This window comes from Equus asinus, chromosome 2, assembly GCF_041296235.1.
Source record: "Equus asinus isolate D_3611 breed Donkey chromosome 2, EquAss-T2T_v2, whole genome shotgun sequence".
In the NCBI taxonomy this organism is placed as follows: Eukaryota; Metazoa; Chordata; class Mammalia; order Perissodactyla; family Equidae; genus Equus; species Equus asinus.
This window is the reverse complement of record NC_091791.1, coordinates 75,425,857-75,488,116: the sequence shown is the minus strand read 5'-3', so window position 1 is coordinate 75,488,116 and position 62,260 is coordinate 75,425,857. Positions and strand designations below refer to the sequence as shown.

General features: G+C 68.2%; 15 non-coding genes across 15 annotated transcripts; all 15 read right to left on the bottom strand.

Annotated features, from left to right (window-relative positions):
- Window positions 1-3,088: 3,088 nt before the first annotated feature.
- On the bottom strand, window positions 3,089-3,207 carry LOC139044694 (5S ribosomal RNA). The gene has a single exon (XR_011501766.1). It is a non-coding gene; the product is annotated as a 5S ribosomal RNA (ribosomal RNA).
- Window positions 3,208-7,128: 3,921 nt separating this feature from the next.
- Window positions 7,129-7,247, bottom strand: LOC139044638 (5S ribosomal RNA). The gene has a single exon (XR_011501706.1). It is a non-coding gene; the product is annotated as a 5S ribosomal RNA (ribosomal RNA).
- Window positions 7,248-11,175: 3,928 nt separating this feature from the next.
- Window positions 11,176-11,294, bottom strand: LOC139044683 (5S ribosomal RNA). The gene has a single exon (XR_011501755.1). It is a non-coding gene; the product is annotated as a 5S ribosomal RNA (ribosomal RNA).
- A 3,926-nt stretch (window positions 11,295-15,220) lies between these two features.
- Window positions 15,221-15,339, bottom strand: LOC139044674 (5S ribosomal RNA). Its single transcript, XR_011501745.1, has one exon. It is a non-coding gene; the product is annotated as a 5S ribosomal RNA (ribosomal RNA).
- A 3,925-nt stretch (window positions 15,340-19,264) lies between these two features.
- On the bottom strand, window positions 19,265-19,383 carry LOC139044663 (5S ribosomal RNA). The gene has a single exon (XR_011501733.1). It is a non-coding gene; the product is annotated as a 5S ribosomal RNA (ribosomal RNA).
- Window positions 19,384-23,306: 3,923 nt separating this feature from the next.
- On the bottom strand, window positions 23,307-23,425 carry LOC139044652 (5S ribosomal RNA). The gene has a single exon (XR_011501722.1). It is a non-coding gene; the product is annotated as a 5S ribosomal RNA (ribosomal RNA).
- Window positions 23,426-27,349: 3,924 nt separating this feature from the next.
- LOC139044647 (5S ribosomal RNA) lies at window positions 27,350-27,468 on the bottom strand. Its single transcript, XR_011501717.1, has one exon. It is a non-coding gene; the product is annotated as a 5S ribosomal RNA (ribosomal RNA).
- A 3,925-nt stretch (window positions 27,469-31,393) lies between these two features.
- On the bottom strand, window positions 31,394-31,512 carry LOC139044646 (5S ribosomal RNA). The gene has a single exon (XR_011501716.1). It is a non-coding gene; the product is annotated as a 5S ribosomal RNA (ribosomal RNA).
- A 3,925-nt stretch (window positions 31,513-35,437) lies between these two features.
- On the bottom strand, window positions 35,438-35,556 carry LOC139044645 (5S ribosomal RNA). The gene has a single exon (XR_011501713.1). It is a non-coding gene; the product is annotated as a 5S ribosomal RNA (ribosomal RNA).
- Window positions 35,557-39,480: 3,924 nt separating this feature from the next.
- On the bottom strand, window positions 39,481-39,599 carry LOC139044644 (5S ribosomal RNA). Its single transcript, XR_011501712.1, has one exon. It is a non-coding gene; the product is annotated as a 5S ribosomal RNA (ribosomal RNA).
- A 3,923-nt stretch (window positions 39,600-43,522) lies between these two features.
- On the bottom strand, window positions 43,523-43,641 carry LOC139044643 (5S ribosomal RNA). Its single transcript, XR_011501711.1, has one exon. It is a non-coding gene; the product is annotated as a 5S ribosomal RNA (ribosomal RNA).
- A 3,928-nt stretch (window positions 43,642-47,569) lies between these two features.
- On the bottom strand, window positions 47,570-47,688 carry LOC139044642 (5S ribosomal RNA). The gene has a single exon (XR_011501710.1). It is a non-coding gene; the product is annotated as a 5S ribosomal RNA (ribosomal RNA).
- Window positions 47,689-51,617: 3,929 nt separating this feature from the next.
- LOC139044641 (5S ribosomal RNA) lies at window positions 51,618-51,736 on the bottom strand. Its single transcript, XR_011501709.1, has one exon. It is a non-coding gene; the product is annotated as a 5S ribosomal RNA (ribosomal RNA).
- A 3,929-nt stretch (window positions 51,737-55,665) lies between these two features.
- On the bottom strand, window positions 55,666-55,784 carry LOC139044635 (5S ribosomal RNA). The gene has a single exon (XR_011501702.1). It is a non-coding gene; the product is annotated as a 5S ribosomal RNA (ribosomal RNA).
- Window positions 55,785-59,709: 3,925 nt separating this feature from the next.
- On the bottom strand, window positions 59,710-59,828 carry LOC139044624 (5S ribosomal RNA). Its single transcript, XR_011501691.1, has one exon. It is a non-coding gene; the product is annotated as a 5S ribosomal RNA (ribosomal RNA).
- Window positions 59,829-62,260: the final 2,432 nt, after the last annotated feature.

Here is a 62,260-nt window from a genome sequence, read left to right as displayed (position 1 = left end):
CCAGACAGACACCCACCGGGACAGACACACAGACGCTCACGCTGACGCAGAGAGGCCCTGCCCAAGAGGCAGCTTCCCCACAGGAGGGCGGTGGTGCTTGAGCTGGGCCCGGGCAAGGAGGCGGGGGCCCTGGGGCTGGCGATCACCCCTGGGGCCCTGGGACGTGCAGACAGGGTCTCAGGAGTGCAGCGCTCCTGGGATCCCTGTCCCGCGACCCGGACGCCCAGGAGCCACGGACTGGCAGCCGGGCTCGGGCTCGCTCTCGCTCTCGCTCTCGCTCTCGCTCTCGCTCTGTGTGTGTGCGTTTTTGTGTGCGCCTGCGTGTCTGTGTCTGTTTGTGTGTTTCTTTCCTTCTCTCTTCGCCTCTTCGTTCTGGCTCTTTTCCTCTTTCTGCGGGGCGCCCCCGGACTTCCTGAGTTGACAGAACGACCAGCCAGAAAAGTCAGGACACGGAGAACTTCGCCCGAGAAACCAACGCAATCTACCAGACGTACAGAACCCCCTCCCCGACGACCACAGCGTCCACAGTCTGCTCGAGTGCAGGTAGGGACATTACCCAGGGTCTCCCACAGGTTAGGTCACCCGTTGAGTCTCCTTAGTTTTACCAAGATGGCTAGCGCGCCGAGGATGGACGGATGAGCGCAACGGTGTGATTACGGGGAGGGAAACGCACGTCCGAACACCCGTTGGTGCCTCCCGACGTCACCGGTATCCCCGTCCCGAGACCTCTGGGCTTCAGGGTTCTGGGCCGCAGCCCTCTCCCGTCGTCCACCCGGGATCCAGTGCGCACGATGTCTGCACTGCCCAGCTCAAGAGTTTGGGCCCTGTGGGCGTTCTTGGATCCCGTTGGAAAGGGGACCTCGGGACGCGAGGGAGAGGAAAGGGGCGGGGGTGGGGGGGTGGGGGGGGCGGGCTGGGGGAAAGAGAGCGACGACGCCATCAACGCATGTCTGACCAGGACCTGGGCTGTGCCAGGCTCTCCATTTCCGACGGCACCGCGTCCCGTCGTCGGGGACGCCGCCTCTCGTCGGGACGTGTTGGCCTGCCGTCGGTCCTCCCGTCCCAGGCACGAGGCGGCGAACTCCCCCAAAGGCAGAGATTTTGGCACCTGCGTCCTCGGCTGCTGGGTCCGGCCCCAAGCAGGCACGCGGCCCGCAGGTGCCGGGCGAATGTCGGCGGAAAGCACTATGCTCACAGGGAAGGACGGCAGACGATGAGCGCGCACCAACCAGTGCCGCGCTCCGTGCTGAGCGGTGTGCTCCGTGCTCCCGCTTCCGTGCTCGCAACAACGCCACCGACGAGGCACTAACGGGACCCCCTTTCCAACCAGATGAGGCAACTGCCGCTCAGGGAGGGCGAGTCCCTCGCAGGAACGGCGGCCCTTGCTGCCGAGCCTTCGTTTGAGACCAAGCCTCCGGGCCCGCACTCTGGGAAACTTACGGAGACACAGCCCCAGTTCTCCCAGCAGAACACGCTCACCGGAGGTCAGATTGGGGGAGCCGTCGGAACCAGAACCACCCAGGGCGCTACCCTGCAGGGAGCGACGCGCGGCCCGCCCCGCCCCGCCGCCGCCCCGCCACCCCGCCATCCCGGGCAAGCAGGAAGCAGGCCACAGGTGCCCTGGGTCTGCTCTGGCAGGGAAAGTGGGGCCCACGGGAAAAGGGAAACACGAGGATATTCGCTCCCAGGATGATTGCTGAACGGTGAGAGGATGGAGGTTGAGGTCCTCTCTTCCTGCTGTGCCCGCATGTCCCAGCTTCTCCACAGCGAGCAACTATTGCTTTCTGTCCGCGGTGGGGAAGAGACGGCTTACCTTGATGAATTCCCCCTTGAAAATGTAAAAGTCCGTGCGATCTGAGGCAAGTCTCCCCTCTCCTCCTCCCTGTCATCCCGGCTCTCCTCCCCTGGAGCAAACTCCCCTCCCGCTTTCCCGGATCCCCTTTCCGCGATAGTCTGCGCGGACACAGGCAGGGGAAGAGCAGACTTTCAAAGCTGCCCGAGCCGCACGAAATGAAAGCTGAAGCCAAGGAGCCAGGAAGGGCTGGCCGCTGAGGACGGAAATGTCCTCTCGGGGGACTCGTCCACTCCCTCTGGCAGACAGAGGCCAGGAGGGGGGCAGGACAGAGTGAGGCACCTGAGTGAGGGGACACCAAAACCCTGGGCGAGCGCAGCCAGATTCCTAATCCTTCCATCCAGTCTGTTCAGAATCAAAACGGATGCGAGGGATCCAGGAGGAGCCAGACACCGACCTTTCAAACGAAGGCAGGACCCCCCGCCCCCACCCCCCAAAAGACAAAAGCGAAGACGGAGACGGAGTTGGATCCCAGCCGGGGAGCGGGGGGAGGCGCTTGAAACTTAGACACTTGGGGAAGGGGACGTCTTTAAGGCAAGACAACACAAAAGGACCCGTACCAACTCCGGTGCGGAAACGAGGGTTTCTCGCGAACGACGGTATCAAGGACAGCCAGGTGCCGACTTGGAGAAGCTGACACACGGCGCAGGCATCAGAAAATCCAGAAGCCGTCCCGCTTGGGATGGATGGCCAGGCCCGGAAGGCTCCTGTCGAGCCCAGTGGGCCCCGTCCTTCTGTAGGTGCTGTTTGGAGAAGCCTGACCCGGGGTCTTTCCTAGATGGGCTCTGGAAGACGGATGGGCTGCCGGCAGCTTGCCGAAGCTGTCCGGGCCTCCGCAGCCCGGAGCGGGATCCGTTCCATCGCACACCACGACTCGACCAACTGCTTGGGGGCCGCGCCGGCCGAGTGGACCGCTAGGGTCTCTCAGGAGCCTGGCGGGTGGGAAGAGGCCGCCGAGGACAGAGGGAGCCCGCCGGACGAGGGCGGCGTCGGGGGCACGGCCACGCGGGGCCGGCCCCGGTTGGCCCTGGGTTCCCGTGGGGCCGCGAGGTGGAAGGGCTGGGCGGCGGCCGCGGCCGCGGGGCACTCGCGCGGCTGGACAGCGGTGGGGGCGTGGCGGGGCGATGGGGCGACCGGTGAGGAGGGAGGAGGGGCGGGAGGAGCATGGAGGGAGCGGCGCTGGGGGCGGGGGGGGGGGGGGGGGGGCAAAAGGAGAGGGAGGCGGCGGGAGGCAAAAGCCTACAGCACCCGGTATTCCCAGGCGGTCTCCCATCCAAGTACTAACCAGGCCCGACCCTGCTTAGCTTCCGAGATCAGACGAGATCGGGCGCGTTCAGGGTGGTATGGCCGTAGACGCTGGTGGCTGCCGCCGGCGCCCCTAAGAAGCCTCGCGCGCGCGCGCGCGCGCGCTGTCGCCTGGTCCCTGTGACGCGCCGTCGCCTGGCCCCTGTGACGCGCGCGCCCGAGCCCCTGTGACGCGCACCGGACGCCCGCGTCCCCTGCGCCCCGCGCTCCGCCGCCTGCCGCCTGCCTGCCACTGCCTCCCGCCACCGCCGCCGCCGCCGCCGCCGCGGCCAGCCAAACCCTGCCCTGCCCTGCCCTGCCCTGCCCTGCCCTGCCGCCCGCCCAGGGCGCGGGAGGCCTCGGGCACCCCGGGGACTGTGGGCGGGCGGGGCGCAAGTCTAGGCGCTCTCCCAAGCCGGCCCCGGACGCTCCAGGCCTCCTGTCCGCCCGCATCCCGGCGACGGGTCGCAGGACATCCGGCTGCTCTGCTCGGGGCCAGGTGGCCCGGGGCGTCGGGCGCGTCGGCGCGTCGGCGCGTCGGCGCGTCGGGGCCCCGGGCCCGCGAGGCCCCTCCGGCCCGAGGCGCCTCCCAACGAACCCGGGCCCAACAACCCCCGGCGGCCGCCGCTCCGGCCCGGCCCCAACTTGCCCAAATCCAGCTGGAGCCACCGGCGCGACCAGAGGGCATCACCGGAAACCCCTCCGGGGCGGGCGGCGGGGCGCGGGGAGACCAGGGCGGGCCACCCTTCCCCGCCCCGCCCCGCGCCCCGCCCACGGGACCCGGACCGCGCCCTCAACCCCAGGCCCCGCGGCCACCCTGGACAGCTCCTGACTGACCGACCTGAGAGACACAGAGACAGAGACAGAGACAGAGAGATTGAGAGGATCCGAGACACGGACCCAGACAGACACCCACCGGGACAGACACACAGACGCTCACGCTGACGCAGAGAGGCCCTGCCCAAGAGGCAGCTTCCCCACAGGAGGGCGGTGGTGCTTGAGCTGGGCCCGGGCAAGGAGGCGGGGGCCCTGGGGCTGGCGATCACCCCTGGGGCCCTGGGACGTGCAGACAGGGTCTCAGGAGTGCAGCGCTCCTGGGATCCCTGTCCCGCGACCCGGACGCCCAGGAGCCACGGACTGGCAGCCGGGCTCGGGCTCGCTCTCGCTCTCGCTCTCGCTCTCGCTCTCGCTCTCGCTCTGTGTGTGTGCGTTTTTGTGTGCGCCTGCGTGTCTGTGTCTGTTTGTGTGTTTCTTTCCTTCTCTCTTCGCCTCTTCGTTCTGGCTCTTTTCCTCTTTCTGCGGGGCGCCCCCGGACTTCCTGAGTTGACAGAACGACCAGCCAGAAAAGTCAGGACACGGAGAACTTCGCCCGAGAAACCAACGCAATCTACCAGACGTACAGAACCCCCTCCCCGACGACCACAGCGTCCACAGTCTGCTCGAGTGCAGGTAGGGACATTACCCAGGGTCTCCCACAGGTTAGGTCACCCGTTGAGTCTCCTTAGTTTTACCAAGATGGCTAGCGCGCCGAGGATGGACGGATGAGCGCAACGGTGTGATTACGGGGAGGGAAACGCACGTCCGAACACCCGTTGGTGCCTCCCGACGTCACCGGTATCCCCGTCCCGAGACCTCTGGGCTTCAGGGTTCTGGGCCGCAGCCCTCTCCCGTCGTCCACCCGGGATCCAGTGCGCACGATGTCTGCACTGCCCAGCTCAAGAGTTTGGGCCCTGTGGGCGTTCTTGGATCCCGTTGGAAAGGGGACCTCGGGACGCGAGGGAGAGGAAAGGGGCGGGGGTGGGGGGGTGGGGGGGGCGGGCTGGGGGAAAGAGAGCGACGACGCCATCAACGCATGTCTGACCAGGACCTGGGCTGTGCCAGGCTCTCCATTTCCGACGGCACCGCGTCCCGTCGTCGGGGACGCCGCCTCTCGTCGGGACGTGTTGGCCTGCCGTCGGTCCTCCCGTCCCAGGCACGAGGCGGCGAACTCCCCCAAAGGCAGAGATTTTGGCACCTGCGTCCTCGGCTGCTGGGTCCGGCCCCAAGCAGGCACGCGGCCCGCAGGTGCCGGGCGAATGTCGGCGGAAAGCACTATGCTCACAGGGAAGGACGGCAGACGATGAGCGCGCACCAACCAGTGCCGCGCTCCGTGCTGAGCGGTGTGCTCCGTGCTCCCGCTTCCGTGCTCGCAACAACGCCACCGACGAGGCACTAACGGGACCCCCTTTCCAACCAGATGAGGCAACTGCCGCTCAGGGAGGGCGAGTCCCTCGCAGGAACGGCGGCCCTTGCTGCCGAGCCTTCGTTTGAGACCAAGCCTCCGGGCCCGCACTCTGGGAAACTTACGGAGACACAGCCCCAGTTCTCCCAGCAGAACACGCTCACCGGAGGTCAGATTGGGGGAGCCGTCGGAACCAGAACCACCCAGGGCGCTACCCTGCAGGGAGCGACGCGCGGCCCGCCCCGCCCCGCCGCCGCCCCGCCACCCCGCCATCCCGGGCAAGCAGGAAGCAGGCCACAGGTGCCCTGGGTCTGCTCTGGCAGGGAAAGTGGGGCCCACGGGAAAAGGGAAACACGAGGATATTCGCTCCCAGGATGATTGCTGAACGGTGAGAGGATGGAGGTTGAGGTCCTCTCTTCCTGCTGTGCCCGCATGTCCCAGCTTCTCCACAGCGAGCAACTATTGCTTTCTGTCCGCGGTGGGGAAGAGACGGCTTACCTTGATGAATTCCCCCCTTGAAAATGTAAAAGTCCGTGCGATCTGAGGCAAGTCTCCCCTCTCCTCCTCCCTGTCATCCCGGCTCTCCTCCCCTGGAGCAAACTCCCCTCCCGCTTTCCCGGATCCCCTTTCCGCGATAGTCTGCGCGGACACAGGCAGGGGAAGAGCAGACTTTCAAAGCTGCCCGAGCCGCACGAAATGAAAGCTGAAGCCAAGGAGCCAGGAAGGGCTGGCCGCTGAGGACGGAAATGTCCTCTCGGGGGACTCGTCCACTCCCTCTGGCAGACAGAGGCCAGGAGGGGGGCAGGACAGAGTGAGGCACCTGAGTGAGGGGACACCAAAACCCTGGGCGAGCGCAGCCAGATTCCTAATCCTTCCATCCAGTCTGTTCAGAATCAAAACGGATGCGAGGGATCCAGGAGGAGCCAGACACCGACCTTTCAAACGAAGGCAGGACCCCCCGCCCCCACCCCCCAAAAGACAAAAGCGAAGACGGAGACGGAGTTGGATCCCAGCCGGGGAGCGGGGGGAGGCGCTTGAAACTTAGACACTTGGGGAAGGGGACGTCTTTAAGGCAAGACAACACAAAAGGACCCGTACCAACTCCGGTGCGGAAACGAGGGTTTCTCGCGAACGACGGTATCAAGGACAGCCAGGTGCCGACTTGGAGAAGCTGACACACGGCGCAGGCATCAGAAAATCCAGAAGCCGTCCCGCTTGGGATGGATGGCCAGGCCCGGAAGGCTCCTGTCGAGCCCAGTGGGCCCCGTCCTTCTGTAGGTGCTGTTTGGAGAAGCCTGACCCGGGGTCTTTCCTAGATGGGCTCTGGAAGACGGATGGGCTGCCGGCAGCTTGCCGAAGCTGTCCGGGCCTCCGCAGCCCGGAGCGGGATCCGTTCCATCGCACACCACGACTCGACCAACTGCTTGGGGGCCGCGCCGGCCGAGTGGACCGCTAGGGTCTCTCAGGAGCCTGGCGGGTGGGAAGAGGCCGCCGAGGACAGAGGGAGCCCGCCGGACGAGGGCGGCGTCGGGGGCACGGCCACGCGGGGCCGGCCCCGGTTGGCCCTGGGTTCCCGTGGGGCCGCGAGGTGGAAGGGCTGGGCGGCGGCCGCGGCCGCGGGGCACTCGCGCGGCTGGACAGCGGTGGGGGCGTGGCGGGGCGATGGGGCGACCGGTGAGGAGGGAGGAGGGGCGGGAGGAGCATGGAGGGAGCGGCGCTGGGGGCGGGGGGGGGGGGGGGGCAAAAGGAGAGGGAGGCGGCGGGAGGCAAAAGCCTACAGCACCCGGTATTCCCAGGCGGTCTCCCATCCAAGCACTAACCAGGCCCGACCCTGCTTAGCTTCCGAGATCAGACGAGATCGGGCGCGTTCAGGGTGGTATGGCCGTAGACGCTGGTGGCTGCCGCCGGCGCCCCTAAGAAGCCTCGCGCGCGCGCGCGCGCGCGCTGTCGCCTGGTCCCTGTGACGCGCCGTCGCCTGGCCCCTGTGACGCGCGCGCCCGAGCCCCTGTGACGCGCACCGGACGCCCGCGTCCCCTGCGCCCCGCGCTCCGCCGCCTGCCGCCTGCCTGCCACTGCCTCCCGCCACCGCCGCCGCCGCCGCCGCCGCCGCGGCCAGCCAAACCCTGCCCTGCCCTGCCCTGCCCTGCCCTGCCCTGCCCTGCCGCCCGCCCAGGGCGCGGGAGGCCTCGGGCACCCCGGGGACTGTGGGCGGGCGGGGCGCAAGTCTAGGCGCTCTCCCAAGCCGGCCCCGGACGCTCCAGGCCTCCTGTCCGCCCGCATCCCGGCGACGGGTCGCAGGACATCCGGCTGCTCTGCTCGGGGCCAGGTGGCCCGGGGCGTCGGGCGCGTCGGCGCGTCGGCGCGTCGGCGCGTCGGGGCCCCGGGCCCGCGAGGCCCCTCCGGCCCGAGGCGCCTCCCAACGAACCCGGGCCCAACAACCCCCGGCGGCCGCCGCTCCGGCCCGGCCCCAACTTGCCCAAATCCAGCTGGAGCCACCGGCGCGACCAGAGGGCATCACCGGAAACCCCTCCGGGGCGGGCGGCGGGGCGCGGGGAGACCAGGGCGGGCCACCCTTCCCCGCCCCGCCCCGCGCCCCGCCCACGGGACCCGGACCGCGCCCTCAACCCCAGGCCCCGCGGCCACCCTGGACAGCTCCTGACTGACCGACCTGAGAGACACAGAGACAGAGACAGAGACAGAGAGATTGAGAGGATCCGAGACACGGACCCAGACAGACACCCACCGGGACAGACACACAGACGCTCACGCTGACGCAGAGAGGCCCTGCCCAAGAGGCAGCTTCCCCACAGGAGGGCGGTGGTGCTTGAGCTGGGCCCGGGCAAGGAGGCGGGGGCCCTGGGGCTGGCGATCACCCCTGGGGCCCTGGGACGTGCAGACAGGGTCTCAGGAGTGCAGCGCTCCTGGGATCCCTGTCCCGCGACCCGGACGCCCAGGAGCCACGGACTGGCAGCCGGGCTCGGGCTCGCTCTCGCTCTCGCTCTCGCTCTCGCTCTCGCTCTCGCTCTGTGTGTGTGCGTTTTTGTGTGCGCCTGCGTGTCTGTGTCTGTTTGTGTGTTTCTTTCCTTCTCTCTTCGCCTCTTCGTTCTGGCTCTTTTCCTCTTTCTGCGGGGCGCCCCCGGACTTCCTGAGTTGACAGAACGACCAGCCAGAAAAGTCAGGACACGGAGAACTTCGCCCGAGAAACCAACGCAATCTACCAGACGTACAGAACCCCCTCCCCGACGACCACAGCGTCCACAGTCTGCTCGAGTGCAGGTAGGGACATTACCCAGGGTCTCCCACAGGTTAGGTCACCCGTTGAGTCTCCTTAGTTTTACCAAGATGGCTAGCGCGCCGAGGATGGACGGATGAGCGCAACGGTGTGATTACGGGGAGGGAAACGCACGTCCGAACACCCGTTGGTGCCTCCCGACGTCACCGGTATCCCCGTCCCGAGACCTCTGGGCTTCAGGGTTCTGGGCCGCAGCCCTCTCCCGTCGTCCACCCGGGATCCAGTGCGCACGATGTCTGCACTGCCCAGCTCAAGAGTTTGGGCCCTGTGGGCGTTCTTGGATCCCGTTGGAAAGGGGACCTCGGGACGCGAGGGAGAGGAAAGGGGCGGGGGTGGGGGGGTGGGGGGGGCGGGCTGGGGGAAAGAGAGCGACGACGCCATCAACGCATGTCTGACCAGGACCTGGGCTGTGCCAGGCTCTCCATTTCCGACGGCACCGCGTCCCGTCGTCGGGGACGCCGCCTCTCGTCGGGACGTGTTGGCCTGCCGTCGGTCCTCCCGTCCCAGGCACGAGGCGGCGAACTCCCCCAAAGGCAGAGATTTTGGCACCTGCGTCCTCGGCTGCTGGGTCCGGCCCCAAGCAGGCACGCGGCCCGCAGGTGCCGGGCGAATGTCGGCGGAAAGCACTATGCTCACAGGGAAGGACGGCAGACGATGAGCGCGCACCAACCAGTGCCGCGCTCCGTGCTGAGCGGTGTGCTCCGTGCTCCCGCTTCCGTGCTCGCAACAACGCCACCGACGAGGCACTAACGGGACCCCCTTTCCAACCAGATGAGGCAACTGCCGCTCAGGGAGGGCGAGTCCCTCGCAGGAACGGCGGCCCTTGCTGCCGAGCCTTCGTTTGAGACCAAGCCTCCGGGCCCGCACTCTGGGAAACTTACGGAGACACAGCCCCAGTTCTCCCAGCAGAACACGCTCACCGGAGGTCAGATTGGGGGAGCCGTCGGAACCAGAACCACCCAGGGCGCTACCCTGCAGGGAGCGACGCGCGGCCCGCCCCGCCCCGCCGCCGCCCCGCCACCCCGCCATCCCGGGCAAGCAGGAAGCAGGCCACAGGTGCCCTGGGTCTGCTCTGGCAGGGAAAGTGGGGCCCACGGGAAAAGGGAAACACGAGGATATTCGCTCCCAGGATGATTGCTGAACGGTGAGAGGATGGAGGTTGAGGTCCTCTCTTCCTGCTGTGCCCGCATGTCCCAGCTTCTCCACAGCGAGCAACTATTGCTTTCTGTCCGCGGTGGGGAAGAGACGGCTTACCTTGATGAATTCCCCCCTTGAAAATGTAAAAGTCCGTGCGATCTGAGGCAAGTCTCCCCTCTCCTCCTCCCTGTCATCCCGGCTCTCCTCCCCTGGAGCAAACTCCCCTCCCGCTTTCCCGGATCCCCTTTCCGCGATAGTCTGCGCGGACACAGGCAGGGGAAGAGCAGACTTTCAAAGCTGCCCGAGCCGCACGAAATGAAAGCTGAAGCCAAGGAGCCAGGAAGGGCTGGCCGCTGAGGACGGAAATGTCCTCTCGGGGGACTCGTCCACTCCCTCTGGCAGACAGAGGCCAGGAGGGGGGCAGGACAGAGTGAGGCACCTGAGTGAGGGGACACCAAAACCCTGGGCGAGCGCAGCCAGATTCCTAATCCTTCCATCCAGTCTGTTCAGAATCAAAACGGATGCGAGGGATCCAGGAGGAGCCAGACACCGACCTTTCAAACGAAGGCAGGACCCCCCGCCCCCACCCCCCAAAAGACAAAAGCGAAGACGGAGACGGAGTTGGATCCCAGCCGGGGAGCGGGGGGAGGCGCTTGAAACTTAGACACTTGGGGAAGGGGACGTCTTTAAGGCAAGACAACACAAAAGGACCCGTACCAACTCCGGTGCGGAAACGAGGGTTTCTCGCGAACGACGGTATCAAGGACAGCCAGGTGCCGACTTGGAGAAGCTGACACACGGCGCAGGCATCAGAAAATCCAGAAGCCGTCCCGCTTGGGATGGATGGCCAGGCCCGGAAGGCTCCTGTCGAGCCCAGTGGGCCCCGTCCTTCTGTAGGTGCTGTTTGGAGAAGCCTGATCCGGGGTCTTTCCTAGATGGGCTCTGGAAGACGGATGGGCTGCCGGCAGCTTGCCGAAGCTGTCCGGGCCTCCGCAGCCCGGAGCGGGATCCGTTCCATCGCACACCACGACTCGACCAACTGCTTGGGGGCCGCGCCGGCCGAGTGGACCGCTAGGGTCTCTCAGGAGCCTGGCGGGTGGGAAGAGGCCGCCGAGGACAGAGGGAGCCCGCCGGACGAGGGCGGCGTCGGGGGCACGGCCACGCGGGGCCGGCCCCGGTTGGCCCTGGGTTCCCGTGGGGCCGCGAGGTGGAAGGGCTGGGCGGCGGCCGCGGCCGCGGGGCACTCGCGCGGCTGGACAGCGGTGGGGGCGTGGCGGGGCGATGGGGCGACCGGTGAGGAGGGAGGAGGGGCGGGAGGAGCATGGAGGGAGCGGCGCTGGGGGCGGGGGGGGGGGGGGGCAAAAGGAGAGGGAGGCGGCGGGAGGCAAAAGCCTACAGCACCCGGTATTCCCAGGCGGTCTCCCATCCAAGTACTAACCAGGCCCGACCCTGCTTAGCTTCCGAGATCAGACGAGATCGGGCGCGTTCAGGGTGGTATGGCCGTAGACGCTGGTGGCTGCCGCCGGCGCCCCTAAGAAGCCTCGCGCGCGCGCGCGCGCGCGCTGTCGCCTGGTCCCTGTGACGCGCCGTCGCCTGGCCCCTGTGACGCGCGCGCCCGAGCCCCTGTGACGCGCACCGGACGCCCGCGTCCCCTGCGCCCCGCGCTCCGCCGCCTGCCGCCTGCCTGCCACTGCCTCCCGCCACCGCCGCCGCCGCCGCCGCCGCGGCCAGCCAAACCCTGCCCTGCCCTGCCCTGCCCTGCCCTGCCCTGCCCTGCCGCCCGCCCAGGGCGCGGGAGGCCTCGGGCACCCCGGGGACTGTGGGCGGGCGGGGCGCAAGTCTAGGCGCTCTCCCAAGCCGGCCCCGGACGCTCCAGGCCTCCTGTCCGCCCGCATCCCGGCGACGGGTCGCAGGACATCCGGCTGCTCTGCTCGGGGCCAGGTGGCCCGGGGCGTCGGGCGCGTCGGCGCGTCGGCGCGTCGGCGCGTCGGGGCCCCGGGCCCGCGAGGCCCCTCCGGCCCGAGGCGCCTCCCAACGAACCCGGGCCCAACAACCCCCGGCGGCCGCCGCTCCGGCCCGGCCCCAACTTGCCCAAATCCAGCTGGAGCCACCGGCGCGACCAGAGGGCATCACCGGAAACCCCTCCGGGGCGGGCGGCGGGGCGCGGGGAGACCAGGGCGGGCCACCCTTCCCCGCCCCGCCCCGCGCCCCGCCCACGGGACCCGGACCGCGCCCTCAACCCCAGGCCCCGCGGCCACCCTGGACAGCTCCTGACTGACCGACCTGAGAGACACAGAGACAGAGACAGAGACAGAGAGATTGAGAGGATCCGAGACACGGACCCAGACAGACACCCACCGGGACAGACACACAGACGCTCACGCTGACGCAGAGAGGCCCTGCCCAAGAGGCAGCTTCCCCACAGGAGGGCGGTGGTGCTTGAGCTGGGCCCGGGCAAGGAGGCGGGGGCCCTGGGGCTGGCGATCACCCCTGGGGCCCTGGGACGTGCAGACAGGGTCTCAGGAGTGCAGCGCTCCTGGGATCCCTGTCCCGCGACCCGGACGCCCAGGAGCCACGGACTGGCAGCCGGGCTCGGGCTCGCTCTCGCTCTCGCTCTCGCTCTCGCTCTCGCTCTCGCTCTGTGTGTGTGCGTTTTTGTGTGCGCCTGCGTGTCTGTGTCTGTTTGTGTGTTTCTTTCCTTCTCTCTTCGCCTCTTCGTTCTGGCTCTTTTCCTCTTTCTGCGGGGCGCCCCCGGACTTCCTGAGTTGACAGAACGACCAGCCAGAAAAGTCAGGACACGGAGAACTTCGCCCGAGAAACCAACGCAATCTACCAGACGTACAGAACCCCCTCCCCGACGACCACAGCGTCCACAGTCTGCTCGAGTGCAGGTAGGGACATTACCCAGGGTCTCCCACAGGTTAGGTCACCCGTTGAGTCTCCTTAGTTTTACCAAGATGGCTAGCGCGCCGAGGATGGACGGATGAGCGCAACGGTGTGATTACGGGGAGGGAAACGCACGTCCGAACACCCGTTGGTGCCTCCCGACGTCACCGGTATCCCCGTCCCGAGACCTCTGGGCTTCAGGGTTCTGGGCCGCAGCCCTCTCCCGTCGTCCACCCGGGATCCAGTGCGCACGATGTCTGCACTGCCCAGCTCAAGAGTTTGGGCCCTGTGGGCGTTCTTGGATCCCGTTGGAAAGGGGACCTCGGGACGCGAGGGAGAGGAAAGGGGCGGGGGTGGGGGGGTGGGGGGGGCGGGCTGGGGGAAAGAGAGCGACGACGCCATCAACGCATGTCTGACCAGGACCTGGGCTGTGCCAGGCTCTCCATTTCCGACGGCACCGCGTCCCGTCGTCGGGGACGCCGCCTCTCGTCGGGACGTGTTGGCCTGCCGTCGGTCCTCCCGTCCCAGGCACGAGGCGGCGAACTCCCCCAAAGGCAGAGATTTTGGCACCTGCGTCCTCGGCTGCTGGGTCCGGCCCCAAGCAGGCACGCGGCCCGCAGGTGCCGGGCGAATGTCGGCGGAAAGCACTATGCTCACAGGGAAGGACGGCAGACGATGAGCGCGCACCAACCAGTGCCGCGCTCCGTGCTGAGCGGTGTGCTCCGTGCTCCCGCTTCCGTGCTCGCAACAACGCCACCGACGAGGCACTAACGGGACCCCCTTTCCAACCAGATGAGGCAACTGCCGCTCAGGGAGGGCGAGTCCCTCGCAGGAACGGCGGCCCTTGCTGCCGAGCCTTCGTTTGAGACCAAGCCTCCGGGCCCGCACTCTGGGAAACTTACGGAGACACAGCCCCAGTTCTCCCAGCAGAACACGCTCACCGGAGGTCAGATTGGGGGAGCCGTCGGAACCAGAACCACCCAGGGCGCTACCCTGCAGGGAGCGACGCGCGGCCCGCCCCGCCCCGCCGCCGCCCCGCCACCCCGCCATCCCGGGCAAGCAGGAAGCAGGCCACAGGTGCCCTGGGTCTGCTCTGGCAGGGAAAGTGGGGCCCACGGGAAAAGGGAAACACGAGGATATTCGCTCCCAGGATGATTGCTGAACGGTGAGAGGATGGAGGTTGAGGTCCTCTCTTCCTGCTGTGCCCGCATGTCCCAGCTTCTCCACAGCGAGCAACTATTGCTTTCTGTCCGCGGTGGGGAAGAGACGGCTTACCTTGATGAATTCCCCCCTTGAAAATGTAAAAGTCCGTGCGATCTGAGGCAAGTCTCCCCTCTCCTCCTCCCTGTCATCCCGGCTCTCCTCCCCTGGAGCAAACTCCCCTCCCGCTTTCCCGGATCCCCTTTCCGCGATAGTCTGCGCGGACACAGGCAGGGGAAGAGCAGACTTTCAAAGCTGCCCGAGCCGCACGAAATGAAAGCTGAAGCCAAGGAGCCAGGAAGGGCTGGCCGCTGAGGACGGAAATGTCCTCTCGGGGGACTCGTCCACTCCCTCTGGCAGACAGAGGCCAGGAGGGGGGCAGGACAGAGTGAGGCACCTGAGTGAGGGGACACCAAAACCCTGGGCGAGCGCAGCCAGATTCCTAATCCTTCCATCCAGTCTGTTCAGAATCAAAACGGATGCGAGGGATCCACGAGGAGCCAGACACCGACCTTTCAAACGAAGGCAGGACCCCCCGCCCCCACCCCCCAAAAGACAAAAGCGAAGACGGAGACGGAGTTGGATCCCAGCCGGGGAGCGGGGGGAGGCGCTTGAAACTTAGACACTTGGGGAAGGGGACGTCTTTAAGGCAAGACAACACAAAAGGACCCGTACCAACTCCGGTGCGGAAACGAGGGTTTCTCGCGAACGACGGTATCAAGGACAGCCAGGTGCCGACTTGGAGAAGCTGACACACGGCGCAGGCATCAGAAAATCCAGAAGCCGTCCCGCTTGGGATGGATGGCCAGGCCCGGAAGGCTCCTGTCGAGCCCAGTGGGCCCCGTCCTTCTGTAGGTGCTGTTTGGAGAAGCCTGACCCGGGGTCTTTCCTAGATGGGCTCTGGAAGACGGATGGGCTGCCGGCAGCTTGCCGAAGCTGTCCGGGCCTCCGCAGCCCGGAGCGGGATCCGTTCCATCGCACACCACGACTCGACCAACTGCTTGGGGGCCGCGCCGGCCGAGTGGACCGCTAGGGTCTCTCAGGAGCCTGGCGGGTGGGAAGAGGCCGCCGAGGACAGAGGGAGCCCGCCGGACGAGGGCGGCGTCGGGGGCACGGCCACGCGGGGCCGGCCCCGGTTGGCCCTGGGTTCCCGTGGGGCCGCGAGGTGGAAGGGCTGGGCGGCGGCCGCGGCCGCGGGGCACTCGCGCGGCTGGACAGCGGTGGGGGCGTGGCGGGGCGATGGGGCGACCGGTGAGGAGGGAGGAGGGGCGGGAGGAGCATGGAGGGAGCGGCGCTGGGGGCGGGGGGGGGGGGGGGGCAAAAGGAGAGGGAGGCGGCGGGAGGCAAAAGCCTACAGCACCCGGTATTCCCAGGCGGTCTCCCATCCAAGTACTAACCAGGCCCGACCCTGCTTAGCTTCCGAGATCAGACGAGATCGGGCGCGTTCAGGGTGGTATGGCCGTAGACGCTGGTGGCTGCCGCCGGCGCCCCTAAGAAGCCTCGCGCGCGCGCGCGCGCGCGCTGTCGCCTGGTCCCTGTGACGCGCCGTCGCCTGGCCCCTGTGACGCGCGCGCCCGAGCCCCTGTGACGCGCACCGGACGCCCGCGTCCCCTGCGCCCCGCGCTCCGCCGCCTGCCGCCTGCCTGCCACTGCCTCCCGCCACCGCCGCCGCCGCCGCCGCCGCGGCCAGCCAAACCCTGCCCTGCCCTGCCCTGCCCTGCCCTGCCCTGCCCTGCCGCCCGCCCAGGGCGCGGGAGGCCTCGGGCACCCCGGGGACTGTGGGCGGGCGGGGCGCAAGTCTAGGCGCTCTCCCAAGCCGGCCCCGGACGCTCCAGGCCTCCTGTCCGCCCGCATCCCGGCGACGGGTCGCAGGACATCCGGCTGCTCTGCTCGGGGCCAGGTGGCCCGGGGCGTCGGGCGCGTCGGCGCGTCGGCGCGTCGGCGCGTCGGGGCCCCGGGCCCGCGAGGCCCCTCCGGCCCGAGGCGCCTCCCAACGAACCCGGGCCCAACAACCCCCGGCGGCCGCCGCTCCGGCCCGGCCCCAACTTGCCCAAATCCAGCTGGAGCCACCGGCGCGACCAGAGGGCATCACCGGAAACCCCTCCGGGGCGGGCGGCGGGGCGCGGGGAGACCAGGGCGGGCCACCCTTCCCCGCCCCGCCCCGCGCCCCGCCCACGGGACCCGGACCGCGCCCTCAACCCCAGGCCCCGCGGCCACCCTGGACAGCTCCTGACTGACCGACCTGAGAGACACAGAGACAGAGACAGAGACAGAGAGATTGAGAGGATCCGAGACACGGACCCAGACAGACACCCACCGGGACAGACACACAGACGCTCACGCTGACGCAGAGAGGCCCTGCCCAAGAGGCAGCTTCCCCACAGGAGGGCGGTGGTGCTTGAGCTGGGCCCGGGCAAGGAGGCGGGGGCCCTGGGGCTGGCGATCACCCCTGGGGCCCTGGGACGTGCAGACAGGGTCTCAGGAGTGCAGCGCTCCTGGGATCCCTGTCCCGCGACCCGGACGCCCAGGAGCCACGGACTGGCAGCCGGGCTCGGGCTCGCTCTCGCTCTCGCTCTCGCTCTCGCTCTCGCTCTCGCTCTGTGTGTGTGCGTTTTTGTGTGCGCCTGCGTGTCTGTGTCTGTTTGTGTGTTTCTTTCCTTCTCTCTTCGCCTCTTCGTTCTGGCTCTTTTCCTCTTTCTGCGGGGCGCCCCCGGACTTCCTGAGTTGACAGAACGACCAGCCAGAAAAGTCAGGACACGGAGAACTTCGCCCGAGAAACCAACGCAATCTACCAGACGTACAGAACCCCCTCCCCGACGACCACAGCGTCCACAGTCTGCTCGAGTGCAGGTAGGGACATTACCCAGGGTCTCCCACAGGTTAGGTCACCCGTTGAGTCTCCTTAGTTTTACCAAGATGGCTAGCGCGCCGAGGATGGACGGATGAGCGCAACGGTGTGATTACGGGGAGGGAAACGCACGTCCGAACACCCGTTGGTGCCTCCCGACGTCACCGGTATCCCCGTCCCGAGACCTCTGGGCTTCAGGGTTCTGGGCCGCAGCCCTCTCCCGTCGTCCACCCGGGATCCAGTGCGCACGATGTCTGCACTGCCCAGCTCAAGAGTTTGGGCCCTGTGGGCGTTCTTGGATCCCGTTGGAAAGGGGACCTCGGGACGCGAGGGAGAGGAAAGGGGCGGGGGTGGGGGGGTGGGGGGGGCGGGCTGGGGGAAAGAGAGCGACGACGCCATCAACGCATGTCTGACCAGGACCTGGGCTGTGCCAGGCTCTCCATTTCCGACGGCACCGCGTCCCGTCGTCGGGGACGCCGCCTCTCGTCGGGACGTGTTGGCCTGCCGTCGGTCCTCCCGTCCCAGGCACGAGGCGGCGAACTCCCCCAAAGGCAGAGATTTTGGCACCTGCGTCCTCGGCTGCTGGGTCCGGCCCCAAGCAGGCACGCGGCCCGCAGGTGCCGGGCGAATGTCGGCGGAAAGCACTATGCTCACAGGGAAGGACGGCAGACGATGAGCGCGCACCAACCAGTGCCGCGCTCCGTGCTGAGCGGTGTGCTCCGTGCTCCCGCTTCCGTGCTCGCAACAACGCCACCGACGAGGCACTAACGGGACCCCCTTTCCAACCAGATGAGGCAACTGCCGCTCAGGGAGGGCGAGTCCCTCGCAGGAACGGCGGCCCTTGCTGCCGAGCCTTCGTTTGAGACCAAGCCTCCGGGCCCGCACTCTGGGAAACTTACGGAGACACAGCCCCAGTTCTCCCAGCAGAACACGCTCACCGGAGGTCAGATTGGGGGAGCCGTCGGAACCAGAACCACCCAGGGCGCTACCCTGCAGGGAGCGACGCGCGGCCCGCCCCGCCCCGCCGCCGCCCCGCCACCCCGCCATCCCGGGCAAGCAGGAAGCAGGCCACAGGTGCCCTGGGTCTGCTCTGGCAGGGAAAGTGGGGCCCACGGGAAAAGGGAAACACGAGGATATTCGCTCCCAGGATGATTGCTGAACGGTGAGAGGATGGAGGTTGAGGTCCTCTCTTCCTGCTGTGCCCGCATGTCCCAGCTTCTCCACAGCGAGCAACTATTGCTTTCTGTCCGCGGTGGGGAAGAGACGGCTTACCTTGATGAATTCCCCCCTTGAAAATGTAAAAGTCCGTGCGATCTGAGGCAAGTCTCCCCTCTCCTCCTCCCTGTCATCCCGGCTCTCCTCCCCTGGAGCAAACTCCCCTCCCGCTTTCCCGGATCCCCTTTCCGCGATAGTCTGCGCGGACACAGGCAGGGGAAGAGCAGACTTTCAAAGCTGCCCGAGCCGCACGAAATGAAAGCTGAAGCCAAGGAGCCAGGAAGGGCTGGCCGCTGAGGACGGAAATGTCCTCTCGGGGGACTCGTCCACTCCCTCTGGCAGACAGAGGCCAGGAGGGGGGCAGGACAGAGTGAGGCACCTGAGTGAGGGGACACCAAAACCCTGGGCGAGCGCAGCCAGATTCCTAATCCTTCCATCCAGTCTGTTCAGAATCAAAACGGATGCGAGGGATCCAGGAGGAGCCAGACACCGACCTTTCAAACGAAGGCAGGACCCCCCGCCCCCACCCCCCAAAAGACAAAAGCGAAGACGGAGACGGAGTTGGATCCCAGCCGGGGAGCGGGGGGAGGCGCTTGAAACTTAGACACTTGGGGAAGGGGACGTCTTTAAGGCAAGACAACACAAAAGGACCCGTACCAACTCCGGTGCGGAAACGAGGGTTTCTCGCGAACGACGGTATCAAGGACAGCCAGGTGCCGACTTGGAGAAGCTGACACACGGCGCAGGCATCAGAAAATCCAGAAGCCGTCCCGCTTGGGATGGATGGCCAGGCCCGGAAGGCTCCTGTCGAGCCCAGTGGGCCCCGTCCTTCTGTAGGTGCTGTTTGGAGAAGCCTGATCCGGGGTCTTTCCTAGATGGGCTCTGGAAGACGGATGGGCTGCCGGCAGCTTGCCGAAGCTGTCCGGGCCTCCGCAGCCCGGAGCGGGATCCGTTCCATCGCACACCACGACTCGACCAACTGCTTGGGGGCCGCGCCGGCCGAGTGGACCGCTAGGGTCTCTCAGGAGCCTGGCGGGTGGGAAGAGGCCGCCGAGGACAGAGGGAGCCCGCCGGACGAGGGCGGCGTCGGGGGCACGGCCACGCGGGGCCGGCCCCGGTTGGCCCTGGGTTCCCGTGGGGCCGCGAGGTGGAAGGGCTGGGCGGCGGCCGCGGCCGCGGGGCACTCGCGCGGCTGGACAGCGGTGGGGGCGTGGCGGGGCGATGGGGCGACCGGTGAGGAGGGAGGAGGGGCGGGAGGAGCATGGAGGGAGCGGCGCTGGGGGCGGGGGGGGGGGGGGGCAAAAGGAGAGGGAGGCGGCGGGAGGCAAAAGCCTACAGCACCCGGTATTCCCAGGCGGTCTCCCATCCAAGTACTAACCAGGCCCGACCCTGCTTAGCTTCCGAGATCAGACGAGATCGGGCGCGTTCAGGGTGGTATGGCCGTAGACGCTGGTGGCTGCCGCCGGCGCCCCTAAGAAGCCTCGCGCGCGCGCGCGCGCGCGCTGTCGCCTGGTCCCTGTGACGCGCCGTCGCCTGGCCCCTGTGACGCGCGCGCCCGAGCCCCTGTGACGCGCACCGGACGCCCGCGTCCCCTGCGCCCCGCGCTCCGCCGCCTGCCGCCTGCCTGCCACTGCCTCCCGCCACCGCCGCCGCCGCCGCCGCCGCGGCCAGCCAAACCCTGCCCTGCCCTGCCCTGCCCTGCCCTGCCCTGCCCTGCCGCCCGCCCAGGGCGCGGGAGGCCTCGGGCACCCCGGGGACTGTGGGCGGGCGGGGCGCAAGTCTAGGCGCTCTCCCAAGCCGGCCCCGGACGCTCCAGGCCTCCTGTCCGCCCGCATCCCGGCGACGGGTCGCAGGACATCCGGCTGCTCTGCTCGGGGCCAGGTGGCCCGGGGCGTCGGGCGCGTCGGCGCGTCGGCGCGTCGGCGCGTCGGGGCCCCGGGCCCGCGAGGCCCCTCCGGCCCGAGGCGCCTCCCAACGAACCCGGGCCCAACAACCCCCGGCGGCCGCCGCTCCGGCCCGGCCCCAACTTGCCCAAATCCAGCTGGAGCCACCGGCGCGACCAGAGGGCATCACCGGAAACCCCTCCGGGGCGGGCGGCGGGGCGCGGGGAGACCAGGGCGGGCCACCCTTCCCCGCCCCGCCCCGCGCCCCGCCCACGGGACCCGGACCGCGCCCTCAACCCCAGGCCCCGCGGCCACCCTGGACAGCTCCTGACTGACCGACCTGAGAGACACAGAGACAGAGACAGAGACAGAGAGATTGAGAGGATCCGAGACACGGACCCAGACAGACACCCACCGGGACAGACACACAGACGCTCACGCTGACGCAGAGAGGCCCTGCCCAAGAGGCAGCTTCCCCACAGGAGGGCGGTGGTGCTTGAGCTGGGCCCGGGCAAGGAGGCGGGGGCCCTGGGGCTGGCGATCACCCCTGGGGCCCTGGGACGTGCAGACAGGGTCTCAGGAGTGCAGCGCTCCTGGGATCCCTGTCCCGCGACCCGGACGCCCAGGAGCCACGGACTGGCAGCCGGGCTCGGGCTCGCTCTCGCTCTCGCTCTCGCTCTCGCTCTCGCTCTCGCTCTGTGTGTGTGCGTTTTTGTGTGCGCCTGCGTGTCTGTGTCTGTTTGTGTGTTTCTTTCCTTCTCTCTTCGCCTCTTCGTTCTGGCTCTTTTCCTCTTTCTGCGGGGCGCCCCCGGACTTCCTGAGTTGACAGAACGACCAGCCAGAAAAGTCAGGACACGGAGAACTTCGCCCGAGAAACCAACGCAATCTACCAGACGTACAGAACCCCCTCCCCGACGACCACAGCGTCCACAGTCTGCTCGAGTGCAGGTAGGGACATTACCCAGGGTCTCCCACAGGTTAGGTCACCCGTTGAGTCTCCTTAGTTTTACCAAGATGGCTAGCGCGCCGAGGATGGACGGATGAGCGCAACGGTGTGATTACGGGGAGGGAAACGCACGTCCGAACACCCGTTGGTGCCTCCCGACGTCACCGGTATCCCCGTCCCGAGACCTCTGGGCTTCAGGGTTCTGGGCCGCAGCCCTCTCCCGTCGTCCACCCGGGATCCAGTGCGCACGATGTCTGCACTGCCCAGCTCAAGAGTTTGGGCCCTGTGGGCGTTCTTGGATCCCGTTGGAAAGGGGACCTCGGGACGCGAGGGAGAGGAAAGGGGCGGGGGTGGGGGGGTGGGGGGGGCGGGCTGGGGGAAAGAGAGCGACGACGCCATCAACGCATGTCTGACCAGGACCTGGGCTGTGCCAGGCTCTCCATTTCTGACGGCACCGCGTCCCGTCGTCGGGGACGCCGCCTCTCGTCGGGACGTGTTGGCCTGCCGTCGGTCCTCCCGTCCCAGGCACGAGGCGGCGAACTCCCCAAAGGCAGAGATTTTGGCACCTGCGTCCTCGGCTGCTGGGTCCGGCCCCAAGCAGGCACGCGGCCCGCAGGTGCCGGGCGAATGTCGGCGGAAAGCACTATGCTCACAGGGAAGGACGGCAGACGATGAGCGCGCACCAACCAGTGCCGCGCTCCGTGCTGAGCGGTGTGCTCCGTGCTCCCGCTTCCGTGCTCGCAACAACGCCACCGACGAGGCACTAACGGGACCCCCTTTCCAACCAGATGAGGCAACTGCCGCTCAGGGAGGGCGAGTCCCTCGCAGGAACGGCGGCCCTTGCTGCCGAGCCTTCGTTTGAGACCAAGCCTCCGGGCCCGCACTCTGGGAAACTTACGGAGACACAGCCCCAGTTCTCCCAGCAGAACACGCTCACCGGAGGTCAGATTGGGGGAGCCGTCGGAACCAGAACCACCCAGGGCGCTACCCTGCAGGGAGCGACGCGCGGCCCGCCCCGCCCCGCCGCCGCCCCGCCACCCCGCCATCCCGGGCAAGCAGGAAGCAGGCCACAGGTGCCCTGGGTCTGCTCTGGCAGGGAAAGTGGGGCCCACGGGAAAAGGGAAACACGAGGATATTCGCTCCCAGGATGATTGCTGAACGGTGAGAGGATGGAGGTTGAGGTCCTCTCTTCCTGCTGTGCCCGCATGTCCCAGCTTCTCCACAGCGAGCAACTATTGCTTTCTGTCCGCGGTGGGGAAGAGACGGCTTACCTTGATGAATTCCCCCCTTGAAAATGTAAAAGTCCGTGCGATCTGAGGCAAGTCTCCCCTCTCCTCCTCCCTGTCATCCCGGCTCTCCTCCCCTGGAGCAAACTCCCCTCCCGCTTTCCCGGATCCCCTTTCCGCGATAGTCTGCGCGGACACAGGCAGGGGAAGAGCAGACTTTCAAAGCTGCCCGAGCCGCACGAAATGAAAGCTGAAGCCAAGGAGCCAGGAAGGGCTGGCCGCTGAGGACGGAAATGTCCTCTCGGGGGACTCGTCCACTCCCTCTGGCAGACAGAGGCCAGGAGGGGGGCAGGACAGAGTGAGGCACCTGAGTGAGGGGACACCAAAACCCTGGGCGAGCGCAGCCAGATTCCTAATCCTTCCATCCAGTCTGTTCAGAATCAAAACGGATGCGAGGGATCCACGAGGAGCCAGACACCGACCTTTCAAACGAAGGCAGGACCCCCCGCCCCCACCCCCCAAAAGACAAAAGCGAAGACGGAGACGGAGTTGGATCCCAGCCGGGGAGCGGGGGGAGGCGCTTGAAACTTAGACACTTGGGGAAGGGGACGTCTTTAAGGCAAGACAACACAAAAGGACCCGTACCAACTCCGGTGCGGAAACGAGGGTTTCTCGCGAACGACGGTATCAAGGACAGCCAGGTGCCGACTTGGAGAAGCTGACACACGGCGCAGGCATCAGAAAATCCAGAAGCCGTCCCGCTTGGGATGGATGGCCAGGCCCGGAAGGCTCCTGTCGAGCCCAGTGGGCCCCGTCCTTCTGTAGGTGCTGTTTGGAGAAGCCTGACCCGGGGTCTTTCCTAGATGGGCTCTGGAAGACGGATGGGCTGCCGGCAGCTTGCCGAAGCTGTCCGGGCCTCCGCAGCCCGGAGCGGGATCCGTTCCATCGCACACCACGACTCGACCAACTGCTTGGGGGCCGCGCCGGCCGAGTGGACCGCTAGGGTCTCTCAGGAGCCTGGCGGGTGGGAAGAGGCCGCCGAGGACAGAGGGAGCCCGCCGGACGAGGGCGGCGTCGGGGGCACGGCCACGCGGGGCCGGCCCCGGTTGGCCCTGGGTTCCCGTGGGGCCGCGAGGTGGAAGGGCTGGGCGGCGGCCGCGGCCGCGGGGCACTCGCGCGGCTGGACAGCGGTGGGGGCGTGGCGGGGCGATGGGGCGACCGGTGAGGAGGGAGGAGGGGCGGGAGGAGCATGGAGGGAGCGGCGCTGGGGGCGGGGGGGGGGGGGGCAAAAGGAGAGGGAGGCGGCGGGAGGCAAAAGCCTACAGCACCCGGTATTCCCAGGCGGTCTCCCATCCAAGTACTAACCAGGCCCGACCCTGCTTAGCTTCCGAGATCAGACGAGATCGGGCGCGTTCAGGGTGGTATGGCCGTAGACGCTGGTGGCTGCCGCCGGCGCCCCTAAGAAGCCTCGCGCGCGCGCGCGCGCGCGCTGTCGCCTGGTCCCTGTGACGCGCCGTCGCCTGGCCCCTGTGACGCGCGCGCCCGAGCCCCTGTGACGCGCACCGGACGCCCGCGTCCCCTGCGCCCCGCGCTCCGCCGCCTGCCGCCTGCCTGCCACTGCCTCCCGCCACCGCCGCCGCCGCCGCCGCCGCGGCCAGCCAAACCCTGCCCTGCCCTGCCCTGCCCTGCCCTGCCCTGCCCTGCCGCCCGCCCAGGGCGCGGGAGGCCTCGGGCACCCCGGGGACTGTGGGCGGGCGGGGCGCAAGTCTAGGCGCTCTCCCAAGCCGGCCCCGGACGCTCCAGGCCTCCTGTCCGCCCGCATCCCGGCGACGGGTCGCAGGACATCCGGCTGCTCTGCTCGGGGCCAGGTGGCCCGGGGCGTCGGGCGCGTCGGCGCGTCGGCGCGTCGGCGCGTCGGGGCCCCGGGCCCGCGAGGCCCCTCCGGCCCGAGGCGCCTCCCAACGAACCCGGGCCCAACAACCCCCGGCGGCCGCCGCTCCGGCCCGGCCCCAACTTGCCCAAATCCAGCTGGAGCCACCGGCGCGACCAGAGGGCATCACCGGAAACCCCTCCGGGGCGGGCGGCGGGGCGCGGGGAGACCAGGGCGGGCCACCCTTCCCCGCCCCGCCCCGCGCCCCGCCCACGGGACCCGGACCGCGCCCTCAACCCCAGGCCCCGCGGCCACCCTGGACAGCTCCTGACTGACCGACCTGAGAGACACAGAGACAGAGACAGAGACAGAGAGATTGAGAGGATCCGAGACACGGACCCAGACAGACACCCACCGGGACAGACACACAGACGCTCACGCTGACGCAGAGAGGCCCTGCCCAAGAGGCAGCTTCCCCACAGGAGGGCGGTGGTGCTTGAGCTGGGCCCGGGCAAGGAGGCGGGGGCCCTGGGGCTGGCGATCACCCCTGGGGCCCTGGGACGTGCAGACAGGGTCTCAGGAGTGCAGCGCTCCTGGGATCCCTGTCCCGCGACCCGGACGCCCAGGAGCCACGGACTGGCAGCCGGGCTCGGGCTCGCTCTCGCTCTCGCTCTCGCTCTCGCTCTCGCTCTCGCTCTGTGTGTGTGCGTTTTTGTGTGCGCCTGCGTGTCTGTGTCTGTTTGTGTGTTTCTTTCCTTCTCTCTTCGCCTCTTCGTTCTGGCTCTTTTCCTCTTTCTGCGGGGCGCCCCCGGACTTCCTGAGTTGACAGAACGACCAGCCAGAAAAGTCAGGACACGGAGAACTTCGCCCGAGAAACCAACGCAATCTACCAGACGTACAGAACCCCCTCCCCGACGACCACAGCGTCCACAGTCTGCTCGAGTGCAGGTAGGGACATTACCCAGGGTCTCCCACAGGTTAGGTCACCCGTTGAGTCTCCTTAGTTTTACCAAGATGGCTAGCGCGCCGAGGATGGACGGATGAGCGCAACGGTGTGATTACGGGGAGGGAAACGCACGTCCGAACACCCGTTGGTGCCTCCCGACGTCACCGGTATCCCCGTCCCGAGACCTCTGGGCTTCAGGGTTCTGGGCCGCAGCCCTCTCCCGTCGTCCACCCGGGATCCAGTGCGCACGATGTCTGCACTGCCCAGCTCAAGAGTTTGGGCCCTGTGGGCGTTCTTGGATCCCGTTGGAAAGGGGACCTCGGGACGCGAGGGAGAGGAAAGGGGCGGGGGTGGGGGGGTGGGGGGGGCGGGCTGGGGGAAAGAGAGCGACGACGCCATCAACGCATGTCTGACCAGGACCTGGGCTGTGCCAGGCTCTCCATTTCCGACGGCACCGCGTCCCGTCGTCGGGGACGCCGCCTCTCGTCGGGACGTGTTGGCCTGCCGTCGGTCCTCCCGTCCCAGGCACGAGGCGGCGAACTCCCCCAAAGGCAGAGATTTTGGCACCTGCGTCCTCGGCTGCTGGGTCCGGCCCCAAGCAGGCACGCGGCCCGCAGGTGCCGGGCGAATGTCGGCGGAAAGCACTATGCTCACAGGGAAGGACGGCAGACGATGAGCGCGCACCAACCAGTGCCGCGCTCCGTGCTGAGCGGTGTGCTCCGTGCTCCCGCTTCCGTGCTCGCAACAACGCCACCGACGAGGCACTAACGGGACCCCCTTTCCAACCAGATGAGGCAACTGCCGCTCAGGGAGGGCGAGTCCCTCGCAGGAACGGCGGCCCTTGCTGCCGAGCCTTCGTTTGAGACCAAGCCTCCGGGCCCGCACTCTGGGAAACTTACGGAGACACAGCCCCAGTTCTCCCAGCAGAACACGCTCACCGGAGGTCAGATTGGGGGAGCCGTCGGAACCAGAACCACCCAGGGCGCTACCCTGCAGGGAGCGACGCGCGGCCCGCCCCGCCCCGCCGCCGCCCCGCCACCCCGCCATCCCGGGCAAGCAGGAAGCAGGCCACAGGTGCCCTGGGTCTGCTCTGGCAGGGAAAGTGGGGCCCACGGGAAAAGGGAAACACGAGGATATTCGCTCCCAGGATGATTGCTGAACGGTGAGAGGATGGAGGTTGAGGTCCTCTCTTCCTGCTGTGCCCGCATGTCCCAGCTTCTCCACAGCGAGCAACTATTGCTTTCTGTCCGCGGTGGGGAAGAGACGGCTTACCTTGATGAATTCCCCCCTTGAAAATGTAAAAGTCCGTGCGATCTGAGGCAAGTCTCCCCTCTCCTCCTCCCTGTCATCCCGGCTCTCCTCCCCTGGAGCAAACTCCCCTCCCGCTTTCCCGGATCCCCTTTCCGCGATAGTCTGCGCGGACACAGGCAGGGGAAGAGCAGACTTTCAAAGCTGCCCGAGCCGCACGAAATGAAAGCTGAAGCCAAGGAGCCAGGAAGGGCTGGCCGCTGAGGACGGAAATGTCCTCTCGGGGGACTCGTCCACTCCCTCTGGCAGACAGAGGCCAGGAGGGGGGCAGGACAGAGTGAGGCACCTGAGTGAGGGGACACCAAAACCCTGGGCGAGCGCAGCCAGATTCCTAATCCTTCCATCCAGTCTGTTCAGAATCAAAACGGATGCGAGGGATCCAGGAGGAGCCAGACACCGACCTTTCAAACGAAGGCAGGACCCCCCGCCCCCACCCCCCAAAAGACAAAAGCGAAGACGGAGACGGAGTTGGATCCCAGCTGGGGAGCGGGGGGAGGCGCTTGAAACTTAGACACTTGGGGAAGGGGACGTCTTTAAGGCAAGACAACACAAAAGGACCCGTACCAACTCCGGTGCGGAAACGAGGGTTTCTCGCGAACGACGGTATCAAGGACAGCCAGGTGCCGACTTGGAGAAGCTGACACACGGCGCAGGCATCAGAAAATCCAGAAGCCGTCCCGCTTGGGATGGATGGCCAGGCCCGGAAGGCTCCTGTCGAGCCCAGTGGGCCCCGTCCTTCTGTAGGTGCTGTTTGGAGAAGCCTGATCCGGGGTCTTTCCTAGATGGGCTCTGGAAGACGGATGGGCTGCCGGCAGCTTGCCGAAGCTGTCCGGGCCTCCGCAGCCCGGAGCGGGATCCGTTCCATCGCACACCACGACTCGACCAACTGCTTGGGGGCCGCGCCGGCCGAGTGGACCGCTAGGGTCTCTCAGGAGCCTGGCGGGTGGGAAGAGGCCGCCGAGGACAGAGGGAGCCCGCCGGACGAGGGCGGCGTCGGGGGCACGGCCACGCGGGGCCGGCCCCGGTTGGCCCTGGGTTCCCGTGGGGCCGCGAGGTGGAAGGGCTGGGCGGCGGCCGCGGCCGCGGGGCACTCGCGCGGCTGGACAGCGGTGGGGGCGTGGCGGGGCGATGGGGCGACCGGTGAGGAGGGAGGAGGGGCGGGAGGAGCATGGAGGGAGCGGCGCTGGGGGCGGGGGGGGGGGGGGCAAAAGGAGAGGGAGGCGGCGGGAGGCAAAAGCCTACAGCACCCGGTATTCCCAGGCGGTCTCCCATCCAAGTACTAACCAGGCCCGACCCTGCTTAGCTTCCGAGATCAGACGAGATCGGGCGCGTTCAGGGTGGTATGGCCGTAGACGCTGGTGGCTGCCGCCGGCGCCCCTAAGAAGCCTCGCGCGCGCGCGCGCGCGCGCTGTCGCCTGGTCCCTGTGACGCGCCGTCGCCTGGCCCCTGTGACGCGCGCGCCCGAGCCCCTGTGACGCGCACCGGACGCCCGCGTCCCCTGCGCCCCGCGCTCCGCCGCCTGCCGCCTGCCTGCCACTGCCTCCCGCCACCGCCGCCGCCGCCGCCGCCGCGGCCAGCCAAACCCTGCCCTGCCCTGCCCTGCCCTGCCCTGCCCTGCCCTGCCGCCCGCCCAGGGCGCGGGAGGCCTCGGGCACCCCGGGGACTGTGGGCGGGCGGGGCGCAAGTCTAGGCGCTCTCCCAAGCCGGCCCCGGACGCTCCAGGCCTCCTGTCCGCCCGCATCCCGGCGACGGGTCGCAGGACATCCGGCTGCTCTGCTCGGGGCCAGGTGGCCCGGGGCGTCGGGCGCGTCGGCGCGTCGGCGCGTCGGCGCGTCGGGGCCCCGGGCCCGCGAGGCCCCTCCGGCCCGAGGCGCCTCCCAACGAACCCGGGCCCAACAACCCCCGGCGGCCGCCGCTCCGGCCCGGCCCCAACTTGCCCAAATCCAGCTGGAGCCACCGGCGCGACCAGAGGGCATCACCGGAAACCCCTCCGGGGCGGGCGGCGGGGCGCGGGGAGACCAGGGCGGGCCACCCTTCCCCGCCCCGCCCCGCGCCCCGCCCACGGGACCCGGACCGCGCCCTCAACCCCAGGCCCCGCGGCCACCCTGGACAGCTCCTGACTGACCGACCTGAGAGACACAGAGACAGAGACAGAGACAGAGAGATTGAGAGGATCCGAGACACGGACCCAGACAGACACCCACCGGGACAGACACACAGACGCTCACGCTGACGCAGAGAGGCCCTGCCCAAGAGGCAGCTTCCCCACAGGAGGGCGGTGGTGCTTGAGCTGGGCCCGGGCAAGGAGGCGGGGGCCCTGGGGCTGGCGATCACCCCTGGGGCCCTGGGACGTGCAGACAGGGTCTCAGGAGTGCAGCGCTCCTGGGATCCCTGTCCCGCGACCCGGACGCCCAGGAGCCACGGACTGGCAGCCGGGCTCGGGCTCGCTCTCGCTCTCGCTCTCGCTCTCGCTCTCGCTCTCGCTCTGTGTGTGTGCGTTTTTGTGTGCGCCTGCGTGTCTGTGTCTGTTTGTGTGTTTCTTTCCTTCTCTCTTCGCCTCTTCGTTCTGGCTCTTTTCCTCTTTCTGCGGGGCGCCCCCGGACTTCCTGAGTTGACAGAACGACCAGCCAGAAAAGTCAGGACACGGAGAACTTCGCCCGAGAAACCAACGCAATCTACCAGACGTACAGAACCCCCTCCCCGACGACCACAGCGTCCACAGTCTGCTCGAGTGCAGGTAGGGACATTACCCAGGGTCTCCCACAGGTTAGGTCACCCGTTGAGTCTCCTTAGTTTTACCAAGATGGCTAGCGCGCCGAGGATGGACGGATGAGCGCAACGGTGTGATTACGGGGAGGGAAACGCACGTCCGAACACCCGTTGGTGCCTCCCGACGTCACCGGTATCCCCGTCCCGAGACCTCTGGGCTTCAGGGTTCTGGGCCGCAGCCCTCTCCCGTCGTCCACCCGGGATCCAGTGCGCACGATGTCTGCACTGCCCAGCTCAAGAGTTTGGGCCCTGTGGGCGTTCTTGGATCCCGTTGGAAAGGGGACCTCGGGACGCGAGGGAGAGGAAAGGGGCGGGGGTGGGGGGGTGGGGGGGGCGGGCTGGGGGAAAGAGAGCGACGACGCCATCAACGCATGTCTGACCAGGACCTGGGCTGTGCCAGGCTCTCCATTTCCGACGGCACCGCGTCCCGTCGTCGGGGACGCCGCCTCTCGTCGGGACGTGTTGGCCTGCCGTCGGTCCTCCCGTCCCAGGCACGAGGCGGCGAACTCCCCCAAAGGCAGAGATTTTGGCACCTGCGTCCTCGGCTGCTGGGTCCGGCCCCAAGCAGGCACGCGGCCCGCAGGTGCCGGGCGAATGTCGGCGGAAAGCACTATGCTCACAGGGAAGGACGGCAGACGATGAGCGCGCACCAACCAGTGCCGCGCTCCGTGCTGAGCGGTGTGCTCCGTGCTCCCGCTTCCGTGCTCGCAACAACGCCACCGACGAGGCACTAACGGGACCCCCTTTCCAACCAGATGAGGCAACTGCCGCTCAGGGAGGGCGAGTCCCTCGCAGGAACGGCGGCCCTTGCTGCCGAGCCTTCGTTTGAGACCAAGCCTCCGGGCCCGCACTCTGGGAAACTTACGGAGACACAGCCCCAGTTCTCCCAGCAGAACACGCTCACCGGAGGTCAGATTGGGGGAGCCGTCGGAACCAGAACCACCCAGGGCGCTACCCTGCAGGGAGCGACGCGCGGCCCGCCCCGCCCCGCCGCCGCCCCGCCACCCCGCCATCCCGGGCAAGCAGGAAGCAGGCCACAGGTGCCCTGGGTCTGCTCTGGCAGGGAAAGTGGGGCCCACGGGAAAAGGGAAACACGAGGATATTCGCTCCCAGGATGATTGCTGAACGGTGAGAGGATGGAGGTTGAGGTCCTCTCTTCCTGCTGTGCCCGCATGTCCCAGCTTCTCCACAGCGAGCAACTATTGCTTTCTGTCCGCGGTGGGGAAGAGACGGCTTACCTTGATGAATTCCCCCCTTGAAAATGTAAAAGTCCGTGCGATCTGAGGCAAGTCTCCCCTCTCCTCCTCCCTGTCATCCCGGCTCTCCTCCCCTGGAGCAAACTCCCCTCCCGCTTTCCCGGATCCCCTTTCCGCGATAGTCTGCGCGGACACAGGCAGGGGAAGAGCAGACTTTCAAAGCTGCCCGAGCCGCACGAAATGAAAGCTGAAGCCAAGGAGCCAGGAAGGGCTGGCCGCTGAGGACGGAAATGTCCTCTCGGGGGACTCGTCCACTCCCTCTGGCAGACAGAGGCCAGGAGGGGGGCAGGACAGAGTGAGGCACCTGAGTGAGGGGACACCAAAACCCTGGGCGAGCGCAGCCAGATTCCTAATCCTTCCATCCAGTCTGTTCAGAATCAAAACGGATGCGAGGGATCCACGAGGAGCCAGACACCGACCTTTCAAACGAAGGCAGGACCCCCCGCCCCCACCCCCCAAAAGACAAAAGCGAAGACGGAGACGGAGTTGGATCCCAGCCGGGGAGCGGGGGGAGGCGCTTGAAACTTAGACACTTGGGGAAGGGGACGTCTTTAAGGCAAGACAACACAAAAGGACCCGTACCAACTCCGGTGCGGAAACGAGGGTTTCTCGCGAACGACGGTATCAAGGACAGCCAGGTGCCGACTTGGAGAAGCTGACACACGGCGCAGGCATCAGAAAATCCAGAAGCCGTCCCGCTTGGGATGGATGGCCAGGCCCGGAAGGCTCCTGTCGAGCCCAGTGGGCCCCGTCCTTCTGTAGGTGCTGTTTGGAGAAGCCTGACCCGGGGTCTTTCCTAGATGGGCTCTGGAAGACGGATGGGCTGCCGGCAGCTTGCCGAAGCTGTCCGGGCCTCCGCAGCCCGGAGCGGGATCCGTTCCATCGCACACCACGACTCGACCAACTGCTTGGGGGCCGCGCCGGCCGAGTGGACCGCTAGGGTCTCTCAGGAGCCTGGCGGGTGGGAAGAGGCCGCCGAGGACAGAGGGAGCCCGCCGGACGAGGGCGGCGTCGGGGGCACGGCCACGCGGGGCCGGCCCCGGTTGGCCCTGGGTTCCCGTGGGGCCGCGAGGTGGAAGGGCTGGGCGGCGGCCGCGGCCGCGGGGCACTCGCGCGGCTGGACAGCGGTGGGGGCGTGGCGGGGCGATGGGGCGACCGGTGAGGAGGGAGGAGGGGCGGGAGGAGCATGGAGGGAGCGGCGCTGGGGGCGGGGGGGGGGGGGGGCAAAAGGAGAGGGAGGCGGCGGGAGGCAAAAGCCTACAGCACCCGGTATTCCCAGGCGGTCTCCCATCCAAGTACTAACCAGGCCCGACCCTGCTTAGCTTCCGAGATCAGACGAGATCGGGCGCGTTCAGGGTGGTATGGCCGTAGACGCTGGTGGCTGCCGCCGGCGCCCCTAAGAAGCCTCGCGCGCGCGCGCGCGCGCGCTGTCGCCTGGTCCCTGTGACGCGCCGTCGCCTGGCCCCTGTGACGCGCGCGCCCGAGCCCCTGTGACGCGCACCGGACGCCCGCGTCCCCTGCGCCCCGCGCTCCGCCGCCTGCCGCCTGCCTGCCACTGCCTCCCGCCACCGCCGCCGCCGCCGCCGCCGCGGCCAGCCAAACCCTGCCCTGCCCTGCCCTGCCCTGCCCTGCCCTGCCCTGCCGCCCGCCCAGGGCGCGGGAGGCCTCGGGCACCCCGGGGACTGTGGGCGGGCGGGGCGCAAGTCTAGGCGCTCTCCCAAGCCGGCCCCGGACGCTCCAGGCCTCCTGTCCGCCCGCATCCCGGCGACGGGTCGCAGGACATCCGGCTGCTCTGCTCGGGGCCAGGTGGCCCGGGGCGTCGGGCGCGTCGGCGCGTCGGCGCGTCGGCGCGTCGGGGCCCCGGGCCCGCGAGGCCCCTCCGGCCCGAGGCGCCTCCCAACGAACCCGGGCCCAACAACCCCCGGCGGCCGCCGCTCCGGCCCGGCCCCAACTTGCCCAAATCCAGCTGGAGCCACCGGCGCGACCAGAGGGCATCACCGGAAACCCCTCCGGGGCGGGCGGCGGGGCGCGGGGAGACCAGGGCGGGCCACCCTTCCCCGCCCCGCCCCGCGCCCCGCCCACGGGACCCGGACCGCGCCCTCAACCCCAGGCCCCGCGGCCACCCTGGACAGCTCCTGACTGACCGACCTGAGAGACACAGAGACAGAGACAGAGACAGAGAGATTGAGAGGATCCGAGACACGGACCCAGACAGACACCCACCGGGACAGACACACAGACGCTCACGCTGACGCAGAGAGGCCCTGCCCAAGAGGCAGCTTCCCCACAGGAGGGCGGTGGTGCTTGAGCTGGGCCCGGGCAAGGAGGCGGGGGCCCTGGGGCTGGCGATCACCCCTGGGGCCCTGGGACGTGCAGACAGGGTCTCAGGAGTGCAGCGCTCCTGGGATCCCTGTCCCGCGACCCGGACGCCCAGGAGCCACGGACTGGCAGCCGGGCTCGGGCTCGCTCTCGCTCTCGCTCTCGCTCTCGCTCTCGCTCTCGCTCTGTGTGTGTGCGTTTTTGTGTGCGCCTGCGTGTCTGTGTCTGTTTGTGTGTTTCTTTCCTTCTCTCTTCGCCTCTTCGTTCTGGCTCTTTTCCTCTTTCTGCGGGGCGCCCCCGGACTTCCTGAGTTGACAGAACGACCAGCCAGAAAAGTCAGGACACGGAGAACTTCGCCCGAGAAACCAACGCAATCTACCAGACGTACAGAACCCCCTCCCCGACGACCACAGCGTCCACAGTCTGCTCGAGTGCAGGTAGGGACATTACCCAGGGTCTCCCACAGGTTAGGTCACCCGTTGAGTCTCCTTAGTTTTACCAAGATGGCTAGCGCGCCGAGGATGGACGGATGAGCGCAACGGTGTGATTACGGGGAGGGAAACGCACGTCCGAACACCCGTTGGTGCCTCCCGACGTCACCGGTATCCCCGTCCCGAGACCTCTGGGCTTCAGGGTTCTGGGCCGCAGCCCTCTCCCGTCGTCCACCCGGGATCCAGTGCGCACGATGTCTGCACTGCCCAGCTCAAGAGTTTGGGCCCTGTGGGCGTTCTTGGATCCCGTTGGAAAGGGGACCTCGGGACGCGAGGGAGAGGAAAGGGGCGGGGGTGGGGGGGTGGGGGGGGCGGGCTGGGGGAAAGAGAGCGACGACGCCATCAACGCATGTCTGACCAGGACCTGGGCTGTGCCAGGCTCTCCATTTCCGACGGCACCGCGTCCCGTCGTCGGGGACGCCGCCTCTCGTCGGGACGTGTTGGCCTGCCGTCGGTCCTCCCGTCCCAGGCACGAGGCGGCGAACTCCCCCAAAGGCAGAGATTTTGGCACCTGCGTCCTCGGCTGCTGGGTCCGGCCCCAAGCAGGCACGCGGCCCGCAGGTGCCGGGCGAATGTCGGCGGAAAGCACTATGCTCACAGGGAAGGACGGCAGACGATGAGCGCGCACCAACCAGTGCCGCGCTCCGTGCTGAGCGGTGTGCTCCGTGCTCCCGCTTCCGTGCTCGCAACAACGCCACCGACGAGGCACTAACGGGACCCCCTTTCCAACCAGATGAGGCAACTGCCGCTCAGGGAGGGCGAGTCCCTCGCAGGAACGGCGGCCCTTGCTGCCGAGCCTTCGTTTGAGACCAAGCCTCCGGGCCCGCACTCTGGGAAACTTACGGAGACACAGCCCCAGTTCTCCCAGCAGAACACGCTCACCGGAGGTCAGATTGGGGGAGCCGTCGGAACCAGAACCACCCAGGGCGCTACCCTGCAGGGAGCGACGCGCGGCCCGCCCCGCCCCGCCGCCGCCCCGCCACCCCGCCATCCCGGGCAAGCAGGAAGCAGGCCACAGGTGCCCTGGGTCTGCTCTGGCAGGGAAAGTGGGGCCCACGGGAAAAGGGAAACACGAGGATATTCGCTCCCAGGATGATTGCTGAACGGTGAGAGGATGGAGGTTGAGGTCCTCTCTTCCTGCTGTGCCCGCATGTCCCAGCTTCTCCACAGCGAGCAACTATTGCTTTCTGTCCGCGGTGGGGAAGAGACGGCTTACCTTGATGAATTCCCCCCTTGAAAATGTAAAAGTCCGTGCGATCTGAGGCAAGTCTCCCCTCTCCTCCTCCCTGTCATCCCGGCTCTCCTCCCCTGGAGCAAACTCCCCTCCCGCTTTCCCGGATCCCCTTTCCGCGATAGTCTGCGCGGACACAGGCAGGGGAAGAGCAGACTTTCAAAGCTGCCCGAGCCGCACGAAATGAAAGCTGAAGCCAAGGAGCCAGGAAGGGCTGGCCGCTGAGGACGGAAATGTCCTCTCGGGGGACTCGTCCACTCCCTCTGGCAGACAGAGGCCAGGAGGGGGGCAGGACAGAGTGAGGCACCTGAGTGAGGGGACACCAAAACCCTGGGCGAGCGCAGCCAGATTCCTAATCCTTCCATCCAGTCTGTTCAGAATCAAAACGGATGCGAGGGATCCACGAGGAGCCAGACACCGACCTTTCAAACGAAGGCAGGACCCCCCGCCCCCACCCCCCAAAAGACAAAAGCGAAGACGGAGACGGAGTTGGATCCCAGCCGGGGAGCGGGGGGAGGCGCTTGAAACTTAGACACTTGGGGAAGGGGACGTCTTTAAGGCAAGACAACACAAAAGGACCCGTACCAACTCCGGTGCGGAAACGAGGGTTTCTCGCGAACGACGGTATCAAGGACAGCCAGGTGCCGACTTGGAGAAGCTGACACACGGCGCAGGCATCAGAAAATCCAGAAGCCGTCCCGCTTGGGATGGATGGCCAGGCCCGGAAGGCTCCTGTCGAGCCCAGTGGGCCCCGTCCTTCTGTAGGTGCTGTTTGGAGAAGCCTGACCCGGGGTCTTTCCTAGATGGGCTCTGGAAGACGGATGGGCTGCCGGCAGCTTGCCGAAGCTGTCCGGGCCTCCGCAGCCCGGAGCGGGATCCGTTCCATCGCACACCACGACTCGACCAACTGCTTGGGGGCCGCGCCGGCCGAGTGGACCGCTAGGGTCTCTCAGGAGCCTGGCGGGTGGGAAGAGGCCGCCGAGGACAGAGGGAGCCCGCCGGACGAGGGCGGCGTCGGGGGCACGGCCACGCGGGGCCGGCCCCGGTTGGCCCTGGGTTCCCGTGGGGCCGCGAGGTGGAAGGGCTGGGCGGCGGCCGCGGCCGCGGGGCACTCGCGCGGCTGGACAGCGGTGGGGGCGTGGCGGGGCGATGGGGCGACCGGTGAGGAGGGAGGAGGGGCGGGAGGAGCATGGAGGGAGCGGCGCTGGGGGCGGGGGGGGGGGGGGGCAAAAGGAGAGGGAGGCGGCGGGAGGCAAAAGCCTACAGCACCCGGTATTCCCAGGCGGTCTCCCATCCAAGTACTAACCAGGCCCGACCCTGCTTAGCTTCCGAGATCAGACGAGATCGGGCGCGTTCAGGGTGGTATGGCCGTAGACGCTGGTGGCTGCCGCCGGCGCCCCTAAGAAGCCTCGCGCGCGCGCGCGCGCGCGCTGTCGCCTGGTCCCTGTGACGCGCCGTCGCCTGGCCCCTGTGACGCGCGCGCCCGAGCCCCTGTGACGCGCACCGGACGCCCGCGTCCCCTGCGCCCCGCGCTCCGCCGCCTGCCGCCTGCCTGCCACTGCCTCCCGCCACCGCCGCCGCCGCCGCCGCCGCGGCCAGCCAAACCCTGCCCTGCCCTGCCCTGCCCTGCCCTGCCCTGCCCTGCCGCCCGCCCAGGGCGCGGGAGGCCTCGGGCACCCCGGGGACTGTGGGCGGGCGGGGCGCAAGTCTAGGCGCTCTCCCAAGCCGGCCCCGGACGCTCCAGGCCTCCTGTCCGCCCGCATCCCGGCGACGGGTCGCAGGACATCCGGCTGCTCTGCTCGGGGCCAGGTGGCCCGGGGCGTCGGGCGCGTCGGCGCGTCGGCGCGTCGGCGCGTCGGGGCCCCGGGCCCGCGAGGCCCCTCCGGCCCGAGGCGCCTCCCAACGAACCCGGGCCCAACAACCCCCGGCGGCCGCCGCTCCGGCCCGGCCCCAACTTGCCCAAATCCAGCTGGAGCCACCGGCGCGACCAGAGGGCATCACCGGAAACCCCTCCGGGGCGGGCGGCGGGGCGCGGGGAGACCAGGGCGGGCCACCCTTCCCCGCCCCGCCCCGCGCCCCGCCCACGGGACCCGGACCGCGCCCTCAACCCCAGGCCCCGCGGCCACCCTGGACAGCTCCTGACTGACCGACCTGAGAGACACAGAGACAGAGACAGAGACAGAGAGATTGAGAGGATCCGAGACACGGACCCAGACAGACACCCACCGGGACAGACACACAGACGCTCACGCTGACGCAGAGAGGCCCTGCCCAAGAGGCAGCTTCCCCACAGGAGGGCGGTGGTGCTTGAGCTGGGCCCGGGCAAGGAGGCGGGGGCCCTGGGGCTGGCGATCACCCCTGGGGCCCTGGGACGTGCAGACAGGGTCTCAGGAGTGCAGCGCTCCTGGGATCCCTGTCCCGCGACCCGGACGCCCAGGAGCCACGGACTGGCAGCCGGGCTCGGGCTCGCTCTCGCTCTCGCTCTCGCTCTCGCTCTCGCTCTCGCTCTGTGTGTGTGCGTTTTTGTGTGCGCCTGCGTGTCTGTGTCTGTTTGTGTGTTTCTTTCCTTCTCTCTTCGCCTCTTCGTTCTGGCTCTTTTCCTCTTTCTGCGGGGCGCCCCCGGACTTCCTGAGTTGACAGAACGACCAGCCAGAAAAGTCAGGACACGGAGAACTTCGCCCGAGAAACCAACGCAATCTACCAGACGTACAGAACCCCCTCCCCGACGACCACAGCGTCCACAGTCTGCTCGAGTGCAGGTAGGGACATTACCCAGGGTCTCCCACAGGTTAGGTCACCCGTTGAGTCTCCTTAGTTTTACCAAGATGGCTAGCGCGCCGAGGATGGACGGATGAGCGCAACGGTGTGATTACGGGGAGGGAAACGCACGTCCGAACACCCGTTGGTGCCTCCCGACGTCACCGGTATCCCCGTCCCGAGACCTCTGGGCTTCAGGGTTCTGGGCCGCAGCCCTCTCCCGTCGTCCACCCGGGATCCAGTGCGCACGATGTCTGCACTGCCCAGCTCAAGAGTTTGGGCCCTGTGGGCGTTCTTGGATCCCGTTGGAAAGGGGACCTCGGGACGCGAGGGAGAGGAAAGGGGCGGGGGTGGGGGGGTGGGGGGGGCGGGCTGGGGGAAAGAGAGCGACGACGCCATCAACGCATGTCTGACCAGGACCTGGGCTGTGCCAGGCTCTCCATTTCCGACGGCACCGCGTCCCGTCGTCGGGGACGCCGCCTCTCGTCGGGACGTGTTGGCCTGCCGTCGGTCCTCCCGTCCCAGGCACGAGGCGGCGAACTCCCCCAAAGGCAGAGATTTTGGCACCTGCGTCCTCGGCTGCTGGGTCCGGCCCCAAGCAGGCACGCGGCCCGCAGGTGCCGGGCGAATGTCGGCGGAAAGCACTATGCTCACAGGGAAGGACGGCAGACGATGAGCGCGCACCAACCAGTGCCGCGCTCCGTGCTGAGCGGTGTGCTCCGTGCTCCCGCTTCCGTGCTCGCAACAACGCCACCGACGAGGCACTAACGGGACCCCCTTTCCAACCAGATGAGGCAACTGCCGCTCAGGGAGGGCGAGTCCCTCGCAGGAACGGCGGCCCTTGCTGCCGAGCCTTCGTTTGAGACCAAGCCTCCGGGCCCGCACTCTGGGAAACTTACGGAGACACAGCCCCAGTTCTCCCAGCAGAACACGCTCACCGGAGGTCAGATTGGGGGAGCCGTCGGAACCAGAACCACCCAGGGCGCTACCCTGCAGGGAGCGACGCGCGGCCCGCCCCGCCCCGCCGCCGCCCCGCCACCCCGCCATCCCGGGCAAGCAGGAAGCAGGCCACAGGTGCCCTGGGTCTGCTCTGGCAGGGAAAGTGGGGCCCACGGGAAAAGGGAAACACGAGGATATTCGCTCCCAGGATGATTGCTGAACGGTGAGAGGATGGAGGTTGAGGTCCTCTCTTCCTGCTGTGCCCGCATGTCCCAGCTTCTCCACAGCGAGCAACTATTGCTTTCTGTCCGCGGTGGGGAAGAGACGGCTTACCTTGATGAATTCCCCCCTTGAAAATGTAAAAGTCCGTGCGATCTGAGGCAAGTCTCCCCTCTCCTCCTCCCTGTCATCCCGGCTCTCCTCCCCTGGAGCAAACTCCCCTCCCGCTTTCCCGGATCCCCTTTCCGCGATAGTCTGCGCGGACACAGGCAGGGGAAGAGCAGACTTTCAAAGCTGCCCGAGCCGCACGAAATGAAAGCTGAAGCCAAGGAGCCAGGAAGGGCTGGCCGCTGAGGACGGAAATGTCCTCTCGGGGGACTCGTCCACTCCCTCTGGCAGACAGAGGCCAGGAGGGGGGCAGGACAGAGTGAGGCACCTGAGTGAGGGGACACCAAAACCCTGGGCGAGCGCAGCCAGATTCCTAATCCTTCCATCCAGTCTGTTCAGAATCAAAACGGATGCGAGGGATCCACGAGGAGCCAGACACCGACCTTTCAAACGAAGGCAGGACCCCCCGCCCCCACCCCCCAAAAGACAAAAGCGAAGACGGAGACGGAGTTGGATCCCAGCCGGGGAGCGGGGGGAGGCGCTTGAAACTTAGACACTTGGGGAAGGGGACGTCTTTAAGGCAAGACAACACAAAAGGACCCGTACCAACTCCGGTGCGGAAACGAGGGTTTCTCGCGAACGACGGTATCAAGGACAGCCAGGTGCCGACTTGGAGAAGCTGACACACGGCGCAGGCATCAGAAAATCCAGAAGCCGTCCCGCTTGGGATGGATGGCCAGGCCCGGAAGGCTCCTGTCGAGCCCAGTGGGCCCCGTCCTTCTGTAGGTGCTGTTTGGAGAAGCCTGACCCGGGGTCTTTCCTAGATGGGCTCTGGAAGACGGATGGGCTGCCGGCAGCTTGCCGAAGCTGTCCGGGCCTCCGCAGCCCGGAGCGGGATCCGTTCCATCGCACACCACGACTCGACCAACTGCTTGGGGGCCGCGCCGGCCGAGTGGACCGCTAGGGTCTCTCAGGAGCCTGGCGGGTGGGAAGAGGCCGCCGAGGACAGAGGGAGCCCGCCGGACGAGGGCGGCGTCGGGGGCACGGCCACGCGGGGCCGGCCCCGGTTGGCCCTGGGTTCCCGTGGGGCCGCGAGGTGGAAGGGCTGGGCGGCGGCCGCGGCCGCGGGGCACTCGCGCGGCTGGACAGCGGTGGGGGCGTGGCGGGGCGATGGGGCGACCGGTGAGGAGGGAGGAGGGGCGGGGGGAGCATGGAGGGAGCGGCGCTGGGGGCGGGGGGGGGGGGGGCAAAAGGAGAGGGAGGCGGCGGGAGGCAAAAGCCTACAGCACCCGGTATTCCCAGGCGGTCTCCCATCCAAGTACTAACCAGGCCCGACCCTGCTTAGCTTCCGAGATCAGACGAGATCGGGCGCGTTCAGGGTGGTATGGCCGTAGACGCTGGTGGCTGCCGCCGGCGCCCCTAAGAAGCCTCGCGCGCGCGCGCGCGCGCGCTGTCGCCTGGTCCCTGTGACGCGCCGTCGCCTGGCCCCTGTGACGCGCGCGCCCGAGCCCCTGTGACGCGCACCGGACGCCCGCGTCCCCTGCGCCCCGCGCTCCGCCGCCTGCCGCCTGCCTGCCACTGCCTCCCGCCACCGCCGCCGCCGCCGCCGCCGCGGCCAGCCAAACCCTGCCCTGCCCTGCCCTGCCCTGCCCTGCCCTGCCCTGCCGCCCGCCCAGGGCGCGGGAGGCCTCGGGCACCCCGGGGACTGTGGGCGGGCGGGGCGCAAGTCTAGGCGCTCTCCCAAGCCGGCCCCGGACGCTCCAGGCCTCCTGTCCGCCCGCATCCCGGCGACGGGTCGCAGGACATCCGGCTGCTCTGCTCGGGGCCAGGTGGCCCGGGGCGTCGGGCGCGTCGGCGCGTCGGCGCGTCGGCGCGTCGGGGCCCCGGGCCCGCGAGGCCCCTCCGGCCCGAGGCGCCTCCCAACGAACCCGGGCCCAACAACCCCCGGCGGCCGCCGCTCCGGCCCGGCCCCAACTTGCCCAAATCCAGCTGGAGCCACCGGCGCGACCAGAGGGCATCACCGGAAACCCCTCCGGGGCGGGCGGCGGGGCGCGGGGAGACCAGGGCGGGCCACCCTTCCCCGCCCCGCCCCGCGCCCCGCCCACGGGACCCGGACCGCGCCCTCAACCCCAGGCCCCGCGGCCACCCTGGACAGCTCCTGACTGACCGACCTGAGAGACACAGAGACAGAGACAGAGACAGAGAGATTGAGAGGATCCGAGACACGGACCCAGACAGACACCCACCGGGACAGACACACAGACGCTCACGCTGACGCAGAGAGGCCCTGCCCAAGAGGCAGCTTCCCCACAGGAGGGCGGTGGTGCTTGAGCTGGGCCCGGGCAAGGAGGCGGGGGCCCTGGGGCTGGCGATCACCCCTGGGGCCCTGGGACGTGCAGACAGGGTCTCAGGAGTGCAGCGCTCCTGGGATCCCTGTCCCGCGACCCGGACGCCCAGGAGCCACGGACTGGCAGCCGGGCTCGGGCTCGCTCTCGCTCTCGCTCTCGCTCTCGCTCTCGCTCTCGCTCTGTGTGTGTGCGTTTTTGTGTGCGCCTGCGTGTCTGTGTCTGTTTGTGTGTTTCTTTCCTTCTCTCTTCGCCTCTTCGTTCTGGCTCTTTTCCTCTTTCTGCGGGGCGCCCCCGGACTTCCTGAGTTGACAGAACGACCAGCCAGAAAAGTCAGGACACGGAGAACTTCGCCCGAGAAACCAACGCAATCTACCAGACGTACAGAACCCCCTCCCCGACGACCACAGCGTCCACAGTCTGCTCGAGTGCAGGTAGGGACATTACCCAGGGTCTCCCACAGGTTAGGTCACCCGTTGAGTCTCCTTAGTTTTACCAAGATGGCTAGCGCGCCGAGGATGGACGGATGAGCGCAACGGTGTGATTACGGGGAGGGAAACGCACGTCCGAACACCCGTTGGTGCCTCCCGACGTCACCGGTATCCCCGTCCCGAGACCTCTGGGCTTCAGGGTTCTGGGCCGCAGCCCTCTCCCGTCGTCCACCCGGGATCCAGTGCGCACGATGTCTGCACTGCCCAGCTCAAGAGTTTGGGCCCTGTGGGCGTTCTTGGATCCCGTTGGAAAGGGGACCTCGGGACGCGAGGGAGAGGAAAGGGGCGGGGGTGGGGGGGTGGGGGGGGCGGGCTGGGGGAAAGAGAGCGACGACGCCATCAACGCATGTCTGACCAGGACCTGGGCTGTGCCAGGCTCTCCATTTCCGACGGCACCGCGTCCCGTCGTCGGGGACGCCGCCTCTCGTCGGGACGTGTTGGCCTGCCGTCGGTCCTCCCGTCCCAGGCACGAGGCGGCGAACTCCCCCAAAGGCAGAGATTTTGGCACCTGCGTCCTCGGCTGCTGGGTCCGGCCCCAAGCAGGCACGCGGCCCGCAGGTGCCGGGCGAATGTCGGCGGAAAGCACTATGCTCACAGGGAAGGACGGCAGACGATGAGCGCGCACCAACCAGTGCCGCGCTCCGTGCTGAGCGGTGTGCTCCGTGCTCCCGCTTCCGTGCTCGCAACAACGCCACCGACGAGGCACTAACGGGACCCCCTTTCCAACCAGATGAGGCAACTGCCGCTCAGGGAGGGCGAGTCCCTCGCAGGAACGGCGGCCCTTGCTGCCGAGCCTTCGTTTGAGACCAAGCCTCCGGGCCCGCACTCTGGGAAACTTACGGAGACACAGCCCCAGTTCTCCCAGCAGAACACGCTCACCGGAGGTCAGATTGGGGGAGCCGTCGGAACCAGAACCACCCAGGGCGCTACCCTGCAGGGAGCGACGCGCGGCCCGCCCCGCCCCGCCGCCGCCCCGCCACCCCGCCATCCCGGGCAAGCAGGAAGCAGGCCACAGGTGCCCTGGGTCTGCTCTGGCAGGGAAAGTGGGGCCCACGGGAAAAGGGAAACACGAGGATATTCGCTCCCAGGATGATTGCTGAACGGTGAGAGGATGGAGGTTGAGGTCCTCTCTTCCTGCTGTGCCCGCATGTCCCAGCTTCTCCACAGCGAGCAACTATTGCTTTCTGTCCGCGGTGGGGAAGAGACGGCTTACCTTGATGAATTCCCCCCTTGAAAATGTAAAAGTCCGTGCGATCTGAGGCAAGTCTCCCCTCTCCTCCTCCCTGTCATCCCGGCTCTCCTCCCCTGGAGCAAACTCCCCTCCCGCTTTCCCGGATCCCCTTTCCGCGATAGTCTGCGCGGACACAGGCAGGGGAAGAGCAGACTTTCAAAGCTGCCCGAGCCGCACGAAATGAAAGCTGAAGCCAAGGAGCCAGGAAGGGCTGGCCGCTGAGGACGGAAATGTCCTCTCGGGGGACTCGTCCACTCCCTCTGGCAGACAGAGGCCAGGAGGGGGGCAGGACAGAGTGAGGCACCTGAGTGAGGGGACACCAAAACCCTGGGCGAGCGCAGCCAGATTCCTAATCCTTCCATCCAGTCTGTTCAGAATCAAAACGGATGCGAGGGATCCACGAGGAGCCAGACACCGACCTTTCAAACGAAGGCAGGACCCCCCGCCCCCACCCCCCAAAAGACAAAAGCGAAGACGGAGACGGAGTTGGATCCCAGCCGGGGAGCGGGGGGAGGCGCTTGAAACTTAGACACTTGGGGAAGGGGACGTCTTTAAGGCAAGACAACACAAAAGGACCCGTACCAACTCCGGTGCGGAAACGAGGGTTTCTCGCGAACGACGGTATCAAGGACAGCCAGGTGCCGACTTGGAGAAGCTGACACACGGCGCAGGCATCAGAAAATCCAGAAGCCGTCCCGCTTGGGATGGATGGCCAGGCCCGGAAGGCTCCTGTCGAGCCCAGTGGGCCCCGTCCTTCTGTAGGTGCTGTTTGGAGAAGCCTGACCCGGGGTCTTTCCTAGATGGGCTCTGGAAGACGGATGGGCTGCCGGCAGCTTGCCGAAGCTGTCCGGGCCTCCGCAGCCCGGAGCGGGATCCGTTCCATCGCACACCACGACTCGACCAACTGCTTGGGGGCCGCGCCGGCCGAGTGGACCGCTAGGGTCTCTCAGGAGCCTGGCGGGTGGGAAGAGGCCGCCGAGGACAGAGGGAGCCCGCCGGACGAGGGCGGCGTCGGGGGCACGGCCACGCGGGGCCGGCCCCGGTTGGCCCTGGGTTCCCGTGGGGCCGCGAGGTGGAAGGGCTGGGCGGCGGCCGCGGCCGCGGGGCACTCGCGCGGCTGGACAGCGGTGGGGGCGTGGCGGGGCGATGGGGCGACCGGTGAGGAGGGAGGAGGGGCGGGGGGAGCATGGAGGGAGCGGCGCTGGGGGCGGGGGGGGGGGGGCAAAAGGAGAGGGAGGCGGCGGGAGGCAAAAGCCTACAGCACCCGGTATTCCCAGGCGGTCTCCCATCCAAGTACTAACCAGGCCCGACCCTGCTTAGCTTCCGAGATCAGACGAGATCGGGCGCGTTCAGGGTGGTATGGCCGTAGACGCTGGTGGCTGCCGCCGGCGCCCCTAAGAAGCCTCGCGCGCGCGCGCGCGCGCGCTGTCGCCTGGTCCCTGTGACGCGCCGTCGCCTGGCCCCTGTGACGCGCGCGCCCGAGCCCCTGTGACGCGCACCGGACGCCCGCGTCCCCTGCGCCCCGCGCTCCGCCGCCTGCCGCCTGCCTGCCACTGCCTCCCGCCACCGCCGCCGCCGCCGCCGCCGCGGCCAGCCAAACCCTGCCCTGCCCTGCCCTGCCCTGCCCTGCCCTGCCCTGCCGCCCGCCCAGGGCGCGGGAGGCCTCGGGCACCCCGGGGACTGTGGGCGGGCGGGGCGCAAGTCTAGGCGCTCTCCCAAGCCGGCCCCGGACGCTCCAGGCCTCCTGTCCGCCCGCATCCCGGCGACGGGTCGCAGGACATCCGGCTGCTCTGCTCGGGGCCAGGTGGCCCGGGGCGTCGGGCGCGTCGGCGCGTCGGCGCGTCGGCGCGTCGGGGCCCCGGGCCCGCGAGGCCCCTCCGGCCCGAGGCGCCTCCCAACGAACCCGGGCCCAACAACCCCCGGCGGCCGCCGCTCCGGCCCGGCCCCAACTTGCCCAAATCCAGCTGGAGCCACCGGCGCGACCAGAGGGCATCACCGGAAACCCCTCCGGGGCGGGCGGCGGGGCGCGGGGAGACCAGGGCGGGCCACCCTTCCCCGCCCCGCCCCGCGCCCCGCCCACGGGACCCGGACCGCGCCCTCAACCCCAGGCCCCGCGGCCACCCTGGACAGCTCCTGACTGACCGACCTGAGAGACACAGAGACAGAGACAGAGACAGAGAGATTGAGAGGATCCGAGACACGGACCCAGACAGACACCCACCGGGACAGACACACAGACGCTCACGCTGACGCAGAGAGGCCCTGCCCAAGAGGCAGCTTCCCCACAGGAGGGCGGTGGTGCTTGAGCTGGGCCCGGGCAAGGAGGCGGGGGCCCTGGGGCTGGCGATCACCCCTGGGGCCCTGGGACGTGCAGACAGGGTCTCAGGAGTGCAGCGCTCCTGGGATCCCTGTCCCGCGACCCGGACGCCCAGGAGCCACGGACTGGCAGCCGGGCTCGGGCTCGCTCTCGCTCTCGCTCTCGCTCTCGCTCTCGCTCTCGCTCTGTGTGTGTGCGTTTTTGTGTGCGCCTGCGTGTCTGTGTCTGTTTGTGTGTTTCTTTCCTTCTCTCTTCGCCTCTTCGTTCTGGCTCTTTTCCTCTTTCTGCGGGGCGCCCCCGGACTTCCTGAGTTGACAGAACGACCAGCCAGAAAAGTCAGGACACGGAGAACTTCGCCCGAGAAACCAACGCAATCTACCAGACGTACAGAACCCCCTCCCCGACGACCACAGCGTCCACAGTCTGCTCGAGTGCAGGTAGGGACATTACCCAGGGTCTCCCACAGGTTAGGTCACCCGTTGAGTCTCCTTAGTTTTACCAAGATGGCTAGCGCGCCGAGGATGGACGGATGAGCGCAACGGTGTGATTACGGGGAGGGAAACGCACGTCCGAACACCCGTTGGTGCCTCCCGACGTCACCGGTATCCCCGTCCCGAGACCTCTGGGCTTCAGGGTTCTGGGCCGCAGCCCTCTCCCGTCGTCCACCCGGGATCCAGTGCGCACGATGTCTGCACTGCCCAGCTCAAGAGTTTGGGCCCTGTGGGCGTTCTTGGATCCCGTTGGAAAGGGGACCTCGGGACGCGAGGGAGAGGAAAGGGGCGGGGGTGGGGGGGTGGGGGGGGCGGGCTGGGGGAAAGAGAGCGACGACGCCATCAACGCATGTCTGACCAGGACCTGGGCTGTGCCAGGCTCTCCATTTCCGACGGCACCGCGTCCCGTCGTCGGGGACGCCGCCTCTCGTCGGGACGTGTTGGCCTGCCGTCGGTCCTCCCGTCCCAGGCACGAGGCGGCGAACTCCCCCAAAGGCAGAGATTTTGGCACCTGCGTCCTCGGCTGCTGGGTCCGGCCCCAAGCAGGCACGCGGCCCGCAGGTGCCGGGCGAATGTCGGCGGAAAGCACTATGCTCACAGGGAAGGACGGCAGACGATGAGCGCGCACCAACCAGTGCCGCGCTCCGTGCTGAGCGGTGTGCTCCGTGCTCCCGCTTCCGTGCTCGCAACAACGCCACCGACGAGGCACTAACGGGACCCCCTTTCCAACCAGATGAGGCAACTGCCGCTCAGGGAGGGCGAGTCCCTCGCAGGAACGGCGGCCCTTGCTGCCGAGCCTTCGTTTGAGACCAAGCCTCCGGGCCCGCACTCTGGGAAACTTACGGAGACACAGCCCCAGTTCTCCCAGCAGAACACGCTCACCGGAGGTCAGATTGGGGGAGCCGTCGGAACCAGAACCACCCAGGGCGCTACCCTGCAGGGAGCGACGCGCGGCCCGCCCCGCCCCGCCGCCGCCCCGCCACCCCGCCATCCCGGGCAAGCAGGAAGCAGGCCACAGGTGCCCTGGGTCTGCTCTGGCAGGGAAAGTGGGGCCCACGGGAAAAGGGAAACACGAGGATATTCGCTCCCAGGATGATTGCTGAACGGTGAGAGGATGGAGGTTGAGGTCCTCTCTTCCTGCTGTGCCCGCATGTCCCAGCTTCTCCACAGCGAGCAACTATTGCTTTCTGTCCGCGGTGGGGAAGAGACGGCTTACCTTGATGAATTCCCCCCTTGAAAATGTAAAAGTCCGTGCGATCTGAGGCAAGTCTCCCCTCTCCTCCTCCCTGTCATCCCGGCTCTCCTCCCCTGGAGCAAACTCCCCTCCCGCTTTCCCGGATCCCCTTTCCGCGATAGTCTGCGCGGACACAGGCAGGGGAAGAGCAGACTTTCAAAGCTGCCCGAGCCGCACGAAATGAAAGCTGAAGCCAAGGAGCCAGGAAGGGCTGGCCGCTGAGGACGGAAATGTCCTCTCGGGGGACTCGTCCACTCCCTCTGGCAGACAGAGGCCAGGAGGGGGGCAGGACAGAGTGAGGCACCTGAGTGAGGGGACACCAAAACCCTGGGCGAGCGCAGCCAGATTCCTAATCCTTCCATCCAGTCTGTTCAGAATCAAAACGGATGCGAGGGATCCACGAGGAGCCAGACACCGACCTTTCAAACGAAGGCAGGACCCCCCGCCCCCACCCCCCAAAAGACAAAAGCGAAGACGGAGACGGAGTTGGATCCCAGCCGGGGAGCGGGGGGAGGCGCTTGAAACTTAGACACTTGGGGAAGGGGACGTCTTTAAGGCAAGACAACACAAAAGGACCCGTACCAACTCCGGTGCGGAAACGAGGGTTTCTCGCGAACGACGGTATCAAGGACAGCCAGGTGCCGACTTGGAGAAGCTGACACACGGCGCAGGCATCAGAAAATCCAGAAGCCGTCCCGCTTGGGATGGATGGCCAGGCCCGGAAGGCTCCTGTCGAGCCCAGTGGGCCCCGTCCTTCTGTAGGTGCTGTTTGGAGAAGCCTGACCCGGGGTCTTTCCTAGATGGGCTCTGGAAGACGGATGGGCTGCCGGCAGCTTGCCGAAGCTGTCCGGGCCTCCGCAGCCCGGAGCGGGATCCGTTCCATCGCACACCACGACTCGACCAACTGCTTGGGGGCCGCGCCGGCCGAGTGGACCGCTAGGGTCTCTCAGGAGCCTGGCGGGTGGGAAGAGGCCGCCGAGGACAGAGGGAGCCCGCCGGACGAGGGCGGCGTCGGGGGCACGGCCACGCGGGGCCGGCCCCGGTTGGCCCTGGGTTCCCGTGGGGCCGCGAGGTGGAAGGGCTGGGCGGCGGCCGCGGCCGCGGGGCACTCGCGCGGCTGGACAGCGGTGGGGGCGTGGCGGGGCGATGGGGCGACCGGTGAGGAGGGAGGAGGGGCGGGAGGAGCATGGAGGGAGCGGCGCTGGGGGCGGGGGGGGGGGGGGGGGGCAAAAGGAGAGGGAGGCGGCGGGAGGCAAAAGCCTACAGCACCCGGTATTCCCAGGCGGTCTCCCATCCAAGTACTAACCAGGCCCGACCCTGCTTAGCTTCCGAGATCAGACGAGATCGGGCGCGTTCAGGGTGGTATGGCCGTAGACGCTGGTGGCTGCCGCCGGCGCCCCTAAGAAGCCTCGCGCGCGCGCGCGCGCGCGCTGTCGCCTGGTCCCTGTGACGCGCCGTCGCCTGGCCCCTGTGACGCGCGCGCCCGAGCCCCTGTGACGCGCACCGGACGCCCGCGTCCCCTGCGCCCCGCGCTCCGCCGCCTGCCGCCTGCCTGCCACTGCCTCCCGCCACCGCCGCCGCCGCCGCCGCCGCGGCCAGCCAAACCCTGCCCTGCCCTGCCCTGCCCTGCCCTGCCCTGCCCTGCCGCCCGCCCAGGGCGCGGGAGGCCTCGGGCACCCCGGGGACTGTGGGCGGGCGGGGCGCAAGTCTAGGCGCTCTCCCAAGCCGGCCCCGGACGCTCCAGGCCTCCTGTCCGCCCGCATCCCGGCGACGGGTCGCAGGACATCCGGCTGCTCTGCTCGGGGCCAGGTGGCCCGGGGCGTCGGGCGCGTCGGCGCGTCGGCGCGTCGGCGCGTCGGGGCCCCGGGCCCGCGAGGCCCCTCCGGCCCGAGGCGCCTCCCAACGAACCCGGGCCCAACAACCCCCGGCGGCCGCCGCTCCGGCCCGGCCCCAACTTGCCCAAATCCAGCTGGAGCCACCGGCGCGACCAGAGGGCATCACCGGAAACCCCTCCGGGGCGGGCGGCGGGGCGCGGGGAGACCAGGGCGGGCCACCCTTCCCCGCCCCGCCCCGCGCCCCGCCCACGGGACCCGGACCGCGCCCTCAACCCCAGGCCCCGCGGCCACCCTGGACAGCTCCTGACTGACCGACCTGAGAGACACAGAGACAGAGACAGAGACAGAGAGATTGAGAGGATCCGAGACACGGACCCAGACAGACACCCACCGGGACAGACACACAGACGCTCACGCTGACGCAGAGAGGCCCTGCCCAAGAGGCAGCTTCCCCACAGGAGGGCGGTGGTGCTTGAGCTGGGCCCGGGCAAGGAGGCGGGGGCCCTGGGGCTGGCGATCACCCCTGGGGCCCTGGGACGTGCAGACAGGGTCTCAGGAGTGCAGCGCTCCTGGGATCCCTGTCCCGCGACCCGGACGCCCAGGAGCCACGGACTGGCAGCCGGGCTCGGGCTCGCTCTCGCTCTCGCTCTCGCTCTCGCTCTCGCTCTCGCTCTGTGTGTGTGCGTTTTTGTGTGCGCCTGCGTGTCTGTGTCTGTTTGTGTGTTTCTTTCCTTCTCTCTTCGCCTCTTCGTTCTGGCTCTTTTCCTCTTTCTGCGGGGCGCCCCCGGACTTCCTGAGTTGACAGAACGACCAGCCAGAAAAGTCAGGACACGGAGAACTTCGCCCGAGAAACCAACGCAATCTACCAGACGTACAGAACCCCCTCCCCGACGACCACAGCGTCCACAGTCTGCTCGAGTGCAGGTAGGGACATTACCCAGGGTCTCCCACAGGTTAGGTCACCCGTTGAGTCTCCTTAGTTTTACCAAGATGGCTAGCGCGCCGAGGATGGACGGATGAGCGCAACGGTGTGATTACGGGGAGGGAAACGCACGTCCGAACACCCGTTGGTGCCTCCCGACGTCACCGGTATCCCCGTCCCGAGACCTCTGGGCTTCAGGGTTCTGGGCCGCAGCCCTCTCCCGTCGTCCACCCGGGATCCAGTGCGCACGATGTCTGCACTGCCCAGCTCAAGAGTTTGGGCCCTGTGGGCGTTCTTGGATCCCGTTGGAAAGGGGACCTCGGGACGCGAGGGAGAGGAAAGGGGCGGGGGTGGGGGGGTGGGGGGGGCGGGCTGGGGGAAAGAGAGCGACGACGCCATCAACGCATGTCTGACCAGGACCTGGGCTGTGCCAGGCTCTCCATTTCCGACGGCACCGCGTCCCGTCGTCGGGGACGCCGCCTCTCGTCGGGACGTGTTGGCCTGCCGTCGGTCCTCCCGTCCCAGGCACGAGGCGGCGAACTCCCCCAAAGGCAGAGATTTTGGCACCTGCGTCCTCGGCTGCTGGGTCCGGCCCCAAGCAGGCACGCGGCCCGCAGGTGCCGGGCGAATGTCGGCGGAAAGCACTATGCTCACAGGGAAGGACGGCAGACGATGAGCGCGCACCAACCAGTGCCGCGCTCCGTGCTGAGCGGTGTGCTCCGTGCTCCCGCTTCCGTGCTCGCAACAACGCCACCGACGAGGCACTAACGGGACCCCCTTTCCAACCAGATGAGGCAACTGCCGCTCAGGGAGGGCGAGTCCCTCGCAGGAACGGCGGCCCTTGCTGCCGAGCCTTCGTTTGAGACCAAGCCTCCGGGCCCGCACTCTGGGAAACTTACGGAGACACAGCCCCAGTTCTCCCAGCAGAACACGCTCACCGGAGGTCAGATTGGGGGAGCCGTCGGAACCAGAACCACCCAGGGCGCTACCCTGCAGGGAGCGACGCGCGGCCCGCCCCGCCCCGCCGCCGCCCCGCCACCCCGCCATCCCGGGCAAGCAGGAAGCAGGCCACAGGTGCCCTGGGTCTGCTCTGGCAGGGAAAGTGGGGCCCACGGGAAAAGGGAAACACGAGGATATTCGCTCCCAGGATGATTGCTGAACGGTGAGAGGATGGAGGTTGAGGTCCTCTCTTCCTGCTGTGCCCGCATGTCCCAGCTTCTCCACAGCGAGCAACTATTGCTTTCTGTCCGCGGTGGGGAAGAGACGGCTTACCTTGATGAATTCCCCCCTTGAAAATGTAAAAGTCCGTGCGATCTGAGGCAAGTCTCCCCTCTCCTCCTCCCTGTCATCCCGGCTCTCCTCCCCTGGAGCAAACTCCCCTCCCGCTTTCCCGGATCCCCTTTCCGCGATAGTCTGCGCGGACACAGGCAGGGGAAGAGCAGACTTTCAAAGCTGCCCGAGCCGCACGAAATGAAAGCTGAAGCCAAGGAGCCAGGAAGGGCTGGCCGCTGAGGACGGAAATGTCCTCTCGGGGGACTCGTCCACTCCCTCTGGCAGACAGAGGCCAGGAGGGGGGCAGGACAGAGTGAGGCACCTGAGTGAGGGGACACCAAAACCCTGGGCGAGCGCAGCCAGATTCCTAATCCTTCCATCCAGTCTGTTCAGAATCAAAACGGATGCGAGGGATCCACGAGGAGCCAGACACCGACCTTTCAAACGAAGGCAGGACCCCCCGCCCCCACCCCCCAAAAGACAAAAGCGAAGACGGAGACGGAGTTGGATCCCAGCCGGGGAGCGGGGGGAGGCGCTTGAAACTTAGACACTTGGGGAAGGGGACGTCTTTAAGGCAAGACAACACAAAAGGACCCGTACCAACTCCGGTGCGGAAACGAGGGTTTCTCGCGAACGACGGTATCAAGGACAGCCAGGTGCCGACTTGGAGAAGCTGACACACGGCGCAGGCATCAGAAAATCCAGAAGCCGTCCCGCTTGGGATGGATGGCCAGGCCCGGAAGGCTCCTGTCGAGCCCAGTGGGCCCCGTCCTTCTGTAGGTGCTGTTTGGAGAAGCCTGACCCGGGGTCTTTCCTAGATGGGCTCTGGAAGACGGATGGGCTGCCGGCAGCTTGCCGAAGCTGTCCGGGCCTCCGCAGCCCGGAGCGGGATCCGTTCCATCGCACACCACGACTCGACCAACTGCTTGGGGGCCGCGCCGGCCGAGTGGACCGCTAGGGTCTCTCAGGAGCCTGGCGGGTGGGAAGAGGCCGCCGAGGACAGAGGGAGCCCGCCGGACGAGGGCGGCGTCGGGGGCACGGCCACGCGGGGCCGGCCCCGGTTGGCCCTGGGTTCCCGTGGGGCCGCGAGGTGGAAGGGCTGGGCGGCGGCCGCGGCCGCGGGGCACTCGCGCGGCTGGACAGCGGTGGGGGCGTGGCGGGGCGATGGGGCGACCGGTGAGGAGGGAGGAGGGGCGGGAGGAGCATGGAGGGAGCGGCGCTGGGGGCGGGGGGGGGGGGGGGGGGGCAAAAGGAGAGGGAGGCGGCGGGAGGCAAAAGCCTACAGCACCCGGTATTCCCAGGCGGTCTCCCATCCAAGTACTAACCAGGCCCGACCCTGCTTAGCTTCCGAGATCAGACGAGATCGGGCGCGTTCAGGGTGGTATGGCCGTAGACGCTGGTGGCTGCCGCCGGCGCCCCTAAGAAGCCTCGCGCGCGCGCGCGCGCGCGCTGTCGCCTGGTCCCTGTGACGCGCCGTCGCCTGGCCCCTGTGACGCGCGCGCCCGAGCCCCTGTGACGCGCACCGGACGCCCGCGTCCCCTGCGCCCCGCGCTCCGCCGCCTGCCGCCTGCCTGCCACTGCCTCCCGCCACCGCCGCCGCCGCCGCCGCCGCGGCCAGCCAAACCCTGCCCTGCCCTGCCCTGCCCTGCCCTGCCCTGCCCTGCCGCCCGCCCAGGGCGCGGGAGGCCTCGGGCACCCCGGGGACTGTGGGCGGGCGGGGCGCAAGTCTAGGCGCTCTCCCAAGCCGGCCCCGGACGCTCCAGGCCTCCTGTCCGCCCGCATCCCGGCGACGGGTCGCAGGACATCCGGCTGCTCTGCTCGGGGCCAGGTGGCCCGGGGCGTCGGGCGCGTCGGCGCGTCGGCGCGTCGGCGCGTCGGGGCCCCGGGCCCGCGAGGCCCCTCCGGCCCGAGGCGCCTCCCAACGAACCCGGGCCCAACAACCCCCGGCGGCCGCCGCTCCGGCCCGGCCCCAACTTGCCCAAATCCAGCTGGAGCCACCGGCGCGACCAGAGGGCATCACCGGAAACCCCTCCGGGGCGGGCGGCGGGGCGCGGGGAGACCAGGGCGGGCCACCCTTCCCCGCCCCGCCCCGCGCCCCGCCCACGGGACCCGGACCGCGCCCTCAACCCCAGGCCCCGCGGCCACCCTGGACAGCTCCTGACTGACCGACCTGAGAGACACAGAGACAGAGACAGAGACAGAGAGATTGAGAGGATCCGAGACACGGACCCAGACAGACACCCACCGGGACAGACACACAGACGCTCACGCTGACGCAGAGAGGCCCTGCCCAAGAGGCAGCTTCCCCACAGGAGGGCGGTGGTGCTTGAGCTGGGCCCGGGCAAGGAGGCGGGGGCCCTGGGGCTGGCGATCACCCCTGGGGCCCTGGGACGTGCAGACAGGGTCTCAGGAGTGCAGCGCTCCTGGGATCCCTGTCCCGCGACCCGGACGCCCAGGAGCCACGGACTGGCAGCCGGGCTCGGGCTCGCTCTCGCTCTCGCTCTCGCTCTCGCTCTCGCTCTCGCTCTGTGTGTGTGCGTTTTTGTGTGCGCCTGCGTGTCTGTGTCTGTTTGTGTGTTTCTTTCCTTCTCTCTTCGCCTCTTCGTTCTGGCTCTTTTCCTCTTTCTGCGGGGCGCCCCCGGACTTCCTGAGTTGACAGAACGACCAGCCAGAAAAGTCAGGACACGGAGAACTTCGCCCGAGAAACCAACGCAATCTACCAGACGTACAGAACCCCCTCCCCGACGACCACAGCGTCCACAGTCTGCTCGAGTGCAGGTAGGGACATTACCCAGGGTCTCCCACAGGTTAGGTCACCCGTTGAGTCTCCTTAGTTTTACCAAGATGGCTAGCGCGCCGAGGATGGACGGATGAGCGCAACGGTGTGATTACGGGGAGGGAAACGCACGTCCGAACACCCGTTGGTGCCTCCCGACGTCACTGGTATCCCCGTCCCGAGACCTCTGGGCTTCAGGGTTCTGGGCCGCAGCCCTCTCCCGTCGTCCACCCGGGATCCAGTGCGCACGATGTCTGCACTGCCCAGCTCAAGAGTTTGGGCCCTGTGGGCGTTCTTGGATCCCGTTGGAAAGGGGACCTCGGGACGCGAGGGAGAGGAAAGGGGCGGGGGTGGGGGGGTGGGGGGGGCGGGCTGGGGGAAAGAGAGCGACGACGCCATCAACGCATGTCTGACCAGGACCTGGGCTGTGCCAGGCTCTCCATTTCCGACGGCACCGCGTCCCGTCGTCGGGGACGCCGCCTCTCGTCGGGACGTGTTGGCCTGCCGTCGGTCCTCCCGTCCCAGGCACGAGGCGGCGAACTCCCCCAAAGGCAGAGATTTTGGCACCTGCGTCCTCGGCTGCTGGGTCCGGCCCCAAGCAGGCACGCGGCCCGCAGGTGCCGGGCGAATGTCGGCGGAAAGCACTATGCTCACAGGGAAGGACGGCAGACGATGAGCGCGCACCAACCAGTGCCGCGCTCCGTGCTGAGCGGTGTGCTCCGTGCTCCCGCTTCCGTGCTCGCAACAACGCCACCGACGAGGCACTAACGGGACCCCCTTTCCAACCAGATGAGGCAACTGCCGCTCAGGGAGGGCGAGTCCCTCGCAGGAACGGCGGCCCTTGCTGCCGAGCCTTCGTTTGAGACCAAGCCTCCGGGCCCGCACTCTGGGAAACTTACGGAGACACAGCCCCAGTTCTCCCAGCAGAACACGCTCACCGGAGGTCAGATTGGGGGAGCCGTCGGAACCAGAACCACCCAGGGCGCTACCCTGCAGGGAGCGACGCGCGGCCCGCCCCGCCCCGCCGCCGCCCCGCCACCCCGCCATCCCGGGCAAGCAGGAAGCAGGCCACAGGTGCCCTGGGTCTGCTCTGGCAGGGAAAGTGGGGCCCACGGGAAAAGGGAAACACGAGGATATTCGCTCCCAGGATGATTGCTGAACGGTGAGAGGATGGAGGTTGAGGTCCTCTCTTCCTGCTGTGCCCGCATGTCCCAGCTTCTCCACAGCGAGCAACTATTGCTTTCTGTCCGCGGTGGGGAAGAGACGGCTTACCTTGATGAATTCCCCCCTTGAAAATGTAAAAGTCCGTGCGATCTGAGGCAAGTCTCCCCTCTCCTCCTCCCTGTCATCCCGGCTCTCCTCCCCTGGAGCAAACTCCCCTCCCGCTTTCCCGGATCCCCTTTCCGCGATAGTCTGCGCGGACACAGGCAGGGGAAGAGCAGACTTTCAAAGCTGCCCGAGCCGCACGAAATGAAAGCTGAAGCCAAGGAGCCAGGAAGGGCTGGCCGCTGAGGACGGAAATGTCCTCTCGGGGGACTCGTCCACTCCCTCTGGCAGACAGAGGCCAGGAGGGGGGCAGGACAGAGTGAGGCACCTGAGTGAGGGGACACCAAAACCCTGGGCGAGCGCAGCCAGATTCCTAATCCTTCCATCCAGTCTGTTCAGAATCAAAACGGATGCGAGGGATCCACGAGGAGCCAGACACCGACCTTTCAAACGAAGGCAGGACCCCCCGCCCCCACCCCCCAAAAGACAAAAGCGAAGACGGAGACGGAGTTGGATCCCAGCCGGGGAGCGGGGGGAGGCGCTTGAAACTTAGACACTTGGGGAAGGGGACGTCTTTAAGGCAAGACAACACAAAAGGACCCGTACCAACTCCGGTGCGGAAACGAGGGTTTCTCGCGAACGACGGTATCAAGGACAGCCAGGTGCCGACTTGGAGAAGCTGACACACGGCGCAGGCATCAGAAAATCCAGAAGCCGTCCCGCTTGGGATGGATGGCCAGGCCCGGAAGGCTCCTGTCGAGCCCAGTGGGCCCCGTCCTTCTGTAGGTGCTGTTTGGAGAAGCCTGACCCGGGGTCTTTCCTAGATGGGCTCTGGAAGACGGATGGGCTGCCGGCAGCTTGCCGAAGCTGTCCGGGCCTCCGCAGCCCGGAGCGGGATCCGTTCCATCGCACACCACGACTCGACCAACTGCTTGGGGGCCGCGCCGGCCGAGTGGACCGCTAGGGTCTCTCAGGAGCCTGGCGGGTGGGAAGAGGCCGCCGAGGACAGAGGGAGCCCGCCGGACGAGGGCGGCGTCGGGGGCACGGCCACGCGGGGCCGGCCCCGGTTGGCCCTGGGTTCCCGTGGGGCCGCGAGGTGGAAGGGCTGGGCGGCGGCCGCGGCCGCGGGGCACTCGCGCGGCTGGACAGCGGTGGGGGCGTGGCGGGGCGATGGGGCGACCGGTGAGGAGGGAGGAGGGGCGGGAGGAGCATGGAGGGAGCGGCGCTGGGGGCGGGGGGGGGGGGGGGGGGGCAAAAGGAGAGGGAGGCGGCGGGAGGCAAAAGCCTACAGCACCCGGTATTCCCAGGCGGTCTCCCATCCAAGTACTAACCAGGCCCGACCCTGCTTAGCTTCCGAGATCAGACGAGATCGGGCGCGTTCAGGGTGGTATGGCCGTAGACGCTGGTGGCTGCCGCCGGCGCCCCTAAGAAGCCTCGCGCGCGCGCGCGCGCGCGCTGTCGCCTGGTCCCTGTGACGCGCCGTCGCCTGGCCCCTGTGACGCGCGCGCCCGAGCCCCTGTGACGCGCACCGGACGCCCGCGTCCCCTGCGCCCCGCGCTCCGCCGCCTGCCGCCTGCCTGCCACTGCCTCCCGCCACCGCCGCCGCCGCCGCCGCCGCGGCCAGCCAAACCCTGCCCTGCCCTGCCCTGCCCTGCCCTGCCCTGCCCTGCCGCCCGCCCAGGGCGCGGGAGGCCTCGGGCACCCCGGGGACTGTGGGCGGGCGGGGCGCAAGTCTAGGCGCTCTCCCAAGCCGGCCCCGGACGCTCCAGGCCTCCTGTCCGCCCGCATCCCGGCGACGGGTCGCAGGACATCCGGCTGCTCTGCTCGGGGCCAGGTGGCCCGGGGCGTCGGGCGCGTCGGCGCGTCGGCGCGTCGGCGCGTCGGGGCCCCGGGCCCGCGAGGCCCCTCCGGCCCGAGGCGCCTCCCAACGAACCCGGGCCCAACAACCCCCGGCGGCCGCCGCTCCGGCCCGGCCCCAACTTGCCCAAATCCAGCTGGAGCCACCGGCGCGACCAGAGGGCATCACCGGAAACCCCTCCGGGGCGGGCGGCGGGGCGCGGGGAGACCAGGGCGGGCCACCCTTCCCCGCCCCGCCCCGCGCCCCGCCCACGGGACCCGGACCGCGCCCTCAACCCCAGGCCCCGCGGCCACCCTGGACAGCTCCTGACTGACCGACCTGAGAGACACAGAGACAGAGACAGAGACAGAGAGATTGAGAGGATCCGAGACACGGACCCAGACAGACACCCACCGGGACAGACACACAGACGCTCACGCTGACGCAGAGAGGCCCTGCCCAAGAGGCAGCTTCCCCACAGGAGGGCGGTGGTGCTTGAGCTGGGCCCGGGCAAGGAGGCGGGGGCCCTGGGGCTGGCGATCACCCCTGGGGCCCTGGGACGTGCAGACAGGGTCTCAGGAGTGCAGCGCTCCTGGGATCCCTGTCCCGCGACCCGGACGCCCAGGAGCCACGGACTGGCAGCCGGGCTCGGGCTCGCTCTCGCTCTCGCTCTCGCTCTCGCTCTCGCTCTCGCTCTGTGTGTGTGCGTTTTTGTGTGCGCCTGCGTGTCTGTGTCTGTTTGTGTGTTTCTTTCCTTCTCTCTTCGCCTCTTCGTTCTGGCTCTTTTCCTCTTTCTGCGGGGCGCCCCCGGACTTCCTGAGTTGACAGAACGACCAGCCAGAAAAGTCAGGACACGGAGAACTTCGCCCGAGAAACCAACGCAATCTACCAGACGTACAGAACCCCCTCCCCGACGACCACAGCGTCCACAGTCTGCTCGAGTGCAGGTAGGGACATTACCCAGGGTCTCCCACAGGTTAGGTCACCCGTTGAGTCTCCTTAGTTTTACCAAGATGGCTAGCGCGCCGAGGATGGACGGATGAGCGCAACGGTGTGATTACGGGGAGGGAAACGCACGTCCGAACACCCGTTGGTGCCTCCCGACGTCACCGGTATCCCCGTCCCGAGACCTCTGGGCTTCAGGGTTCTGGGCCGCAGCCCTCTCCCGTCGTCCACCCGGGATCCAGTGCGCACGATGTCTGCACTGCCCAGCTCAAGAGTTTGGGCCCTGTGGGCGTTCTTGGATCCCGTTGGAAAGGGGACCTCGGGACGCGAGGGAGAGGAAAGGGGCGGGGGTGGGGGGGTGGGGGGGGCGGGCTGGGGGAAAGAGAGCGACGACGCCATCAACGCATGTCTGACCAGGACCTGGGCTGTGCCAGGCTCTCCATTTCCGACGGCACCGCGTCCCGTCGTCGGGGACGCCGCCTCTCGTCGGGACGTGTTGGCCTGCCGTCGGTCCTCCCGTCCCAGGCACGAGGCGGCGAACTCCCCCAAAGGCAGAGATTTTGGCACCTGCGTCCTCGGCTGCTGGGTCCGGCCCCAAGCAGGCACGCGGCCCGCAGGTGCCGGGCGAATGTCGGCGGAAAGCACTATGCTCACAGGGAAGGACGGCAGACGATGAGCGCGCACCAACCAGTGCCGCGCTCCGTGCTGAGCGGTGTGCTCCGTGCTCCCGCTTCCGTGCTCGCAACAACGCCACCGACGAGGCACTAACGGGACCCCCTTTCCAACCAGATGAGGCAACTGCCGCTCAGGGAGGGCGAGTCCCTCGCAGGAACGGCGGCCCTTGCTGCCGAGCCTTCGTTTGAGACCAAGCCTCCGGGCCCGCACTCTGGGAAACTTACGGAGACACAGCCCCAGTTCTCCCAGCAGAACACGCTCACCGGAGGTCAGATTGGGGGAGCCGTCGGAACCAGAACCACCCAGGGCGCTACCCTGCAGGGAGCGACGCGCGGCCCGCCCCGCCCCGCCGCCGCCCCGCCACCCCGCCATCCCGGGCAAGCAGGAAGCAGGCCACAGGTGCCCTGGGTCTGCTCTGGCAGGGAAAGTGGGGCCCACGGGAAAAGGGAAACACGAGGATATTCGCTCCCAGGATGATTGCTGAACGGTGAGAGGATGGAGGTTGAGGTCCTCTCTTCCTGCTGTGCCCGCATGTCCCAGCTTCTCCACAGCGAGCAACTATTGCTTTCTGTCCGCGGTGGGGAAGAGACGGCTTACCTTGATGAATTCCCCCCTTGAAAATGTAAAAGTCCGTGCGATCTGAGGCAAGTCTCCCCTCTCCTCCTCCCTGTCATCCCGGCTCTCCTCCCCTGGAGCAAACTCCCCTCCCGCTTTCCCGGATCCCCTTTCCGCGATAGTCTGCGCGGACACAGGCAGGGGAAGAGCAGACTTTCAAAGCTGCCCGAGCCGCACGAAATGAAAGCTGAAGCCAAGGAGCCAGGAAGGGCTGGCCGCTGAGGACGGAAATGTCCTCTCGGGGGACTCGTCCACTCCCTCTGGCAGACAGAGGCCAGGAGGGGGGCAGGACAGAGTGAGGCACCTGAGTGAGGGGACACCAAAACCCTGGGCGAGCGCAGCCAGATTCCTAATCCTTCCATCCAGTCTGTTCAGAATCAAAACGGATGCGAGGGATCCACGAGGAGCCAGACACCGACCTTTCAAACGAAGGCAGGACCCCCCGCCCCCACCCCCCAAAAGACAAAAGCGAAGACGGAGACGGAGTTGGATCCCAGCCGGGGAGCGGGGGGAGGCGCTTGAAACTTAGACACTTGGGGAAGGGGACGTCTTTAAGGCAAGACAACACAAAAGGACCCGTACCAACTCCGGTGCGGAAACGAGGGTTTCTCGCGAACGACGGTATCAAGGACAGCCAGGTGCCGACTTGGAGAAGCTGACACACGGCGCAGGCATCAGAAAATCCAGAAGCCGTCCCGCTTGGGATGGATGGCCAGGCCCGGAAGGCTCCTGTCGAGCCCAGTGGGCCCCGTCCTTCTGTAGGTGCTGTTTGGAGAAGCCTGACCCGGGGTCTTTCCTAGATGGGCTCTGGAAGACGGATGGGCTGCCGGCAGCTTGCCGAAGCTGTCCGGGCCTCCGCAGCCCGGAGCGGGATCCGTTCCATCGCACACCACGACTCGACCAACTGCTTGGGGGCCGCGCCGGCCGAGTGGACCGCTAGGGTCTCTCAGGAGCCTGGCGGGTGGGAAGAGGCCGCCGAGGACAGAGGGAGCCCGCCGGACGAGGGCGGCGTCGGGGGCACGGCCACGCGGGGCCGGCCCCGGTTGGCCCTGGGTTCCCGTGGGGCCGCGAGGTGGAAGGGCTGGGCGGCGGCCGCGGCCGCGGGGCACTCGCGCGGCTGGACAGCGGTGGGGGCGTGGCGGGGCGATGGGGCGACCGGTGAGGAGGGAGGAGGGGCGGGAGGAGCATGGAGGGAGCGGCGCTGGGGGCGGGGGGGGGGGGGGGCAAAAGGAGAGGGAGGCGGCGGGAGGCAAAAGCCTACAGCACCCGGTATTCCCAGGCGGTCTCCCATCCAAGTACTAACCAGGCCCGACCCTGCTTAGCTTCCGAGATCAGACGAGATCGGGCGCGTTCAGGGTGGTATGGCCGTAGACGCTGGTGGCTGCCGCCGGCGCCCCTAAGAAGCCTCGCGCGCGCGCGCGCGCGCGCTGTCGCCTGGTCCCTGTGACGCGCCGTCGCCTGGCCCCTGTGACGCGCGCGCCCGAGCCCCTGTGACGCGCACCGGACGCCCGCGTCCCCTGCGCCCCGCGCTCCGCCGCCTGCCGCCTGCCTGCCACTGCCTCCCGCCACCGCCGCCGCCGCCGCCGCCGCGGCCAGCCAAACCCTGCCCTGCCCTGCCCTGCCCTGCCCTGCCCTGCCCTGCCGCCCGCCCAGGGCGCGGGAGGCCTCGGGCACCCCGGGGACTGTGGGCGGGCGGGGCGCAAGTCTAGGCGCTCTCCCAAGCCGGCCCCGGACGCTCCAGGCCTCCTGTCCGCCCGCATCCCGGCGACGGGTCGCAGGACATCCGGCTGCTCTGCTCGGGGCCAGGTGGCCCGGGGCGTCGGGCGCGTCGGCGCGTCGGCGCGTCGGCGCGTCGGGGCCCCGGGCCCGCGAGGCCCCTCCGGCCCGAGGCGCCTCCCAACGAACCCGGGCCCAACAACCCCCGGCGGCCGCCGCTCCGGCCCGGCCCCAACTTGCCCAAATCCAGCTGGAGCCACCGGCGCGACCAGAGGGCATCACCGGAAACCCCTCCGGGGCGGGCGGCGGGGCGCGGGGAGACCAGGGCGGGCCACCCTTCCCCGCCCCGCCCCGCGCCCCGCCCACGGGACCCGGACCGCGCCCTCAACCCCAGGCCCCGCGGCCACCCTGGACAGCTCCTGACTGACCGACCTGAGAGACACAGAGACAGAGACAGAGACAGAGAGATTGAGAGGATCCGAGACACGGACCCAGACAGACACCCACCGGGACAGACACACAGACGCTCACGCTGACGCAGAGAGGCCCTGCCCAAGAGGCAGCTTCCCCACAGGAGGGCGGTGGTGCTTGAGCTGGGCCCGGGCAAGGAGGCGGGGGCCCTGGGGCTGGCGATCACCCCTGGGGCCCTGGGACGTGCAGACAGGGTCTCAGGAGTGCAGCGCTCCTGGGATCCCTGTCCCGCGACCCGGACGCCCAGGAGCCACGGACTGGCAGCCGGGCTCGGGCTCGCTCTCGCTCTCGCTCTCGCTCTCGCTCTCGCTCTCGCTCTGTGTGTGTGCGTTTTTGTGTGCGCCTGCGTGTCTGTGTCTGTTTGTGTGTTTCTTTCCTTCTCTCTTCGCCTCTTCGTTCTGGCTCTTTTCCTCTTTCTGCGGGGCGCCCCCGGACTTCCTGAGTTGACAGAACGACCAGCCAGAAAAGTCAGGACACGGAGAACTTCGCCCGAGAAACCAACGCAATCTACCAGACGTACAGAACCCCCTCCCCGACGACCACAGCGTCCACAGTCTGCTCGAGTGCAGGTAGGGACATTACCCAGGGTCTCCCACAGGTTAGGTCACCCGTTGAGTCTCCTTAGTTTTACCAAGATGGCTAGCGCGCCGAGGATGGACGGATGAGCGCAACGGTGTGATTACGGGGAGGGAAACGCACGTCCGAACACCCGTTGGTGCCTCCCGACGTCACCGGTATCCCCGTCCCGAGACCTCTGGGCTTCAGGGTTCTGGGCCGCAGCCCTCTCCCGTCGTCCACCCGGGATCCAGTGCGCACGATGTCTGCACTGCCCAGCTCAAGAGTTTGGGCCCTGTGGGCGTTCTTGGATCCCGTTGGAAAGGGGACCTCGGGACGCGAGGGAGAGGAAAGGGGCGGGGGTGGGGGGGTGGGGGGGGCGGGCTGGGGGAAAGAGAGCGACGACGCCATCAACGCATGTCTGACCAGGACCTGGGCTGTGCCAGGCTCTCCATTTCCGACGGCACCGCGTCCCGTCGTCGGGGACGCCGCCTCTCGTCGGGACGTGTTGGCCTGCCGTCGGTCCTCCCGTCCCAGGCACGAGGCGGCGAACTCCCCCAAAGGCAGAGATTTTGGCACCTGCGTCCTCGGCTGCTGGGTCCGGCCCCAAGCAGGCACGCGGCCCGCAGGTGCCGGGCGAATGTCGGCGGAAAGCACTATGCTCACAGGGAAGGACGGCAGACGATGAGCGCGCACCAACCAGTGCCGCGCTCCGTGCTGAGCGGTGTGCTCCGTGCTCCCGCTTCCGTGCTCGCAACAACGCCACCGACGAGGCACTAACGGGACCCCCTTTCCAACCAGATGAGGCAACTGCCGCTCAGGGAGGGCGAGTCCCTCGCAGGAACGGCGGCCCTTGCTGCCGAGCCTTCGTTTGAGACCAAGCCTCCGGGCCCGCACTCTGGGAAACTTACGGAGACACAGCCCCAGTTCTCCCAGCAGAACACGCTCACCGGAGGTCAGATTGGGGGAGCCGTCGGAACCAGAACCACCCAGGGCGCTACCCTGCAGGGAGCGACGCGCGGCCCGCCCCGCCCCGCCGCCGCCCCGCCACCCCGCCATCCCG